This window comes from Nicotiana tabacum, chromosome 1 (genome assembly GCF_000715075.1).
Source record: "Nicotiana tabacum cultivar K326 chromosome 1, ASM71507v2, whole genome shotgun sequence".
Taxonomy (NCBI): Eukaryota; Viridiplantae; Streptophyta; class Magnoliopsida; order Solanales; family Solanaceae; genus Nicotiana; species Nicotiana tabacum.
In genome coordinates this window covers 147,846,763-147,918,851 of record NC_134080.1, presented here as the reverse complement: position 1 = coordinate 147,918,851, position 72,089 = coordinate 147,846,763, and the positions used below count along the sequence as shown (strand labels likewise).

Sequence of the window (72,089 nt, the reverse complement as noted above, 5' to 3'; positions counted from 1 at the left end):
TTGTCTTCTTCAAGAATAACCCTTCAAAGAGACTTAAGTTCATTTGTTAGTGTGGTGAACCTTGTATATATCTCTTAGATGGTTTCTCCTTCCTTAATGGTGAAATTCTCATACTGAGAATATAACAGTGTTCCTCTAAACCTCTTTACTTGAGGTGTTCCTTCATGGGCCACTTGCAAAGTGTCCCAGATTTCCTTAGCAATGGTATAACTTTGAATTCTATTGTACTCGTCTGGACCCAGTCCACACACAAGCCATTTCTTGGCCTTGGCATTCTTCTCCCATTTCTTCAAATCTTCAGCAGTGCAGTCAACACTTGTCTTTGGCACATCCACTCCTTCAACATTCTTCTTTGTGGTTGTTAGAGGACCATCAGTGACTATGTCCCAGAGTTCATAGTCTTCTCCTATGATGTGATCCCTCATCCTGTTCTTCCACCTAGAATAACACTGACCATTAAAAAGTGGAGGCCTAGTAGTGGATTGCCCTTCCCAGTTCCCAGGTGGTGCACTCATTTTGATCTTATCCTAAGGTGTTAGTCTCTTCAAGGATAACCCTTTCTGATACTAATTGAAGTTTTAAGCGTCAATACCACACAAGAGGGGGGTGATTTGTGTGGTACCCAATTTTTGCTATAGAAGAACCTAGTTCTTCTAGATGTTCTAACTACTACTGTTTGCGAAATAATAATTACATGAAATAAAGAACACATATATTTTTACGTGGAAAACCCCTAGCTCAAAGGTGAAAAAAAACCATGACCTACTACTCAGTAGGATTTTCCCAAACTTCCACTAAAATCACTGAGCCAAAACAACATTTCAAAAACTCTTTGTAAACCTAAGGATTAACTCTAATCGTGTTGGGGCACACAGCCTCAACTATTGCGACAACTTCAAGTTAGCTATAACTTGAATACTCTAGGTACCTAATTCAATTGCTTCTATGAAAGCTGAAAGGTCCAAGAGAGCAATTGAACTAGAGTAAAAGATAGACGCAATGAAACTGGTTCTTCTATCTTATTCAAGTAGCTTCAAGAGAGCACACTCAAATCACACATAAATTGCTTGCAAAATTGCCTTGCTTTTTGCTCTCAATTTAGTTTCACTTATGCGTATGTGCAATACATGTAAAAGAAAAAAACACTGGCATTTAATAAGTTAGTGATCAAAGTTTGATCGAGACTCAATTGCTGAACTTCTATCTTAGAAGAGTTCATGATGATCTCAAACTCTAACACTATCTTTATCCTGGATCGTGTTCTCTTTATATAAGGAGACTTTCTCCTCTTACCTAATATGCAACCTTTTCGATCAGATCAGGAGATATTGATGCTTGATCAATCAGACTTATCTCCTTCACGTGTATCTCACATGCCTAGATTGATCATGATTGTGCTTTACAAGATGGACCTGGTCGATAATTGCGTTCATTTGTCATTCTTCAAAACTTCACCTGTTCTTGGGCCAACACACCCCCTTTGGATTCTAGGGGGGTATGTCTCTGCTGACTTTTGCCTGACTTCCTTTTGAAGATGCCATTCTAGGAGGATTGGGATGTGATCCTCGAGGGGGTCAGACTTTGGAAGATATTGTCTTTGAGGTCATATGCTTGAGATGATGATGGAGATGTAGCATGCATAAGATAGATCCTTAGGCCCCTACCGTATGCGTATCATTTGTACCTTGTCACTTTTTTGTAAGGACGCTTTGTGGGCTTTTGTAATCATGTGTAATATAACAATATATAAGGACCCCTCGAGGGTCATTGCAAACGAACACTTTTATAAATATAAAGGTATTTTCCTGATTTCTTCTTTCGATGCTTACTGTATTTCTTTATATTTTTCAGCAGTTTTGATTGCATGATCCTGTCTTTGTCGCCTGTGACATTGGCTTTGAATATTTTCCCCAGCCTTTGATGGAACGACCTCGCACGGGGTCCTTTGTGATTTCTCGAACCGGACCCGAATTAGGCCAATAACCTCGGTCCGCCGGGGCCCTTTTTCTGTGTGGAAATGTTGATGATATCTCGTAGCCTTATAATGTATTATGAGAGGAGGCATCCCTGACGACTCGTGGTCTTGGGACGCTGGTGACTTCCCTGAAGCAATCTCCGAATAGAGGCCTAGCCATATATCGGGCCACCCTGATCGTTACCTGGAATCTATTTTGCACAGGTGTTTGTTAGGGACGCTCGTTTCTTAGTAAACTAGCCTTCTTCGGTAGATGTGAGAACGTGATTTTTGCCCTATATGAATTACTCCCATAATTTCAAAACAAAATAATTTCTTTTCATTATTTACAATTTTATGAATTTTCGTGGCATTTTATGTTAAAATGTTTGTATTTTTCTGTGCATGTCTATTTTATTTAACTAATGAAAAATACAAAAATACGTACATTTGCATTTAGGATTTAATTTGACATTTTAGGATTAATTAATTAATTAAGTTGTTTTATAAAAAGGAAAATCACAAAATGAGTTTATTTTTGCGCATTTGAATTTCGTCGCTTGCTTTAATTTGGGAATTAAATAGTTGTGATAATTATTATTTAGAGTTAGTTAATTTAATTTGATAAGGATTATTTTATTAGGGATTAATTTAGGTTTTATTTTTAAATTTTAATATAAAAGAATTTTGGAAAATTGAATTGAAAAGGAAAAGGGAATAAAATAAGAAGAGAATCAGATCTAGGCCATTAATTCGAAGCCCAAACGTTACCCATCATCCCTTACCCGACCCAAAGCCACCCTGACCCGATCCAGTCCCCCCCAATAAAAACGACGTCGTTTCATTAGCTTTGATTTGAGCCGTTGATCGTCCCCAATCCAACAGACGGGAACTGGGTTCTCGTTAATATTTATAGGTCCGAACACTTCCCCTCTAGCTCAGTCGTCTCTCTCACACTAGAGACCCAACGTAACCCCTAATAGCCGCCACATTTTCCCACCGTCCTCCGGTGGTGGCGCCACCACCTTTCCTCACTAAATCAACACCCTAGTGCCTCTTCGACCCCCTTTCCCCAACTCTGTGACCAGCTCCCCTCGAATCTGTCTGGAACTCGCCGAATGTTGAATCTGAAGCCCGAGCTTTTGAAGCCAAATCCAAACCCGTACATGCAAAGTTATTCCTTGATAAAGAACAAGTACTCGACGTCATTTAGGAGTGCCAAACCCCAGGTTCGAGTTTTAGTCGGTGAGTCCTTCCTTCATTTCTTGGTTCATCTCTCCTCCTCTTTCTGGCCGATTCAATTGAAACTCGGTTAATTGTACTGTTTGAGAGTTAGTCATGTTCTTGTGCTCTTCGTTAAGTTTTATTTTCCCAAATTGGTTTCTTTAACTGTTTTGATCCATTAAGCACAACTTTGTTAGTACCTCGATTTAATTATTCCAAACCCGCTTAGGGTTGATTTTGTTGTGTCAACTTTGTTATTATTGATCTTGTCTCCTTTTAATTCATAATTGTCAAGGTAATGGTCAGCACAGGGTCAAATTGTTTATTCGTGTTACTATCACTTAGTTTTGTTGGGGTTTTTGGGTCAGAGTTTGAGTTTCTAAATGTTCATTTGGACTGATTTGGAACCAGCCTTGGGCTCTTTGAGTCATTTATGACCCAATTCAAGATGCCCGGTTGTTTTGAGCCCAAGTTTGTTTGGTTAGAAAGGTAAATAACAGGGGCATGGGGGATAGTTTGGGTATTTGGTTGAGGGAATCTTTCTGATAACAAAAATGAAGTTTCTAGCAGGGGTTTTAATTTGAATTTTAGATTGTTAGTAAGTTAGCTTGGTTAACAAGTCAAAATTTTAGGGATCTCTAAGCTAAAAGCAAATTTGAAAAGGGCTTAAAAGATAGAACTAAAATGTAAAAGGTTTCCCTATTTGCTTGCCTATAAAGGCACCTTTTCTTGCCTGAGAAGGCAGAAATGGAGAGATAAAAAATCTGCAAAACTGAAACGGCTGAAAACTGTGGACGCACACTGATTTCTCTGATCCTCTTCTTTAGTTAGAATCTCTTGAAAACCTCTAATTTTGCACCTGGGTTTAAGAGGGTTTGATTTTGAGATTTTGAAAGTTGGGTTTGAGCTTGTTTTGTGCAGAGTACTGTCTAGTTGTTGTTTCAGTTCGAATTCCTGGGTTTTTGGCTGATTTCAACACTGTTTCATTGTTGTCCTGCTGCTTATTGCCTTCTGATTTCTGCACTTCTCTTGTTTCCCCTTTCATTTGCAGGTATTTTCGGCGCTATGGATATCACATGAGTGCAATTTGAAGTTTGGATCTAGAATGTGATGAAATCTGATGCAATTTGTTATTGAGCATCATTTCTCCTTGTTTCAACTTCATGCAGAGCATGTAATACTTAGCTTTAGAAAGATTCTGATTAGTATATTTATCAATGAATAGAATGTAATCAAAATCTAGAACATGTTAGTTTATTAAGTATTGTCCTCTTACGTTTTTTATCAAACTCTGTAGTCAGTTTGGATTTCTTTGTCCTGTTTGCTCATTTCTATTTTTACATGTTGAATCTGGTTTGTACTAGTGGATAAATTATGAGTTTAGCTCCTTTGATTTAGATGAGTTAACATTGAAATATTTTCAGTCAAGTTGTATGTGTTACATCTGTGCTAGTTCAGCTGAAGTCAGTGGTTTGTTTCGTGTTGATTTCTTGATTTTGAGCTTTACCAATAAAGGCTGAAATATAACCTCTCTTTTGGATTATAGATCAGTAAATGTGCTCATTTTCCCTGTCATTTTGAGGATATGCATGTTGTTGGTCAAAAGTGACAATGGTAATGAATGCTAGATAACAAAAGGGATCATTGTATGATTAGAGATCAATTGACGTTAAATATGCTTTGATATTTGTGTAAAGACGATCAGTATTTGTTTCAATTTTCATACAACAATATATTTTGCAACTATGAATTTGAATGCCTTGATGTTTTGTGCCATGTGAGGACTCGATCTTGAGTCTCCAGTTTGCTGAACCTGGTCCATTCTCAAGCTTGGGCTCTCTTTTTGGGCCCAGCATGGACTATTGTGAGTTTGGCGTTTTTAGGCAGTCTTGCACTTTGTAGGCTATTGGGCCTCACACTAGCCCCAGGATTTTAAGTACACCGTATCTCGCTTTATTGTGAGTCCCCCATTTAATGAATTAAGTTTGAACTCTTAAGCACAAGGGTAATTTGAAGTACTTTAGGTTTTTCCTTAATCAACTGTTCCCTTTAAAATTGGGAATGAGGTGCGCCGTGCCAAATAAAATCTTAAAATGCACGGCCCTCACTTAATTAATTTTGTTTATCCATAGAAATCGAGGCGTGCCATTTAGCAAATTTTCATGACCCTCGCAAAGTTGCAAAATCGTAGTTGCTTTAGATGCATTATTTTAACAATTTACCTTCCTAAACCTGGGTGGGCATTTATGTGACTCAAATAAAATCACAACGATGTTAAAATATGTCAAAGACCATGGGTGCATTTATGTGACGCGGTTTGAGACGTGTTTTAATGATGTTGCAATTTTCTCTAAAAAATGAATAAAAGCGGTTAAAAAGTTAAAATGTGTGTAGGTTCATAATTGTTTAAAATTAGATGAGTAAGCCGAATATAGCAGTTGAGCGACCGTGCTAGAACCACGGAACTCGGGAATGCCTAACACCTTCTCCCGGGTTAACAGAATTCCTTACCTGGATTTCTGGTTCGTGGACTCTTAAACAGAGCCAATCTTTTCCTCGATTCAGGATTTAACCGGTGACTTGGGACACCATAAATCTCCCAAGTGACGACTCTGAATCTTTAATAAATAATCTCGATTCGATTGTCCTTTAATTGGAAAAACTCCCTTATATATTCCCTTCTCGGGGGTGTAGGTGAAAAGGAGGTGTGCCAGCTCTGGGGACTCTATTGGGGATCGAACCTTGAATCTCTGGTTCAGGGTTCAGAATTCGAGCTTTGATAAATATTTATATTTTGCTTTATCTATTATCTTATTTTATTACATGTTTGGGCCTAATGTGCTAAGTGATGCTTTTACCGCTTTGATATTATCTAAACTGTAATAAACTGCTTCGAAACCCTTCTCTTCTCATCTTCGGGGATGTGCTCGCTGGTCGAGACTCTCTATTCTGTTAGTGTCACACCTTGAAATAAGAAAGAGGCTCGGACAAGTTACTAAGTCCGATGGCCTTTTGGTTCCCGGTACGTTGCCCCCTCCTCGGCTCAAGTTGTCCGCTCAGGTACACAGTATAGAACAAATACCCAGATTTTGAACCTAGAATAACTCAGTCTCATGCCGGATCCCAAATAGGAACGTTTGTTTGCATCATGTGCATTTGACTTTGGAGACTCAATACAGGGGTTGGGTCTGTCTAGGATAGGTGTACCCGAAACGAAAAGACCATCCTGATGCATCTTACTTGCTACTTGTGCATTCATTTGCTTCGGATTTGCATGTTGGCCGGTTTATAGGGAAATTTAGAGAAAATTAATTAGGTGGTTGAGAGGGATAAGTGCCTGTTTTGAAAAACTGATGTCCCAAAAACATACCAGAACTCTGCCAAAATTCCGGAAAAAAGAAGAAATTTTGTGGTTTTTAAAGAAAAGAAAAAAAAGGGGAAAATCTTTGTGTTTTTAGAAAAGAAAAATAGTTGGTTTTATTTTGTCAAAATTGCCCGAACTACGCCAGTTTGATTCTCACCGAATGTGGGATACGTAGGCAACCCCTATCGGGTCCAACTGTCCTTTTGCAAAATAGCCCAAAAAGAACAAAAATCTTATTTTATTTTAAATAAGTAAGGTGATGTCATTCTTGTCAAAAATAGCCGAATATCCCCAAAAGGACGCCGAAAGGCTGTTTTTGCAAGAACAGCCGCCTTTGGTCTCCTTTTCAAACTTTTGCCCGGTTAGCAAGCACGACCTTAAAATCTTCCTCCGGAAGTGCTGAAAGGGCGTATTTGCAAAGCTGGGTTTTTACTTTTGAAATGAAAATCTGAAAAAGTGTAAGCTTTGTTTTTGAGTCAATTGAATCATAATTTTTGCTTAACCACCCTAATAAATGTGTAGAATGAGCACAAGTCAGAATTTGCCAATAACAATCGTGAACAAGATCCCTTTGGAGTTGCATATGTGGTGGGACGATCTGGGTAAAGCGGGATAAGACACGGTCAATCTATACCTGGGAGGTCTCACTGAGTTGCTGAAGATCAATCCTAGGGGAGACATCATAAAGGCATTGGTTACATTCTGGGACCCGGCCCACAATGTATTTCATTTCTCAAATTTTTAACTTACCCCAACACTGGAAGAAATAACTGGATATATTGGGGGTCCCAAAGTTCTCTGAGACACCAGTACCTGATTACTCCAAGGGTCGTAGCCGTACACAGGTTCTTGGACTCTATGAAAATAAGCAGGGGGGTCCACAATCCAGACTTGACAGCTGGTTTTTGTACTTTGCTGTTTATATACAACAGATATGGTCATATAGGGGGTTTAACAAGCTAGAAAACAAAATCTGCAGCAAAGGAAATGGCCTTAAGTGGGAATAGCACAGGTTTTTTGCTTTTATGGTGGTCTTTTTGGGACTTTTTTTGTTTCCTAAAAAAGATGGGAATATTGACATACGAGTAGTCGGGGTTGTCAGCACTTTGCTTACTCAGGCGAACATCACCCTTGCACCCATGATAGTAGCTGAAATCTTCCGCACTCTCACAGCCTGCAAAGCTGGAGGAGACTTTTTCGAGGGGTGCAACGTGTTGCTGCAGATGTGGATGATTGAACACCTATTCCATCATCCTCAATTTATGAGTTATGGGTTGACAAAGAAAACATGCATAGAAGAATTTTATATGAGGGTTGATGGGATCAGCTTGCTAGAAGGGGTTACAGAGTGGGTAACACGCCTCCGTTCCATCAATGCAAACCAAATAGAGTGGACATTTGGATGACTGCCTGTGGATGAGATCATATACATGCCAGCCACCGGGCCTCATTTCCTCTTGATGGGACTCAGGTGTATCCAGCCTTATGCCCCATATCTGGTTTTGAGGCAGCTGAGGAGATGCCAAATAGTTGCGAGAGATAAAGATCTTAGCGCCCACGTAGTTGAGATCGGTCCCAACGGCCAGTTTTATGAAGTAGTAGTCCGCCAAATTTGGAGCGAGTGTCAATACTTAACAGCAAACACCTGTGTAAGTGATCGATCCAATGGTGAGGTTTCACCGGGGTACCTTTCTTGGTATATAAGGGAAACTGAGTTTGGGAGGCCAGCTAAAAGACCCCACCTTCTAGAATTCGTCGAGGCGTCACAAGAACAATGGGCTTGGTTGGCCAAGGAGAATGAGTACAGGGCCACAATAGGAAAGTTGGAAAAACAAGTCAAAGAACTTCAATTCAAGAATACCTTGCAAGCCGCGGCAGATGAAGGGGAAAAGAAAAAGCTGACCAAAGAAAATGAGGCCCTTCTAGCCCAAATTCAGAAAATGAAAATAGCAGCAAAAGATCCTGCCAGAAGTGCCAAAGATGAAAAACGCATAGATAACCTGAGGCAGAAAGTGAGTGACTATAGTTTTGATTAGAACAAAGCAGAAAGTGAACTAGCCAGGGCTCGAAAGCAATTGGCTAAAAATGAGGATGAACGAGCACGCCTGGTTAAGCAGTTGAAAGAAAAGTACGACAATGAGGTCGCATGATTAAAGAAAAGGGTCGTCACCACGAAAAACAAAATGATCAAGAAGGCGAAAGACTTTAAGGCAGAAAGAGAACATTGTTATATAGCATTGGCACAATTAGAAATAGACTTACAACAACTTCAGGAGCAGAATCAAGTGGCCGAGCAAACTTTGGAATCTAGGGCCCAGCAGATCGGGCGTTTGTTGCAAGAAAAAGGTGTCATAAGAGAGAGAATTAGAACTATAGCCGATTACATTGGTGTGAAGTTCCAAGCCTGTGAGGATATGACTCGCACCACCTTCTTTGCGGTAGTGATGACATTTGTTAAATAGATAATGAGTGACATAGATAGACTTCAAAGGGATCTTGCATATAGGCCCGCGGCGAGATCGAATGATGTCCCGCGAGCACCAGGAGCATTAATATATTTATGATTTTTCATTTGAGTCTGTATTTCCTCTTCTGTTAGAGTCTGTTAGTTGTTTTGAGTTTGTATTTTCTTTCTATTGGAGTTTGTCAGTTGTTTTTGAGTCTGTATTTTCTTTTGTTGGAGTATGATAGTTTATATTTGGAGTCTGTATTTCGTCTTTGCATCAGAGTCTGTTAGTTTGTTTTGAAGTCTGTTGTTTTGAATCTTTGTAATCAAAGCATTTGCTTTTTATGAAAATTGAAAATCCCAAAATGTTTTATTATTTACTTTCACACTTATCTCCTAGAACTATGCTCGGTCTGATTCATGCGGGGTCATGATACGGAGGCAATCTCCATAGGATTCGACTGTAGCCCTAAAAGAAAAGAGAAGAAAGGAAAAACAAGAGAGAAAAAGAAAAGAAAAAGAGAGAAAAATAAGAAAACTAAGAGAAAGAAACAATGGCAAAACAAGAGGGTAATGAGAGGATAAAAACAAAGAAAAAGAAAAGGCAAGAGTGAAAAGACAAAACGAAAAAGAAGAAAAATGAAAAAGGAAAAGCCGGGAAGACGCAAACAGCCGATCAAATGCATAATAGAAACGGTTAACTGCTTAGGTGCATTCATTCCCCAAAATTTGCGGTTACCAATCTGTTAAAGCCCTAATCGCTAACAAGGTTGTTGTTGATGTATTGAGTCCACGCAGGTGGTTAGTTGATTGGCATTCTGGCAACTCACTCCTACAACACCCGATCAAAAGACAAGCTGAACATGGACAACCAAGAACCGGAGGCAAGTATTGTTGATCCGTCAAAAGAGGTGGAAGAATTGGATGTTAATGCGATGAAGGAAGAGATGTATATGTTAAAACAACAAATGGCTGAAATGTACTAGGCCTGGGCAAAGGGGAATCCACCACCGGTTTATCCCGCTAACCCTGCTTATATCCCACTATCGGCCCAACCTCAGGAGCCTCCCACTGTGAACTCATCTCCAGCCTTTCCCCTCTACCAACAATGCTATGGCACCACTTCCCATATTTCCCAAGCTCCACCGCCCAAACAAGCCCCATACCCTCCTCCACCAGTCACGCCCGTCTTTGTGGCACATCCACCTACTACATTATAATGATCTTCTAGTGAGCCTCTATTCCAGACTCACGAAAACCAGTATTATCCCCCTGAGCCCACCTTCAAAGTTCCAGAACCATACTCTTACACCCCTCATCTTGATCTCCCGGCGGAGACCGAGAAGCAACCCAAAAATGCCGAATATGAGGAGAGGATCAGAAAGGTCAAAAGCTTAGAATAATCATTCAGAGATACGAGGGGGTTGGGAGGTCACGTAAGTGTGGCCTATAAGGATTTATGTTTTTTCCCAGATGTTCAGTTACCAACAGGGTTCAAAATGCCCAAGTTTGATTTGTATGACGGGCATGGTGACCCGGTAGCACACTTAAGAGGATTTTGTAGCAAGATGAGAGGAGCAGGAGGAAGAGATGAGTTGCTGATGGCATATTTCAGCTAAAGTATGAGTGGATCAGTGTTGGAGTGGTATACCCGACAAGATCACAGCAGATGGTACACATGGGACAATTTGGCTCAAGCCTTCGCCTGCCATTTTCAGTACAATCTTGAAATTATCCCAGATCATCTGTCATTGACGAAGATTGAGAAAAAGCCCGACGAGAGTTTCAGAGAATATGGATTCCGTTGGAGGGAGCAAGCCGCGAGGGTTGACCCTCCAATGAAAGAAAGTGAGATGGTTGATTATTTCTTGCAGGCCTTGGAGCCCACTTATTTTGGTCATTTGGTGTTAGCAGTGGGCAAGTCTTTTAATGAGGTCGTAAATATGAGAGACATGGTTGAGGAGGGACTCAAGTCCAACAAAATCATAAGTTATTCAGCAATCAAAGTAACAACCCAAGCCATTCAAAATGGTACTGGGTGTGTACTTGGGAAAAAGAAGAAAGTGGATGTTGCGATGATTGAGTCAGGAGCTTGGGTTGAATCCAGGGGCCCTTCACGTTACTACAACCCGCCTCGACCCTACCACCAAACTTACCCCCACACTCCACATAGCCCACCACAACACTATTACTCACCCCAGATCCCCACTTTTCCGTCCACCACGCACAAACATACAATCAACCTCCCGCCCACACGCAACGGCGTGCACCAGCTCCACCTAATTCCTACCCAGCTCCACAAAATACCTATCCACCCCCAAGAGCCTACTGAAATCCCCCTAGAATAGGTTTCCGGCCCAATCACGCCACCAAGAATGAGAGGTTGCAGAAGAAGAAAACCTTCACTCCATTGGGATAATCCTATACCAATTTGTTCCACAGGTTGAGACAATTGGGTATGCTGAGTCCGATCGAGCCGAAACTGCCAAATCCTACCCCAATGAATCTTGATCACTCTGTGAGTTGCGAAAATTGCTCTGGTGCTCCAGGGCACGACACAGAGAAATGCTGGCAATTGAAAACAGCTATTCAAGAGCTCATTGATACTAATCGGATTGAGATCCAAGCTCCGGAAGCACCTACTATTAACCAGAACCTATTGTTGGACCATCATGAGACAAATATGATTGAGATAATGCATAAGGAAGGGAAGCCTAATAAGCGTTCGCAAACTGTCATGATGATTCGGTCCAGTGAAGCCAGGCCGTTTGAAAAGTCAACAAGTGAGAAGTCTGTGATCAAGTTGAATGGGGCAAATAACGAACCATCTGTGGTGGTTAAAAAGGGGTCCTCAAGTGACGTTGCAGGGAAACATGAAAGAGCGAAAGTGGTTGTAGCAGGAGTGGCGAATAAGCTTGTTGTAATTGTGGAAGGTGCCCGCATAGAACCTATCATTATCAAGCCGGTAACTCAATTACCAATAGTCAACATCAGGGCGGTCTCGTGGAATTATGAACGAGTGACAGTGGCTTACAAGGGGAAAGAAGTTAAAGAAGAAGTTTGTGAGACCCATGGTTTGACTCGATCGGGGAGATGCTTTGCCCCCAAAGAATTGAGGAAGGCTAAAAGCTCCAAAGACAACCCAGTGCTAGTGAAGAAAGCTGTCACCGAAGAAGAAGCAGAGGAATTCTTGAGAAAGATGACAGTACAGGACTATTCCATTGTGGAGCAGTTGAGGAAGACACCGGCTCAGATCTCACTATTGTCATTATTGATCCATTCAGACGAGCACCGTTGGGCTTTGATGAAGATCCTGAATAAGGCCCACGTTCCTGACAAAATCTCAGTAAACCACCTGGAAAAGATAGCTAACAAGATATTTGAGGTAATTAGAGTCACTTTTTCTGATGATGAGTTGCCCATGGAGGGCACTGAACACAATAGAGCCCTTTATCTCACGGTGAAATGCGAAGATTCCGTGGTTACCCGAGTGCTGGTCTACAATGGTTCCAGTGCGAACATTTTCCCGCTCTCCACTTTGAACAAATTAAAGGTGGATGATGAAAGAATTCACAAGAACAATATCTGCGTTCGGGGATTCAACGGAGGAGGGAAAGATTCAGTCGGGGACATAGTGCTTGAGCTTACAGTAGGGCCTGTTGAATTTACCATGGAGTTCCAGGTGCTCGATGTGGCTATTTCTTACAATCTGTTATTGGGTCGGCCCTAGATTCATGTTGCAAAAGCGGTCCCGTCTACTCTGCATCAAATGGTCAAATTTGAATAGGATAGATAGGAAATTGTTGTACACGGCGAGGATAATTTGTGTGCCCACAGTAATGCCATTGTTCCGTTCATAGAATTTGAAGACGACAAGGGGACATGGGTTTATCAGGTTTTTGACACGGTATCGGTAGAGAAAATGCCAGAAGGGAAGTGCGTTCCAGCGCCGAGGGTAGCCGCTGCAGCAGTCATGGTAGCCGTTGAAATGTTGAAAAATGGTTTTGTACCAGGCAAGGGTTTGGGTGCATCTCTGCAAGGTATCGTACAACTAGTGTCTCTCCCCAAAAACTATGATACATTTGGTTTGGGGTTCAAGCCGATAGTTGTGGACATAAAAAGAGCCAGAAAGCTAAAACAGAGGGCATGGGTCCTCCCAAAGCCCATCCCACGTCTCACCAGATCATTTGTTAGGCCCAGTGCCAAGAAACACCCATCAACCACAGTTCTCGGTCCTGTGGTTAGTCCTGATAAGGAGTTGCTTGAAAGGTTTGAGAAATTATTAGATGAGGTGAACATGGTGGCAGCTGGAGAGGGTTCTAGCAAGGCAGATGTGCAATTTGTTGGGCCCGGTGCAAATATTAACAAATGGGATGCTACTCCTCTCCCCACCAGGAAGGAGTTTTGGTACTTTGCTTTGATTTTCTTTCAGTTTATCTGGATTATTCTAGGGTTGTAATTCAGATTTTATGTTTCGTCAGTTTGGATGTATAAACCTTGTTATCTTTTAATTTCAATGAAATGCAATTTCCCTTTTCCTCATTACTGACAGTTTTATTTTTGTTTTCTTTCCTTCTTTGTACAACTTTTTGTATGCTGGTTTAAATAACATGATATGCATGAGGAATCTTCGGCCCAGTCTCAAAAGCCAATCTAATTCTGAAATAGTAATTCAAGAAATAAAGTGTGATGATGAGTGGGAATATGAAGAGGATGAGGCCTTTGAAGAGATTAGTAAAGAATTAAGCCATTTTGAAGAAAAGCCCAAGCCTAACCTGAGTGATATAAAAGCAATCAATTTAGGGGACCTAGACAATATCAGAGAAACTAAGATAAGTGTCCATCTTGAACCTCAACTTAGGGAGGAGATAATTAAAGCATTGGTTGAATACAAAGATATTTTTGCATGGTCATATGACGACATGCCAGGTTTAAGCACTGATTTGGTGGTTCACAAATTGCCCACTGACCCGGCATTCCCCCCTGTCAAGCAGAAGCTGAGGAAATTTAAAACTGATATGAGTGTGAAGATCAAAGAAGAAGTTACCAAGCAGTTCAATGCAAACGTTATTCGGGTCACTCGGTATCCCACTTGGTTAGTCAATGTAGTACTTGTGCCAAAGAAGGATGGCAAGACAAAGGTATGTGTTGATTACCGTGATCTCAATAAGGCGAGTCCCAAGGACAACTTTCCACTGCCAAATATCCACATTCTGATTGATAATTGTGCCAAACACGAGATTGGGTCTTTTGTGGATTGCTATGCGGGCTATCATCAAATCCTAATGGATGAGGAAGATGCGGATACTGCTATAGGGTCATGCCTTTTGGGTTGAAAAATGCTGGGCAACTTACATGAGGTCAATGACAACCATATTCCACGACATGATACACAGAGAGATCGAGGTCTATGTGGATGATGTAATCATAAATCCCAGAAAGCAGTCTGATCATGTCAGAGATTTGAGAAAATTCTTCCAAAGGCTTCGCAGGTACAATCTTGTGCTCAATCCTGCAAAATATGCATTTGGTATGCCATCTGGAAAATTGTTGGGATTCATAGTCAGTCGTCGAGGTATTGAATTGGACCCGTCAAAGATCAAAGCAATCCAAGAGTTGCCACCCCAAGGAACAAGACTGAGGTGATGAGTCTATTGGGGAGATTGAATTACATCAGTAGGTTTATTGCTCAGCTTACGACAACTTGTGAACCTATCTTCAAACTGCTGAAGAATGGTATCGCGGTCTAGTGGACAGATGAGTGTCAAGAAGCATTCGATAAGATAAAGGGTTACTTGTCAAACCCACCTGTGTTGGTGCCACCAGAGCTGGAGGGACCTTTGATTCTGTATTTGACGGTCCTGGACAATTCATTTGGTTGTGTGTTGGGTTAGCATGACATTACCGATAGGAAGGAGCAGGCCATCTATTATCTCAGCAAAAAGTTCACAACTTACGAGGTTAAGTATACTCACCTTGAGAGGACATGTTGCGCCCTAACTTGGGTAGCACAGAAGTTGAAGCACTATTTGTCCTCTTACACTACTTACCTCATCTCTCGTTTGGATCCGTTATGATATATCATTCAGAAGCCTATGCCTACAGGGAGTCTCACAAAGTGGCAAATATTGCTTCAGAATATGATATCGTCTATGTGACTAGGACTGCAATGAAAGCCCAGGCATTGGCCAATCATTTGGCTGAGAACCCAGTGGATGAAGAATATGAGCCTTTGAAGACTTACTTCCCTGATGAAGAGGTAATGCATATTGATTAGTTGGAACCAATTGAAAAGCCAAGATGGAAACTTTTCTTTGATGGGTCTGCCAACATGAAAGGCGTTGGGATAGGAGTGGTACTTATTTCTGAAATAGGGCATCACTACCCTGTTACGGCTCAACTCCGTTTCTACTGTACTAACAACATGGCTGAGTACGAGGCATGCATTCTGGGTTTGCGGTTAGATGTAGATATGGGTGTCCAGGAAGTCTTGGTCATAGGCGACTCGAACCTTCTGGTGCACCAGATTCAAGGAGAATGGGAAACTCGGGATTTGAAGCTCATACCGTACAGACAATGTTTACATGATCTTTGTTAACGGTTTCAATCAACAGAGTTCAGGCATATTCCGAGGATTCATAATGAGTTTGCTGATGCTTTGGCTACTCTGGCGTCAATGTTGCATCATCCAGACAAGGCTTATGTAGACCCTTTGCAGATTCAAGTCCGCGATCAACATGCTTACTGTAATGCGGTAGAGGAAGAACTTGATGGTGAGCCTTGGTTCCACGATATCAGGGAGTACATCAGGATGGGGGTGTATCCGGTACAAGCCACAGGTGATCAAAAGAGAATAATTCGGCGGTTGGCAAGTGGATATTTCTTCAGTGGAGGGATCTTGTACAAAAGAACTCCAGATCTTGGATTGTTGAGATGCATAGATGTTAGACAAGCCACAACTGTCATGACTGAGGTATATTCTGGAGTATGTGTACCGCACATGAGTGGCTATGTTCTTGCAAAGAAGATTCTCCGAGCAGGTTATTATAGGTTCACCATAGAGCGAGATTGTATCAGTTTTGTGCGCAAGTGTCATCAATGTCAAGTGCACGGAGATTTGATTCATTCTCTGCCATCTGAATTACATACAATGTCTTCACCATGGCCCTTTGTTGCTTGGGGAATGGAGGTCATTGGGCTAATCGAGCCAACAACATCTAATGGGCACAGGTTCATTCTGGTGGCCATTGACTATTTCACCAAGTGGGTTGAAGCTAAAACTTTCAAATCCGTGACCAAGAAAGCCGTAGTTGATTTTGTGCATTTAAATATCATTTATCGGTTTAGTATACTGAAGGTAATCATCACAGATAACGGTGCTAATCTCAATAGTCATTTGATGAAAGAGGTATGTCCACAGTTTAAGATTACGCATCGCAATTCCACCCCATATCATCCCAATGCGAATGGAGCAGTCGAGGCAGCTAACAAGACCATAAAGAAGATACTTCGAAAATGGTGGAGGGTTCTAGGCAGTGGCATGAAAAGTTGTCGTTTGCATTGCTGGGTTATCGTACTACTGTTCGTACTTCAGTAGGGGCGACTCCTTATTTGTTGGTGTATGGCACCGAAGCAGTGGTACCCGCAGAAGTGGAAATACCATCCCTTTGAATTGTCGCGGAGGCAAAATAGATGACGATGTGTGGGTCAAAACCAGCTTGGAACAATTAAGTTTAATCGACGAGAAAAGATTGGCAGCAATTTTTCATGTCCAGTTGTATCAATAGAGAATGGAAAGAGCATATAATAAGAAGGTGCGTCCACAGAAGTTTGAAGTGGGTCAGTTAGTATTGAAATGCATCCTTCCTCATCAGGCTGAAGCAAAAGGCAAGTTCGCCCCAAACTGGCAAGGGTCGTTTGTCGTAACAAGAGTGTTGTCTAATGGTGCTTTATATCTAACAGATATAGAAGGCAAATGTGTAGAAATGGCTATCAATTCTGATGCAGTCAAACGATATTATGTATGATTTCTTTGGTTAAATTGTATTTGCTTGTACTTAGCATATTTTGAAGATTGGAATGACGAAGGCATTTTGTTCTGCTGTCTAAACACTTTATCCTTTATTACCCCCTTTGAGCCTTATTTACTTCCTTTTGTATCCCTCTTTTGGAATCAGTAGCAAAGATCAGAAACGCAAGCGCGAAAGATAAGTAAGGGAAAGAGAGAGAAGAGAAGATGAAAATTGAAAAAATAAAAAGAGAAAAAGGAAAAAAGAAAAAAAAAGAAGAGAGAGAGAGAAAAGTACAAAAATGAAGCAATTCATATGACACGAACTACGTTTGACCTGATTCCTTTTATGGATACGTAGGCAGCCTCACGGTTCAGTCCCATCAAAATAAAATCCAAAATCCCCAAGCAAAGAAACAGGGGCAGAAGTTGTGGTTGTTATAGGAAATCCGATTCAAAAAGTTGTAATTTTGAACCCATTTGAATTGTTTTGAGCCTTTAATACCATTTCTTTCTAACCCTATCCAAAAGCCCATGTTACGGTCCAAAGAAAGACCTTCAGATCAGTCTTCGAGGGATGCCAAGTCGAACAAGTAGAAGCGATTCATATCAGGAGCAACACTCTGGTCCAAGCAGGAAAATCAAAATGAGAGAGTCTTATTGGTGAAAACCCTTATGGGCACCGTAAGGCGATGGGAGCTAAGAGAAATAAAAAATGAGAGTCTTATTGGTGAAAACCCTTACGGATACCTTGAGGCGAAAGTGAGTTGATAGATAAGCAAATGGGAGAGGCTTGTGGGTGAAAACCCTTCAGGGCACCGCAGGCCGAACAAGGTCAAGGTTTTGGTGAAGAAATCAGGTTATGGAAATTCCGGGGCAACAAGTATGGCAACTGAAAGTTGATTGGTTGGACAGATTGGGCCGATTAATCCGAAATGCATGTCATGATCATTGGTACCAACTGTTCCACACAGATAAGTCTCTTTCCTCTTTCCTTTTTTAGCAAGTCATCCAGTTTTGGATTTTCTTTATCATTAACTCTCAAGGTCATTGCATTTCATTTCTTTTGGGTTTCATTTCTCTAAGATATTCCAATGTCAGTTTTGTTTGAGAAAATAAGAAGGGATTTCAAAGCTCACTACCAGCTTTAAAAATTGCAAATCACAGTGTGGCCAGAACATACCAAAGATAGCATGATGTAAAGTGGGATAAAGTGCCGACAAAAGTTCCATCGGCGGAATGATTAAGTCATTTCATGGAACATGTAGAGGTTAAGTTAAAGGGGTCAGAAGTTTGAAACAACGGTTCAGGTATAGAACAGGCAGGTCATACAAAGTCATAGGGGTTTGAAAGTCAGCCGGAAGTCAGGCGGTTCTTAGCTAGTTCAGAGGAAACTAATCAAAAAAAGCACGGCAACGGAGAAACCTTCAGCAACGAATGCCATCAACTAACCACCACATTTTAAACTAACAAGATATTTTCGTTGATTGAAACAGGGGCAGAAAGTTCCGTTTGTTTCAGGGAAACCCTCCGTAAAGAAAGGCGAGCACCAAATAGGTTTGACGGTAAACTCTTAGGTCCCGCCTGGATAATGGGATTTAATTTGAAGTACTCAGGACCCTCTTGGAAAATGGGACCTAGTTTAAAATTCAAAACAATCACGAGTAGTAAAATCTGGCATTTATGTACCCCCAAGGAATATAAGGTTGTTTCAAAGTTTGCATGTTTAAGAAAAGATTCAATTAAGAGTTGTCAGGACCCTCGTGGAAAATGGGACCTAGTGTAAAATTCATAAATAGAATAATCTAGCATAAATGTATCCCAAAGGAATATAAGTTGGCCTAGAAGTTTGCATGTTCAAGATAGGATTCAATTAGGAGTTTTCAGGACCCTCCTGAATAATGAGACTTAGCTTTAAGATTTCGATTAGATAACAACATTTAACGTAAGTTCTGGTGTAGGGTAATATAATTTAGCCGTAAATGTGTCACTTTTAAGTTAATACTTGATTTTTGATTTTCAGGACCCTCCGGGGTAATAAGACCCTGCTTTCAAATTCTTAGTAATATTTGGTAATATGATTCAGTTTAACACTAACAGATGCACCTAGCACCAAACCGGGGCAGAAGTTTTCTTTGTTTTGTCTGTTTTTTTGTAATCAGGCGCCCACCTGGAGAACAAGGGAATACATTTTCAAGTTCAGTAATCAGACGCCCACCTGGAGAACAAGGGAATACATTTTCAAGTTCAGTAATCAGGCGCCCACCTGGAGAACAAGGGAATACATTTTTCAAAGTTTGGCAATCAGGCGCCCACCTGAAGAACAAGGGAATACATTACAAAGTTTCAGCTAATCAGGCGCCCACCTGAAGAACAAGGGAATATATTTTCAAGTTCAGTAATCAGGCGCCCACCTGGAGAACAAGGGAATACATTTTCAAGTTCAGTAATCAGGTGCCCACCTAGAGAACAAGGGAATACATTTTCAAGTTCAGTAATCAGGCACTCACTTGAAGAGCAAGGGAATACATTTCTCAAGTTCAGTAATCAGGCGCCCACCTGGAGAACAAGGGAATACATTTTTCAAATTTTGGCAATCAGGTGCCCATCTGGAAAACAAGGGAATACATTTTTCAAAGTTTGGCAATCAAGTGCCTACCTAGAGAATAAGGGAATACATTCAAGTTTCAGCAATCAGGCGTCCACTTGGAGAACAAGGGAATACATTTCAAGTTCAGCAATCAGGCGTCCACCTGGAGAAAGGGAAAACATCTCAGACTACAAATTCAAGGTGGCAACAAGGGGATTCCACCGGGAGAATACAAGTCAACAGGAACCATAAGAGCAAGTTTGAAGATATAGATAGGATTTTGTAATGCATCATAGATCATAGTCTATTCTAGCTTCTTTTTATTTTATCATGGTGTAATAAGGGGATTCATTAAGCAATAGCAGCAGCAGCAGCAACAACAGTGAAATCACAGCTTCATGGTAGTCCCAGCTACCAAACGTTGCCAAACTACACTGGCCTGATTCCTTTATAGCCAAGGATATGTAGGCAACTTCAGAATCAGGGTGCGGTCAAATTTTTCAAAAATGCTTCCCACGGAGTATTCAAACGGGCAAAAATCGCTCGTATCCGCTCACTTTATCTTTGCACGAAAACTCTTCGTGTTTCCGAGCAAAGAGGGCCAGCTGTGAGCACGTGATTTTTGCCCTATATGAATTACTCCCATAATTTCAAAACAAAATAATTTCTTTTCATTATTTGCAATTTTATGGATTTTCGTGGCATTTTATGTTAAATGTTTGCATTTGTCTGTGCATGTATATTTTATTTAACTAATGAAAAATTCAAAAATACGTACATTTGCATTTAGGATTTAATTTGACATTTTAGGATTAATTAATTAATTAAATTGTTTTATAAAAAGGAAAATCACAAAAATAGTTTATTTTTGCGCATTTGAATTTCGTCGCTTGCTTTAATTTGGGAATTAAATAATTGTGATAATTATTATTAGTTAATTTAATTTGATAAGGATTATTTTATTAGGGATTAATTTAGGTTTAATTTTTAAATTTTAATTTAAACAAATTTTGGAAAATTGAATTGAAAAGGAAAAGGGAATAAAATAAGAAGAGAATCAGATCTGGGCCATTAATTCAAAGCCCAAATGTTACCCATCATCCCTTACCTGGCCCAAAACCACCCTGACCTAGTGCAGTCCCCCTTAATCAAAACGACGTCGTTTAATTAACTTTGATCTGAGTCGTTGATCGTTCCCAATCCAACGGACGGGAACTGGGTTCCCGTTAATATTTATAGGTCTGAATCCTTCCCCCCCCCTAGCTCAGTCATCTCTTACACCAGAGACCCAGTGTAAACCCTAATAGCTGCCACCTTTTCCCACCGTCCTCCGGTGGTGGCGCCACCACCTTTCCCCACCAAATCAACACCCTAGTGCCTCTTCGACCCCCTTTCCCCAAATTTGTGGCCATCTCCCCTCGAATCTGTCTGGAACTCGTCGAATGTTGAATCTGAAGCTCGAGCTTTTGAAGCCAAATCCAAACCTGTACATGCAGAGTTGTTCCTTGATAAAGAACAAGTACTCGACGTCATTTAGGAGTGCCAAGCCCCAGGTTCGAGTTTTAGTTGGTGAGTCCTTCCTTCGTTTCTTGGTTCATCTCTCCTCCTCTTTCTGGTCGATTCAATTGAAACTCGTTTAATTGTGTTATTTGAGACTTGATCATGTTCTTGTGCTCTTCGTTAAGTTTTATTCCCAAATTGGTTTCTTTAACTGTTTTGATCCATTAAGCATGACTTTGTTAGTACCTCGATTTAATTATTCCAAACCCGCTTAGGGTTGATTTTGCTGTGTCAACTTTGTTATTATTGATCTTGTCTACTTTTAATTCATAATTGTCAAGGTAATGGTCAGCACAGAGTCAAATTGTTTATTCGTGTTACTGTCACATAGTTTTGTTGGGGTTTTCGGGTCAGAGTTCGAGTTTCTGAATGTTCATTTGGACTGATTTGGAACCAGCCTTGGGCTTTTTGAGTCATTTATGACCCAATTCAAGATGCCTGGTTATTTTGAGCCCAGGTTTGTTTGGTTAGCAAGGTAAATAAGAGGGGCATGGGGGATAGTTTGGGTATTTGGTTGAGGGAATCTTTCTGATACCAGAAATAGGAAGCTTCTAGCAGGGGTTTTAATTTGAATTTCAGATTGTTAGTAAGTTAGCTTGGTTAACAAGTCAAAATTTTAGGGATCTCTAAGCTAAAAGCAAATTTGAAAAGGGCTTAAAAGGGTAGAACTAAAATCTGAAAGGTTGCCCTATTTGCTTGCCTATAAAGGCACCTTTTTTTGCTGAAAAGGCAGAAATGGAGAGATAAAAATCCTGCAAAAGTGAAACGGCTGAAAACTGTGGAAGCACACTAATTTCTCTACATTTTTGTGAAAAATTGTTCAAAATTCTGATTAGTTTGAAATTTCTGATCCTCTTCATTAGTTAGAATCTCTTGAAAACCTCTAATTCTGCATCTGGGTTGAAGAGGGTTTGATTTTGGGATTTTGAAAGTTGGGTTTGATCTTGTTTTGTGCGGAGTACTGTCTAGTTGCTGTTTCAGTTTGAATTCCTGGGTTTTTGGCTGATTTCAACACTGTTTCATCGCTGTCCTGGTTCTTATTGCAGACTGATTTCTGCACTTCTCTTGTTTCCCCTTTCATTTCCAGGTATTTTCGGCACTATGGATATCACATGAGTGCAATTTGAAGTTTGGATCTAGAATGTGATGAAATCTGATGCTATTTGTTATTGAGCTTTATTTCTCATTCTTTCAACTTCATGCACAACATGTAATACTTAGCTTTAGAAAGATTCTGATTAGTATATTTATCAATGAATAGAATGTAATCAAAATCTAGAACATGTTAGTTTATTAAGTATTGTCCTCTTACGTTTTTTATCAAACTCTATAGTTAGTTTGGATTTCTTTGTCCTGTTTACTTATTTCTGTCTTTACCTGTTGAATTTGGTTTGTACTAGTGGATAAATTATGAGTTTAGATCCTTTGGTTTACATTAGTTAGCATCGAAATATTTTCAGTCAAGTTGTATGTGTTACATCTGTGCTAGTTCAGCTGAAGTCAGTGATTCATTTGGTGTTGATTTCTTGATTTTGAGCTTTACCAATAAAGGCTGAAATATAACCTCTCTTTTGGATTATAGATCAGTAAATGTGCTCCTTTTCCCAGTCATTTTGAGGATATGCATGATGTTGGTCAAAAGTGACAAGGTAAATGAATGCTAGATAACAAAAGGGGTCATTGTATGATTAGATATCAATTGACGTTAAATATGCTTTGGTATTTGTGTAAAAGACGATCAGTATTTGCTTCAATTTTCATGCAACAATATATTTTGCAACTATGAATTTGAATGCCTTGATGTTTTGTGCCATGTGAGGACTTGATCTTGAGTCTCCAGTTTGATGAAGCTGGTCCATTCTCAAGCTTGGGCTCTCTTTTTGGGCCTAGCGTGGACTATTGTGAGATTGGCGTTTTTAGGCGGTATTGCACTTTGTAGGCTATTGGGCCTCACGCTAGGCCCAGGGTTTTAAGTACACCGTATCTCGTTTTATTATGAGTCCACCGTTTAATGAATTAAGCTTAAACTCTTAAGCACAAGGGTAATTTGAAGTCCTTTAGCTTTTTCCTTAATCAATTGTTTCTTTTAAAGTTGGGAATGAGGTGCGCCGTGCCAAGTAAAATCTTAAAATGCATGATCCTCACTTAATTAATTTTGTTTATCCTTAGAAATCGAGGCGTTCCATTTAGCAAATTTTCATAGCCCTCGCAAAGTTGCAAATTCGTAGTTGCTCTAGGTGCGCTATTTTAACAATTTACCTTCCTAAACCCGGGTGCGCATTTATGTGACCCAAATCGAAATCACAACGATGTTAAAATATGTCAAAGACCACGGGCGCATTTATGTGACGCGGTTTGAGACGTATTTTAATGACGTTGCAATTTTCTCTAAAAATGAATAAAAGCGGTTGAAAAATTAAAATTTGCGTAGGTTGATAATTGTTTAAAATTAGATGATTAAGCCGAATATAACAGTTGAGCGACCGTGCTAGAACCACGGAACTCGGAAATGCCTAACATATTCTCCCGGGTTAAAAGAATTCCTTACCCGGATTGCTGGTTCGCGTACTGTTAAAGAGAGTCAATCTTTTCCTTGATTCGGGATTCAATCGGTGACTTGGGACACCATAAATCTCCTAAGTGGCGACTCTGAAGCTTTAGTAAATAATCCCGATTCGATTTTCCTTTAATTGGAAAAACTCCCTTATATATTCCCTTCTCGGGGGTGTAGGTGAAAAGGAGGTGTGACAGTAGAGACCCCTCGAGGTTGAACAACGATTTGGTAAAGGCATTATTGGCCTGCCGGGGGGGCCGTCTTGCCATGGCAGAGGTCTTCGGGGTCGAGCATTACCTCGAGACCGAAGGTGGTGTTGATGGTCGGTGCCTTTGATCGGTATTGACTCGTCCCGACCCTTCTCTCATGCGATCGTGAGGTTGCTTCCGCCTCCCGGGGGTCCTCGGTATTCGCTAACTCTGTGATGCGGGCGAGTCATGCCCTCAACAGTTGCTTATTCGGGGCATGGAAAAGGCCGGTTATGGCGATAGATGAGATGTATGCTTCATGATCATAAAGGAGATTTTATCGGGATGAAATAAGCCTGTGCTTCTAAGGAGAGTGCATCATTCGAGCACGTCTTTCCAAAGTCCTTAGTACTGGAACGGCGGTTCCTTTGGACAACAATGGTTGGGCCATCAGGAGGATGCTCGATCGTTGAGTTGGTTTGTCAACTTTACGTCGTGGTAGGTTTCCGCATGGTCCCCCCGTGTCTTGGGTCTTTGAGTTGTTCCGTCAAGGGGCTGTACTTCGGGGGGCCTAGATTTCGCTTTACAGAAACCTTTTGGTGAGGCGGGAGTCTCTTTGTGGTATGAGTTTCGCCTTTTAGGCCTTGGAGCCTATCGAGATAAGAGTATCTGAATTGTCAAAATGCAAGCTTCGAGTTTCGACCCGAGTGGATATAATTGTGAAGTTGTAGCTTGATTCTTCAAAAGTCCGGGTTGGGAACAACCGATATCTGGACTAGCAAAGTGCTATGGTGGATCGAGGATGATGAAGGAGTGGCGATTTGTTGCCTATGATTGGGCCGGGTCGGAACGGGCCTTCGAGGGACGCGTTCGCCGTAGTTCTACGAGACAGATGTTTGAAGAGACCTATGCCAGGGGTTCCATCCTTCTGGTAGAATTTTGTTTGGGCGACGGGTCGGGCATTATACCTGGCGTGTTTATTGCCAATGCCCTAGAGAACGAGGCTGGGGTTGGCAGGCCGTAGCCCTTTAAGGGGTGGAGCGTAGATTTTGCCACTTTTTATTTTGCTATTTATGGAGTATGCTTATAGATGCAGAGCGCACCCTTCGCACGTATATATATAAAAAAAAGAATGAGATAAATCTTGAAGTTTTACCTCCTTTGTATCTCTTCCTGGATAGCCTTTGATCTGGCGGGCTGGCTCCGGTGTTTTGGTGGGATCTTGGATGGCTCGAAACCAGTCAGGAAAGTCCGGGGCTCTAAAATGCGATCCTTGCTGTGATCAGGTGTGGGGGACTTTATATGTTGCCCAGCCGTTTTAGGCTCGGTCCCTGAGTCAGGCCTTTATTTGAGCTTGCCTGCCCTTTGATTTTTTTTGTGCTCGTGCGGGCGGGCGGTGATTGTCTTCATTTTTCTGCCCTCAGAATTTTTGTTGTTTCTGGTGAAGGGCAAGGCGGATGATCCGGAACAGTTCTGGGGCGAGGTTGGCGAAGCCAAATGTGAATTCATCGAGCTGCAGGCGCACGCGGGTGTCCATTCTGAGGCCAAAGAGAGGACTCAGGCCAGGCTTCCGCTTTCGAGGCGTGAATCCAGGCTACTTGTGCGAATGATTCTACTCGGGCGAAGATGAATGTGCTAATAACAGCAAGGAGTATTTGAGGTGTAGATCCCGGAGCGGAATCCTTTGAGGAGATTCATGCCGGGGGCTCCGATCTCTGGGAGATTGGACAAGCCAAAGGAGTAGAGTGCGATGCCAAGTTCCTGCTTTCCGATGCTGATGGCGATGAGGAGGACACTATCGGGCTATAACCTACTAGAAAAGAGCGGAATGATAATTCCATGACTTTTTTGTTGTGTATATAGATATAGACTTCGTTATACGATGCAGGCTGAGGACACGCTTCGTCCTCAATATGTAGCCATAAGAGGGGGAACCCCGCAACTTGTGTCTTCTGTATTTCTGCTCGTTGGAGTTTCAGTTGGGTCAATTCGATCCCGGGTTTGCCCTTGGGCTTTCATACTTTAACCGTCTTCGGGTTCAGTCTCTGAGTCGGGATCCAACTCGAGCTTAATATACCCTTGAGTTTTGCATTTGTTTGGGCCGGCGATGATGATTTTTATTTTCTCCCCTTGGGCGTTTGGTTGTTTCAAAAGTTTTGGGTCCAGTCTCTGAGTCGTGTTGCAACTGGGCCTTTAATTGACCCTAAGGTTCTTCCCTACCTGCATAGGCGGACGGCGATGGCCTTTTATGTTTCGGGTCGAAGTGACCTTACAGATGGGTGGCCCGAACGCTCACTTGGCTAGTGATAGTGGCATTTATGCCGTGTCCTTAGGCATGTTATAGTATAGCCATTTTGCGTCCAATCCCTGGGTCGTGTTGGATCAGAGCCTTAATTGACCCTTTTTGGTAGTCGAGACCTTTCAATATGTTGCCCGGAGGCTTGCCTAGTTTAACTATTTTGGATTCAGTCTCCGAATCGGGTTACTATTTTGGATTCAGTCGATTCCAGTATGTCACGTTCATATGATAATGTAATAAGAATGATAACTTATGTTGTTACTTGGTTGAGTAAGGTACTGGCTGCCCATCGCGGCCTATCAGTTTGGGTCGTGATAGAGACACTCCACTCACGCGCGTAATTCCATTCCTCGGGAAATAGCATGAGTTCCACAGGGATAATGTCAGTCGTCCGGACTCGGACGAATCAACTGACCCACTCTCGATCCCCATCTTCCTTATCATCATCAACAAAGGGCATGGACGAATGGCACCGCAAGGTTACCAGGCCTCGATGATGAAAGGGCCGGTACAACCTGATGAGGTGACTAAGCGTGAATTCAAGCCCAGCCTTCTCCGCAAAGAATCCCATCATCAGCACTACTAGCTAAAATGACGAATGTATCTGCGCCAAAGTAACATGTTACTTTAAACAAAAATCGAGCACGACCCTATCAAGGGGGCCTAGTGCGATTGGATACAAGTACGCTATCCCCTCACCCCATTCGCAGTCTCTCCTCACTATCTCCAGATGTTCCTCTCTTATCGAAGATGTGGTCTACAGAGTAAACTCCCGTGGATCCTGAGCACCGGGAGTGGAAATCTCCTCTCCCTACTAGGCAGGCCCCGAAGTGACAGTCATCACTGTGGTGGAACTAGCAAACTGAAGTAGGAACCTACATGAATACTTTTGCGCTTAAGGTAACGAAGGACTCAATACCAAGGTATAAGGATAACTATCTAAAATAATGGGATCTTCCAAGAAGCGGGAGCCACCCCATATATATGTGGGGAACAACAATGATTCGCCTACCTAGGATAGGCCCCGTGAGGCCTACAGCTCCGGTACAGATCCCGAAGTGGTACCCAACCCCAAAGACCTCCGTCGAAAGGAAGTTAGGCCCCGAAAGGTCAACGACATCATCTCCAGTCCCGAGAAGGTATCCAGCCTCGAAGGCTCCTCTCAATAAGAAAGTAAGCACTTCAAGCTCCGTTCATAAGGGTTCGATCTCAGGACACCACCTGGCCATGAGCAACCTCTCCACAGGAACCCATCTACAATGCCTTAAAAGACTATCTACATCAAGTTCAAAGTAAATCTCCAGGTGCCTGGAGCTGACCTTTACTCAGAGACCACCCTCAAAGATTCCAAGGTTCGATATGCCATCTTCGTGCAGTTTGAGGGTCCCGACAATCCGAGTCTATGGGATCACTTTAGGCTTGGTACGAAGGACCATGGTAGTCTTGGAAAGGAGCCATTTCCGCCAGCCAAACGCTGGAAAGAATATAATTATTGCAACAACAACGGCAGCGGCGACACATCGGTATAATCTCGATCCACAAAGGGAAGCTCAGGCAAGAGGCCACAACATAGCATATAGGAGTGCTGCCAAATGACCTTGAGGCCGTAGAATCCAAACATGGTGATCAACAATAGAGGAAGATGGTAAGAAGAAAAGGGTAAACGAGCAGATGAAGACACTTGGATAGAAAAACAACGCTAGAACACCCCCATTTATAAGAGATAATGATGTGGTCATCGAGGCCTTTGGAAGACTAATCAACGGACACAATTATTGTGTTCTAGAAGAACCAAATCGACGATGGTACTTTCATTTTGGAGAACGGGAATCGACAGTGCATTGAATGATGTCAAAAACACAAGTCTATGGGATGTCCCGATTATTGCAAAAACTCGCGCCATAGGTTGCGTCATCGGTTTGATGTCATCACGAGAAGATCGAGGAGTTGGGTATCAGAGTCGTTTCCCATAGCTTTGTTCAGAGAAATGCGGCAACTATCTGTGTGCGGCAAAATCAGAGGGCCTAATTTCTTGCTATCAAGTCACTTCAGAAGAATGTCTCGAGACCCCGAGGATGTGGAGTTGCGACCGAGTTCCCTCCCTCGAGGCTCGTCGAGGCCCAACTCAAAGATGTCAATGATCGAGGCTAGAGCAAAATGGGGAATTCCCAAGGCACACAGCTAAGTGTGGCAAAGCCGGCCTACCCAGAGCCTGTATCGAGCTGTCGCGTCTATCCGTCCTATCTCCATGCTTTTACAATTAATGTACGTTGTACTATAACGGGATTCCCCTCCTATATAAAGGGAATCCTCACTACTTTGTAAAGGGCTACTGTTTCTTCAACTATTCTACACAAGATCAATAATATCTCTCTCTCTCTCTCTATTTTCTCTTTAACTCACACGCTCGAGACTAACTTTCATTTATTGCCTCCATACTTTTTCTTCATTTATTACTTGATATTGGCCATAAAGAGCCTTCTTTAATTATATCCTTACTATTATTCCCTTCCCGGTTACCCCCAACAGCTCGAGCTCGAGCCCAGGTATCGACCTCGAAGCTCCCTCATCGACCTATCTGAGGCCCAAATAACTGATCTTTCGGCTTGATCATAACTTTATTTTAACTCGCATTTCATCTCTTGTTTTTACACGCCTAGCATCAACTGCTCTAACAATTAGCATAAAAATAGATCACGTATTTTTAGAGTCTCATTTACAAATTCAATTGTTATTGCCATTTTCACGTTAAACACTTAGAAATCCTGCTCCTATGACAATAACAACATTAGCATAAAAGTTGTTAATCTTGTGCATTCAGAAGTCATATTTTAATAATTTTGCAACTCTTGTGTGCACTTAGAAATCATGACTTAGGGATTCTGTTTTTAACAATCCTGCCATTTGCATGTGCATATTTGATACCATGTACTAGGTTCCTGTTTGCATTTTGTTTAAGACACCTAGTTAATTACTAAATCATGAAAAGGTAATAAAAAATAATCTCACATCGTGATGTTTTCTGAATAAAACTGGTAATAATCTCTGCATTCTCATATTCGTATCAACTAGAACAACACGCTCTTATGGTGAAACGACTTCTGAGCTGTTAATGGTTCTGGTAACTATTATGCATGATCCCACTCCTAAGCAAGCCTTAGGAGATGAATCTTTATAAAATGGGAAAACTATTTTTGCATGTGTTTACTGCTTAAAGATTCACGGGTTTAAAATCAGTAGGCAAACTGATTAGGGTCCTGCTGTTGAGTTTATACAATGAAGTTGCATATTTTCTATGTATTGAAACTCACTTAGATATCCCGCTTAGGATTCTGTCTAATAAATTGCCTTGTGTTTGTGTTTGAGACGTGTTGTTTATATACATTATCTCTGGAGGTAAATTTGGGCCTCTTAACTGCTTTTCTTACATTACTTGTTAAAGTTCTATTTGTTCTTGCCTGTGACCTAGAATGTTATCATTTAAAAAAACCGTAGGGGTTTGTCTAAAACCACCTATGTCTAGAGGTCCTAAAATCCCTCAGTAACAGCACGCATAGAGATCGTTAAATAAAACTCGCCAAATAACCTCTAAGGGGTGAGATAAAGGGTAGATATGGATATAATGACTACGCAATAACATCACGTGTAGGTCCTTATTGAGGAGTGATTACCGGACATTGTGTAGGGTGATCCTATAGGCTAACAAACCTAGGACCCCTCTTTCCCAATTCCCGTTATTTAAATAAATTTTACTTTCCTTCATATATGTGCCACTTGTTCAAGTCTTTCCCTTTGTTTCATTACTTAAGTCATACATGTGTTAAATAATTCCAAAACATGTCTTTATTTGCAAGTACGTGTTTAAACTATTTATTTGTTAAAAGGACTAATTCATATAAGTATAAGTTAGGTTGGGACCCACCGTTGTGGACCGCGAGGGATGCCTAACACCTTCCCCTCAAGGTTATTTTGAGCCCTTACCCTAGATCTCTAGTAATGCAAACTAGTCTAAGAGTTAATCACTCTGGGTGCCGTAATGCACCATAATCCGTTAGGTGGTGACTCTTCAAATACCCAAATCCCAAAAGGAAATGAGTTACTACCCCCTCCCCCCCCCCATGAACGTCGGAAGCCGAACTTCTCTGTGTGATGTAAAAGGGGGCGCAACAGTGACGATCAAGAATAAGTACCTGATCCTGAGGATTGATGATTTATTTGATAAGTTACAAGGTTCCAAGTGTTTTTCAAAGATAGACTTGAGGTCCGGGTACCATCGGGTAAGGGTTAAGGAGGAAGATATTCCGAAGACAACATTCAGGATTAGATACGGGCACTTTGAGTTTCATGTTATGTCGTTTGGTTTGACCAATGCCCCAGTAGTATTCATGGATTCGATGAACCGTGTGTTCAGGCCCTTTTTTAAGATCTATTCGTAATCATATTTGTCGATGATATATATTGGTATATTCTCGTTCAGGGGTTGAGCATGCAGATCACTTGCGTACCCTGCTTAGAGTTCTTGAAAAAAGGAAGTTGTATGTGAAATTCTCTAAATATGAGTCCTGGTTGAACTCCGTAGTTTTCCTTGGGCATATCATTTCGGGTGAAGGCATCTAGGTGGATACACAAAAGAGTGAGGCATTTAAGACTTGGCTAGGCCCACAACATCGACGGGGGTTCGTAGCTTCTCCATTTGGCAGATTATTATAAGAAGCTTATAATTGTCTCGCTTAATGTTCCAAAATAACATAAGGAAATCTCGGATGCATGTAAGTTGAAGAAAGATTGTGAATAAGTATAAATAGATATGTGTAGGTCGCAAGCTAAAGTATGGTAAAGCGACAAGGTTTTAGGAAGACACGAGGAAGAATAAGAAAAGATGAGTGAAAAGGTTACGAGAATGGATAAGTCCTTGGGGTTAAGCTCATAAGAGAGCTGATGGCTTCTCTAAGTTATAGAAGGCTCGGTATAACCTGAATGAATTCAAAAGAGCCTAAGACTAGTAACATTTGGAATAAATGAAATGTTGCCCTGGTAGTGGAATAAGGGCGTAATTGTGATAAATAGAGGATGAAGTTTAGGCCTTCAAAAAGGGGAATTTCACGAATTGTAAAAAATTAAAATACCCATGTAAGTCAGAAGGGTGCTATGTTTCAATGGACCGATGCTTGCGAATGGAGTTTCCAGGCATAGAAGGACAGATTAACTTCAACACCGATTCTAACACTCTCAGAAGGGACCGATGGTTAGGTTATCTACTATGATGCTTCGGGCATTAGATTGGGTTGTGTATTGATGCAACATGGTAAGGTTGTATCTTATAGACAACTATATCTTATAGACAACTATGAAAGCATGAGAAAAATTACCCGACCTGCGATTTAGAGTTAGCCGCAGTGATTCATACACTAAAGATGTGGAGGCACTACTTGTAGGGTATTCATGTTGATATCTATATAGATCATAAGAGCCTACAGAAATTCTTCAAGCAAAAGGAATTGAATCTACATCAAAGGAGATGGTTGGAGCTACTTAAAGACTATGACGTTGATATCTTTTACCATTCGGGGAAGGCGAACATAGTAGACGACGCCCTCAGCCGTAGATCTATGGGTAGCCTGTCGTATTTACAGCCAGAAAAGAGGGGAATATCCCATGAGGTTCATCAGCTAGCTAGTCTTGGAGTTCGGTTACTTGACTCAGGTGATATTAGAATTACTCTTCAAGATACGACAACATCCTCTTTAGTAACTGAAGTAAAGGAACTCCAGTAAAAGGATCATGTGTTAGTTCATTATAGGGATACCAACCTCCAGAAGGAGAAACACTGTTTGAAATTATAAAAGATGGAGTCCTCAGATATCGAGGGAGATTATGTGTGCCTAATGTTGCAGGGCTACATCGGTAGGTTATGGGAGAAACTTACTATTCTCGTTACTCTATCCATTCAGGAGCAACAAAGATGTATCATGATATCAGGAAAGTATATTAGTAGGACGATATGAAAAAGGATATAGAAGAATTTGTTGCCTAGTGTCCTAACTGTCAGCAGGTTAAGACTGAGCATCAAAAACCCGGTGGGTTATTGCAAGCTATGGAGATTCTGACTTGGAAATAAGAAGTAATCAATATAGACTTCATCGTAGGTTTACCTCTTACCTAAGATAAGTTTGATTCGATATGGGTGATTGTTGACAGGCTTACAAAGTCAGCCCATTTTCTGCCCGTTAGAACTACATATTCCTCAGAAGATTATGCTAGGCTTTACATTAAGGATATAGTACAACTACATGGTGTCCCTGTATCTATTATCTCGAATAGAGGAGCTCAATTTACAACTAACTTCTGGTGGTCCTTCCAAAAAGGATTGGGGACTCAAGTAAGTCTTAGTACAACATTTCATCCCCAAACAGACGGATAGGCTAAGCGTATTATTCAGACACTGGAGGATATGTTACGAGTTTGTGTAATGGACTTCAAAGGTAGTTGGGATGATCATCCGCTGCTTGTTGAGTTCGCATATAATAATAACTACCATTCCAGTATTCAGATGGCTCCATACAAAGCTCTTTACGGACGGAAGTGTATGTCGCCTATAGGGTGCTTTGATGTTGGAGAATCTGGATTACATGGGCCAGACCTGGTTCATCAAGCCATAGAAAAAGTAAAGTTGATTCGGGATCGACTATTGACAGCTCAGAGTCATCAGAAGTCATATTCTGACGTGCGGCGTCAATATTTAGAGTTCGGGGTCGATGAGTGGGTATTCTTAAAGGTGTCACCTATGAAGGGTGGGATAAGATTTGGAAAGAAAGGCAAACTTATCCCACGGTATATTGGGCCTTGTAGGATCATTCGGAGAGTGGGCCAAGTAGCTTATGAGTTAGAATTGCCCTCGAAATTAGAGTCTGTCCATCCTATTTTTCATGTATCTTGGCGATCCTACCCGAGTGATGCCCACGAATGATGTACATATTACAGTGGACTTGTCATACGAGGAAATTCCGATTTCCGTCTTAGACCGACAAATCCGCAAGCTGCGGAATAAAGAGGTAGCCTCTGTGAAAGTACTTTAGAAAAAAAATAGTGTAGAAGAAATGACTTGGGAGGCCGAGAAAGACATGAAGTCTAGATGTCCCTACTTATTTCCTCATCCAAGGAAGGGTCCAACTGAGACATCATAACCTTAAGGTACGTGTATGGGTTCTTGTGTCAGTTATTGTCATTGGTCGTGTGAGGCCATTGTCGTTATTGATGATTGTGGTTCTATCTGGCGTTGAATTATTAGGTTTCTACAGAAAGGGTTGGTAGTAGTATTGTTACAAAGGCGACTCTGCCAAGATTATATAGATCCCGGAAAGTTAAACATTCGAGGACGAATGTTTCTCAGAGGGGAAGGATATTACATCTCGCATTTTCGTACGTTAAAAGTTTCATCTTCAGTTAATTAACAGAGACTTAGGGATGAGATCATCTTGACGTTAACGTATTTACGCTATTTTTAACAAGCGATAAAAAAGTATCATGAAGGATAAAGGGTACACGAATTAAAGAAAACGAGTTTCGTTGAAAGTGGCTAATTTGGGATGAAATACGGGTCGAGCAATAATACCTGATAATTAGCAACTAGTACCATGCAAGGTACCACATGACCACGGTAGTGTAATATATAAAGTATATTAAAAAAATGAGTAGTATTTTTAGGTAATGTGAGATAATTTTTAAATTATACGGGTAATTGGTTAATTATCGAGTAACGAAACATTACTCAGTTAACTAATAAGTGGATAAAAATTAATGAATTACACGTGGCAAGACACCACAAAATTGGAAATGACTAAGTAGTAACTTTGGCCAGATGGCTACTTATGAGTATAACCAAGACATGACTTACATTTAAGTCTTAGCAAATAAGACTTGTGATCATTATCTAGAAGACTTAGTAAGGAATTCATTAGATGAACCCACATTATGTCTTTTGGTTTAAAACCAAAGACGTTAGAAGCAGAAACCTTATTCCTTTCAACACTTGAAGGAACCAAAAACGTGATTCATTCCAAAAGTTCAAGGAACCAAAAGCAATTTTGTCTGTGAATTTCTAAGAAGTAGGGGCAAATTTCGCTCAATCAATGAAGGTTTTCCAACGGAATATTATACGGAGTTTCCCCTACTCCAGGTATGTTTAGGTCATCCCTTCTTTCTTTTGGCATGGTCCAAATTATACTGAAGAAACGAGAAAATACACAGTTTCATAAATTACTCTATTCATAGAAATATTAGGGGTGTCTATATTTTTGAGTCCCCATGTGAATTATTACGATCTTCTGTTCATGGGTCTCAGAATAATACGTAGTTGAAAAAGTTTATCCGGATGGAATATTGAGAATATTACGTACTTTTCATGCATTGCACCCATTTATACATGTGCATTGACTCATGACCAGATGGCGTCATATACGCACCACCACCTGATCAGCTGGTATATGTTGATGATGTTGCCCACAGTGGCCAAGACGATATGATGGGGTGCCCTCAGTGGCTTGATGATATAATGTACACCCATACCTATGCATGGAACGACATTTATACGCACATGCATGACATTATAAATGTTTTAGAATTTATAAAGTTATTCATATTTAAAGACGTGTTTCTATATTCCATGTTTCATCTATGTCATTTACGTACTAATTTTTATGCCTTACATACTCAGTACATTTTTCGTAATGACACCCTATCTCACGGGGCCTGCATTTCATGCATGTAGGTGCAGGTAGGCAAGCTGATGGTCCCTCTTCTTAGGATCCCTAATCAACGAGAGTTGGTGTGCTCCACTTAATATAGTTGTCTATTGCAGCCTTGCCGATTCGCCCAGTGTATTCTACATGTATACGTACATATGCCTTGTTGGCAGGTTTCCTTCATGTATGTTACCTTCGTAATTCAACAAATGTTATACAGGTTCATATCCTAGACGCATGCTTAGGAGTGTTTGATAGATAGGACTCAGGCACCCGTCGCGGCCCATCGGTTTGGGTCGTGACATCCACCTGTAGCAACACCTGTTCCATTTGAGGTAGAAGTGGACACACCTTTCACAGTGACAATCGCAACCACACCTCCTTTCAATTCCAATGCCATACCTTGGGATTACGTTGCCAAAGCTAGGCAAAAGGGAAAAGCAAAAATGGAAGTATCTGATGTCGCACAGGGAATGACCAGAATCAGAAGGATCTATATAACCGAAAATTTTGGAGGATCAAGCAACGAGGTTTCTACCAAGCCACCTGTTACTGAAACGGGACCGGATGATCTTTGGAGGAAAGTATGGGCTAGGGAACATTCTGTCGTCGATCATTTAAATAAGACCTCTGCCCAGATATACATACTGTCACTACTACAAAATTCAGAGGCGCATAAAAATGCTCTGATGAAGGTGTTAAATGAAGCTTATGTGCCAAAAAATATCACCTACGGAGAAATGGCCAACATGGTAGGGCAAGTGCTGGAGAGGAATGCCACACCATCCCAGGCCCACCGTGGCCTGGGTATCTTGGCATTTAGCCTAATTTATTTCTATAGCCATGCTAGACATTTTAGATTTTTTTAGTAATTTTGTTTTAAAGACACATTTTAATTCAAAATAATTGCGTGATTTATCAAGCCGTACTTATTTTGGATATTTTCAAAATTTAATCAACGCATTGCTATTTATTATTCATTATTGTCTTTCATATTTTCTTTCTACAACATTATTATTACTTTTCCTGATAAATCGATGACTGTGATATGTAATTAGACAACGCAACATAAGGATAGTGACTCAAAAGAAGAGGATGAAATATCTGAGGAAATTGTCAGATAGGTTGAGAACTTTGAGAATAAACCTAAGTCCAATCTGGACGAGACTGAAGCAATCAATTTGGGAGATTCTGAAACCATCAAAGAGATTTGCATAAGCATTCACTGATCATTGTCAGAGAAGGAAGAGTACATTCGTTTCCTGATGGAATATGAGGATATCTTTGCATGGTCATATGATGACATGACCTGTCTGACCACATCAATAGTGGCTCACAAATTACCTACCAATCTAATGGTCCGCCAGTAAAGCAGAAACTCAGAATGTTCATACCAGATATGAGCCTAAAAATCAAGGAGGAAGTCACTAAGCAAATCAAAGCTAAAGTCCTCAGGATAGTTGAGTACCCAACTTGGCTAGCCAACATTGTACCAGTTCCAAAGAAAGATGGAAAAGTCAGGGGGTATGTTTATTATTGATATTAAACAGAGCAAGTCCCAAGGACAATTTTTCACTGCCAAATATACATATACTGATCGACAATTGCGCCAATCATGAACTCCAATCCTTTGTAGATTGCTTCGCGGGTTATCACCAGATGTGGATGGATGAAGAAGACACAAAGAAAATATCCTTCAGCACGCCGTAGGGAGTACACTGCTACAAGATGATGTCATTCGGTCTAAAGAATGTTGAGGCTACTTACATGAGAGCCATGACAACCATATTGCATGATATGATACATAAGGAAATAGTGGTGTATGTTGACGAAGTCATCATCAAGTCTAAGAGGGCTGCATATCACATAGCATACTTGAGAAAGTTCTTTGACAGGTTAAGGAGGTACAATCTAAAACTAAACCTCGCAAAATTTGCATTTGGGGTTCCCATAGGAAAGTTGTTGGGATTTATTGTCAGCCACTAAGGAATCGAGTTGGACTCGTCCAAAGTTAAGACTATCTAAGAGTTACCACCACTAAAGAACAAAAAGGACGTGATGAGCTTCCTAGGATGCCTCAACTACATTAGCCGCTTCATAGCACAATCCACACTTATATATGAACCCATCTTCAAAATGTTTGAGGAAAGATGCTGCAACGAGTTGGACCGAAGATTGTCAGAAGGCTTTTGATAAAATCAAGGAATACATGTCCATACCACCAGTCCAAGTCCCGCCAGAACCTGGTAGACCTTTGCTACTCTATCTGTCCATATTAGATGGAGCTTTCGGATGTGTTTTGGGACAAAATGAGGAGATAGGAAGAAAGGAGCAAGCCATATACTACTTGAGTTAGAAGTTCACACCTTATGAAGCACGATACTCTCTGTTGGAACGCACTTGTTGTGCTTTGACCTGGATAGCCCAGAAATTGAGGCATTACTTTTGTGTCTACACCACGTACCTCGTATCCAGGATGGACCCTCTGAAGTATATCTTTCAGAAGCCCATGGAAACCGGGATGTTAGCCAAGTGGAAGATACTGTTAAGCGAGTTCGATATCATCTATGTAACCCAGAAGGCAGTTAAAGGACAAGCATTGGCAGACCATCTTGCTAAAAATCCTATGGGAGGAGAATACGAACCCTTGAAAACATATTTTCCTGATGAAGAAGTATCATTCGTAGAAGAGGACATTGTTAAAGCTTACGACGGTTGGAGAATGTTCTTTGATGGAGATGCAAACTTCAAAGGAGTGGGCATCAGATCAGTTTTGTATCAGAAACAGGTCAACATTACCCTGTATCCGCGAAGCTTAGGTTTCCATGCACCAACAACATGGCATAATACGAAGCTTGTATTATGTGGATCAATCTAGCCATCGGTATGAATATACAAGAGCTGCTGGTAATTGGTGATTCGGATCTTCTGGTACATCAGGTTCAAGGAAAATGGGCTATAAAGAACACCAAGATACCACCATACTTGTATCATGCGCAGGAGTTAATGAAGAGATTCGCAAAGATAGAATTCAAACATGTGCCCAGAATTCAAAATGAGTTCGCATACGCACTAGCCACTTTGTCATCAATGATACAACATTTAGATAAGAATTTCATCGATCCCATCCCGGTGAGGATCCATAATCAACCGGCTTACTGTGCTTATATTGAAGAAGAAACGGAAGGAAAACCTTGGTTCCACGACATCAAGGAATATTTGCCGAAAGGAGAATACTTGGAACAGGCGAATCATACTCAGAAACGCACACTACAGAGGTTGTCCAATCACTTCTTCCAAAGTGGAGGGACCCTATATAGAAAAACTCCTGATCTGGGGTTGTTAAGGTATGTTGACGCAAGGGAAGCTTTCATATTGCTCGGGGAGATACATGCTAGAACTTGTGGACCACATATTAATGGTTTTGTTCTAGCCAAGAAAATACTCAGAGCTAGATATTTTTGGATGACCATAGAAACAGATTACATCTGGTACGTTCAGAAATTCCACCAATGCTAGGTGAATGCAGACATGATGTAGGTACCACTAAATGAGCTCAATGCAACAAGCGTACCTTGGTCTTTTGCTGCATGGGGAATGGATGTCATTGGTCCGATCAAGCCTACTGCTTCAAACAAGCAACAGTTCATTTTAGTGTCTATTGACTACTTTACAAAATAGGTAGAGGCTGCATCCTACAAAGATGTAACCAAGAATGTCGTCACAGATTTTGTCAAGGACCCTATTATTTGCCGATTCAGGGTTCCCGAGTCCATTATCACTGATAATGTCGCCAATCTCAACAGTGATTTGATGAAAGCCATGTGTAAAACATTCAAAATCAAGCACAAGAACTCTACAACATACAGTCCTTAAATGAATGGAGTTGTGGACGCTGCCAACAAAAACATCAAGAAGATACTAAGGAAGATGGTAGAAAACCACACGACAATGGCACGAGAAGTTACCCTTTGCCCTATTAGGGTACCGCACTACGGTCTGCACATCAACTGGGGCAACTCCCTATTTACTTGTTTATGGTACCAAAGCTATCATTCCAGCCGAGGTAGAGATTGCTTCTTTAAGATCATACAGGAAGATGAACTCAGTGATGCAGAATGGATAAGGAGCCTCTATGAGCAATTGGCCCTTATAGACGCAAAAAGAATGAACGCAGTATGTCATGGTCAGCTTTATCAGAATAGAATGACTAGAGCTTTCAACAAAAGGGTCAAACCAAGGCAATTTGCACCAGGACAGTTGGTGTTGAAGAAGATCTTCCCGCATCAAGATGAAGCCAAAGGGAAATTCTCTCCCAACAGGCAAGGTCCTTACATGGTTCACCGGGTGCTAACAGGAGGAGCACTCATACTTGCAAAAATGGATGGAGAAGTTTGGCCGAAACTAATCAATTCAGACGCAGTCAAGAGATACTATGTTTAGATTGTTTACATTCTTTCCTATGATGTAACTAAACCACACTTGACCTGATTCCTGTTTTAGAGGGCATACGTAGGCAACCATGCGGGTTCGGTCATATCTTAATATAATCTTCATTTCCAGTCAAAACCAAAAACTGGAGTAGAATTTTGAGGAGGACCCACAAAATTCCGGAGTAAGTCCAGCCAACACTATCATATGCTGGAAAGTCAGAAATCGGTTAAGAAACTGGGACAGAATTTTGATAAGGATTCGCAAAATCCCAGAGAAGGTTCAACAAGTTTCATCGCATGCAAAACGACCAAAGGATCATTTACCAAACAGGGGCAGATATTGAGGAGGACCCTCAATATTCTAATACAAGAAAGCTGCAATGTCTCTGAAATGTGTTACAGTCATTAGTTCATCTAAAATTACTTGATATTTCACTATGTTTTCTAAAATAACTTTATTTTCATCAATAAGTGCAAAACTCTATTTTTGTGACAGCCAGGTGTTACCTAGGGCAACTCAAATAGGGCTGCTAGACTGGAGCAAAGCAAAGCCAGCAAACAAAGGTACAAACCAACCTCCTCTTACAAAACTTACAATTTTTCTTTGGATGCAGGCGTGGTGAAAATAACAGGAGTATTCGCAAACATACACATATCAAAGTCATTATCAATCAAGTCACCAAACACAAATATATCTTCAGCTAAGAAATATTCTACTCCTATTTGCTACTTTTTCACCGCATAAGGTTAAGCATTGCCTTTTCTTTGCATGAGACTAAGCCTTATCTCAAATCTTTTATGAGGCTAAGCCCTTCCTCCCTTTTTGCACAAGGCTTACGCATTGCCTTCTCTTTGCATGAGACTAAGCCTTGTCTCAAATCTTGCATGAGGCTAAGCCTTGCCTCCCTTTTTGCATAAGGCTAAGCGCTGCCTTCTCCTTGCATGAGACTAAGCCATGTCTCCAATCTTGCATGAGGATAAGCCCTGCCTCCATATTTGCATAGGGCTAAGCATTGCCTTCTATTTGTATGAGACTAAGCCATGTCTCCAATCTTGCATGAGGCTAAGCCTTGCCTCCATATTTTCATAAGTCTAAGCGTTACCTTCTCCTTGCATGAGACTAAGCCCTGCCTCCAATCTTGCATGAGGCTAAGCCCTGCCTCCCTTTTTACATAGGGCTAAGCATTGCCTTCTCTTTGCATGAAACTAAGCCTTGTCTCCAATTTTGCATGAGGCTAAGTCTTGCCTCCATATTTGCATGAGGCTAAGCGTTGCCTTCTCCTTACATGAGACTAAGCCCTATCTCCAATCTTGCATGAGGCTAAGCACTGTCGCCATATTTGCATAAGGCTAAGAGTTGCCTTCGCCTTGCATGAGACAAAGCCTTGTCTCCAATCTTGCATGAGGCTAAGCCCTGCCTGCATATTTGCATAAGGCTAAGCGTTGCCTTCTCCTTGTATGAGACTAACCCCTGTCTCCAATCTTGCATGAGGCTAAGCCCTGCCTCCATATTTGCATAAGGCTAAGCATTGCCTTCTCGTGAGATTAATCTTGGTCACCCTCCACGTAATTGTTCCTCTATTCTAGACTTTACATTATCTTCTTTCCTTAGGGATAAACTCTGCACAAGACTAAGCTCTTTCTTGTTATCACCATTGGTATCATGTCTCATCATTTCACGGGTTCATGTATAGCCAATTTATCAAAAGGCGTCATACTCCGAAGGCATCATCCTCATGGCATGAAGACACCATGCCATGGCCTGAGGATCTCTCAATACTACACATCATTATTCAAAGGCGTCATGGTTCAGAGGCACCATTCTCATGGCCCGATAACATCATTTCATGGCATGCGAATCTCCTATCTCATAATTCATGGCCTATGACATCATAGTCTAAGGACGTCATCTGCACTGTCCAAAGACAATCTTTCATGGTCCAAAGGAAATCTGCATCATGTTTAAATTCCCGCAGTCATTTATATACTTGCATGCATTGTATTTTAAGTTTTGCTGGTAATCCAGGAGGTAAAAGTTCTTCAAATAGGAGCAACCTTCGCTCCGGTTTCCGCTCATACCATTTACACTTTACCATTATAACCGATTCTCATTAATTACCCACCTTACTCTGTGACCATTCAGATATCTGCCCTATAATATATCCGTTATACTCCAGACTCACAATCATAACTCCATCCGGTATTACCCTTCAAAAAAGAGCCTTTTGATGAAACTAGCTACCATTCCTATAACAACTCTATCGGTTTCATATACCGTTGGGTCTAGAACTACACATGGCCTGATTCTTGTAAACCCAGGGATATGTAGGCAACTCAGAGACAAGGGTTCGGCCTCATTTTTTTCAAAAACACCCATTCGGTCAAAATCGGTAACCATTTCTTTACCCAAAAACTCTTTCATCCTTCCCGGGTAAAGAGGGGCAGTTGTTGATACCCAATTTTTCCCTCATATATTTAAAAATGTGCCTACACACTTTCGCAATATTGTACATGCATTTAAAAACATGCACAAGTGTTTTTATAATTTTTCTATAATTATTTTTTAAAAAAGGCCTCAAATCAATTTATTTCTGCATTTTTAATTTTATAAATATTCAATAATTATCCCTCATATTACTTTATGATGATTTAATCATCTAAATTCATCTTTTATGCTCATATAAGTGTTCAAATATTTTTATTGTATTTTTAGAATCACATTTGCCTTTTTAAGATTATAATTGCATTTTGCAATAATATTCCATGTGTGCATAATTACTTTATTTCACAAGAAAATGAATTTTTTTTATTTTTTATAATATCAAATAATTATTTTAAATCATTTTTATGCATGAATAGCATTTTTTCATTTATTAACTATTTTATAAATTATTTATCGAATTAATTGGGTATTTAATAAATAACCCCTTTGACTATATCTAAATTCGGACCCCAGTCCAATTCCAATTCAAACCCCAGCCCATTTAAATCTAACCCAAACCATAACCCAATCTCTATCTAACCCGACCCAAACCTTCTCTAATCGTGGCCGTTGATCTCTGAGATTAACGATCCACAATCCCCCTTTCTTTTTTAAACCCAAACGACCTCCCAAACCTTACCTATTCTCCAAAGATTGCCGCCCTTGAATCCCTCTTCTTCTTCGTTCTCTCTGAAACTATCCCTAACCCTAGCGCCGTCACCCCAAAATTTCCCCAAATCCCTTCGGTTCTTACCCGTTCCAAGGGGTTCCTTTGTGATTTCAGACCCCTGCCAGTCTCTTACCTCTTCTGGTTATTCGATTTTGTTGATTTATGAAAGAATCTTGAAGAGATTCAACTCAGATTTGTCCAAAATCATTTGTGAATCTACCTACGGTCATCTCCGTTTGTGAGTACTATTATCATTGGGTTTATGGCTCAAATATCCGGTTCCAAACGAGATTTTCTTTCATCTCGATCATTCTCTTAAAACCCTAGTCTATTGCTACTTCAATCTGTTCAGATCCTTGTAGATCTGAGATAGTTTTGAGTTTATTTTGTTATTTCTCCTAAAAATATTCTGTGTTTCTTATTATTAACCTATTTTTTTTGTCTTCTCTAAAACTAGGGTTTCACCCCTTTAAATCTCTGAAAATACTTTATTTGTTTAAGTGTTTAACCTTAATTTCATTGTTTGTTCGACTTATTCTCACGACTATGTTCTTCACCCTAGGATTTTGATCTAGGATTTTCTATGAAAATGCTTAGACATTTAAATGCTTTCAACTATGGTTTTGCTCTTTACTATTTCGACCGATTATTTTGAGTTTCATTTTTGTGCCTTTGACATATTCTAGGGTTCTGATTCTCAGACTATTTATCCTGTTATCTTTTGCCCGTTACCTTTAACTCTAGCAATTAAGTTATTAATTGATTTACTTACCTGAATTAGAGTTTGAATTTAGTACCCATATTTTCTTATTTAAATCTTTACTTGTCCTTACCCTATTTATGTATATGTATATTTGGCTTGATTATGTGTCATGATTCCTAATTGATTCTGGAAACTGTTCTTACCTTATTAATCTTGCTCTTAATTATGGATTGATTCTGGATGAGATTTTCCCTTAAATTAAGTGGTACTTGTTTGATTCTGCCCTCTTAATTGATCCCTGACTGATTGCTAATTAATTTTCATACCTTATGTATGTGTGATTGATTCATTACCTTGTGTGACCTACCCTATTGCATGCTATAAAAAACTTTTTGTTCTGATTTTCAAAGACACAGACACTTACTCGAACACTCAGAAAGAAACACACATATACATAGAGAAACACACAAAGTTCTTGCTCTTATCCTCCACAACAATCTTCCTACTCTTTGTTTATTGCACAGTCTAACCGGTTGAAACCCAAGGCTAGATCCTTGGATCTTGATTGCTTTACTTTCCTTTTATTATCTCTTAACTGGTATGTCTCCACCCATGCTATTATGTTTACTTCTATGTGATTAAACTCGTGTGTTTCCTGCTTTCAGCATGTCTACTTCTAGGTGATTACACTTGTGTGTTTCTTGCTTTCAGCATATCTATTTCTATCTAATTAGACCTATGTGCTTCATGTTATTACTCCTGATCAACATGCCTACTTACATGTGATGAGACCTAGAGGATTTCTATTTTCAGTATGTCAGCATGTCTACTTCTACTAACTAGACCTATGTGCTTACTGCTTTCAGCATGTCTACATGTTTGCTTATATGTAAATTAGACCTATGTCTACTTATTTCTCAACTAGCATGTTCTTTTTGTCTTGTCTTAAGTATTCACCCCTAACAGACTTTTGATTAATGATTTCGGGCGTCGACGAACCTCAAGGGAGGAAACTAGATCATGACTTTGTAACCTCGAAACTTCGAGATGGTCTTCTGAGGTGCTTCTATGATGAGAAATTGGACGCTCCGATTTTACCGTATACAGATAGTCCCCGCGTTTCTTAGAGAGGAGCAATAAGAAATGATTATGAGCTTTTAATCTGAGGGCATCATCGTTGTGACATCAGCCTATCAGAGCATTAAATGCCATGCCCAAAAAACCACGTAAGGGTCACCGTCAAACGCGACTATCGAGATGCTCACAAACCGCTACTAGTTCGTCCCTTCCGCTTCCCACACGGCTCCTATAAAGGCACCAATTGTTGGATAACTCTTACTTTCCCAACTACTTCAGATTTGAAAAGCCAAGCCCATCCCTACTTGCATCCTTTCTTCTTACTTTCTTAGAAAATTTCACCATCATCATGGCTAGAACCTCCAAGACGGTTCCTCGGAAAGACGAGGCTGCCTCTTCATCTCGAACATCTATAGGGAAACCCAAAGTGATCCCTACCTTGGGTCAATGTACTCCCACCAAGATTGCTATGTCGAAGGACTTGACCATCGATAACACTTCATCCATACCGGGCTGATGCAAACACATGTCCCGATACATTAGTGTCGTGACCAACATAGGGACGATGAAGACAAACTGTCGATGGAGTGAGGTAGTAGAGGTGGAGATTTCAAGACCTGATGAGAATATAATGGATCATAAGGTTGGCTTCCTTCACATATATACTTACCCGTTCACTTTGGGTCCTGTCGATTCTTCTAAATCCCCTCCCCTAGAGATAGATACGGTTATTCTCGATTTTTGTGACAAATATCAAGTGACGCTTAGTCAAATCTATCCTTCTTTCTAGAGGATAGTCTTGATGCTCCGCCATTTCTCCGATGGGGTCAACGGTGAAACCTTTACCCTTAACTATTTGATTAGGTTGTACAGCCCTTGATTTTATCGAGGTCTGATTAGGCTTCACCACCGATCCAAAAAATCATTTTTCTCGAGGACAGATGAGGAGAAGGATCGGGGGTGGATGAGTAGATTCATCCGGGTGAAGGCCTCGGACATCATGAGTAGATTCTCCGATGGCAGTACTCTTGTTGCAATGTATGGTCCTTTCCGATCTGGAAACCAATTTTTCTTCAGTTTTTCCAACTCTTTGTTTTATTTCCTTAAATGTATCTTCATTGCGATCTAATTCATGATTCACTATTTTGAGGTCTGACAGTGTTTCAGGATCTAGGCATGAAGTCTGCAAGCATATCATGTTATTGAAATCTGCATTTAACAGAACTAAAAAAAGAATAGGAAAAAATGACAAGATTAAGAAAATAGACATTCTTGGACAATGAAATATTAATTTCATTCGATTTTTGATTTTTTGATTTTTTTTATTTGATTTTTATTTCAAATTTCTAAAATAGAAGGGTTTACATCGGAAAGTAAGACAATAAGGTAAAATATCTGGATCACACCCTGAGATAATCTGGACGTAGAAAGGATAGCAAGACTGGCTACCGAGACTCCCGTCTGATGGGGAACCTTCATGCTTGGCGATCATTTTTTGGCTTTTCATCTGTCTCGGCATTGACTGCAATAACCTTCAGTGCCGGATCAAATTCCTCAGCTTCACAAATTATTCCAACTATTGGCCCAATGTTGTGGGCAGGTAACAGATTGTTCATCACATCAGGAGCTTCTTCATCCCGAAAAATGATTCTTTCACCTTCAATCAAATCCTCAACTACCGTTTTGAGGGTCCAACAGTCCTCCATACTGTGTCCCACTGCTCTAGAGTGGTATTCACATATAGCATCAGCTTTTTGTGAGGGGGAATCGGGGTTTGGCCGGTTCGGGGCCACTGGCTGCAATAGATCTAGCCTGATTAGCTTTTGAAACAAGCTTGAATACGATTCACCAATAGGGGTGAACTGATTCTTTCTAAAAGGCTCTCTTGGGCGAGAATTCTACTGGGGAACATCTGGTTGGGGATTATATGGATCTTGGTAAGGATGGGCATTTATGGGAGGTGGAGCTCGGTTTTGTATATGATGTGGTGGCTATGTGTAAGATTGCGCGCTCATCACCGCATAGGGAGGCGGTGCCATGACATAAATGTCATCTTGAAAGGGATAATAGTGTGGTAGGACCATAGGAGGCACATATGACTGGTTGAATGACCTATGGGCCCCCCTCGAGCTTGAAACCATCACGGCTCCTTCTTCTCTCTTGTTTCCATTATCAAATCCTCTAAACCATTTTGAACATCTGGTGATGTGGCTTTAAAAGCAGCATGACTCACGATTCAACCCATTTTTAGCCCATTTTCTATCATCTCCCCAATTTTGATAGCCTTAGCGAATGGCTTACCCATAGCAGACATCATGTTATGGAAGTAGTCAGCCTCTTATGCCTACAGAAAAACCGTGAACATTTCAGTTTCGTCCATTGGAGGCTTTACCCTGGCAGCTTGCTCACGCCATTTGACAGCATATTCGCAGAAGCTTTCCGCAGTTTCCTTTTCAAATTGGACAGGGAGTTTCTGTCGGGAGCGATGTCCACATTTTATTGGAACTAGCGGACAAAATCTCGAGCCATATCGTCCCACATATGGCAATGGGTAATTTCTTGATCTATATACCACTCAGAAGCAATTCCGGAGAGGCTTTCCCCAAAACAGGCCATCAGGAGCTCCTTTTTTTCACCAGCACCCCTCAGCTGGTTATAGTACCATTTTAGGTGAGAGACCGGGTCTCCATGCCCGTTGTACTTTTCAAATTTTGGAATCTTGAAGCCAACTGGCAAGTGGACATGGGGAAACATACATAGGTCAGACTATGCGACACTCTTTTTGCCACTCAGACCTTGCATGCTTTTTAGGCTTTATTCGAGCCTCTTCATCTTATGAGCCATTTCCTCTTGCAAGGGATTTTTAACAACCTTTTCTTGCTCCACCGAGAGATCATATTGCGGAGGTTGAGTGAAAGAGTACGGGGTCACATATGATATTTCTGATTGAAGTTGTGGACCCTGAAAAGTGGACATTGGAGGATCAATATGCGGCCGTGGTAAAGTTGGTTGTGCTCTGGTGCAGACTGGTGCTGCAGAGAACAATATTGGGGCTGCCATGGAAATTGGCACCTGGGGGCGAACCACAGAAGGCATGCCAGGAACATTGGACAGCATTGGAGGGTGCCCGCATGGGATGAGCGGGTTGGGCACAGGGGCGTTGGTAACCTCACTTGACCTGGGGATCAACTCAGGGAACCCAGGGATTGCACTTGGCGGTTCCCTACCATTAGAATAGGCGTCCCACATTTCCAATATGCGGAGACGCAACATCTTATTCTCTTTAGTAGCTGCTGATTCTAGCTGTAGAATAGCCGATGACGGGCTATCCTCAGGACCGATGATTGGTAAATTGCTTGCGGAGGTCATCTGTGCCTTTGGATCTTGTGAATGAGGGGAGGCTAGACTACCAACTAAACTAACCACCAAAACCTGGCTAGTTTTCACATCCAACAACCTTATTAGTTTTGAAACATTTAACATATAGGAAATCGCATGTTGGGGTGCAATGCACCTAACAGTTAAATGCTTCTACCGTGTGTTTGAACGGTTGCATGTTTCATCCCGGCCTTAACTAGCCCTTTTCACTCTGTATTTCTTTTCTTCATTTCTGCCTCTCTTTAATCACTCTTGATTTTTTTTCCATCTCGTTTTTGCCGCTCTTTTTGCACTCTCCTTTTCTCTTTCATTTGTCACTCTTTATTTCTTGGCGCTCCCTTTTTTTTTCTTTTTTTCTTTTTTCTTTTATTCTTTTTTTCACTCATTTTTTTTTTTGATTATTTTTCTCTCAGTTTATTTCTGACTATGATCGAATCCGTTGGGGATTGCCTACTTGTCATGACGCCGCATGAATCAGATCTTGCATAGTTGGGAAAGATCGAAAATGGAGTAAATAAATTAACTTTTTTTTGTTGAAATTTTTGAAAGAAATGCTTTAAAAGAAGAAAGGAAATAGTTTTGATTTTTTTTATTTTTATTTTTGTTTTATTATTAAAAGAAAGACTTCTAAAAATTCATTTGCTTTTGATTTGAACTTTGGGAATTTTAAAAGTAAAAAGAAAATATTTTTGTTTGAATTTTCTATTGTTTTCTCTTTTTCTAAAGAAGAAAGAAAATATTTTTGGATTTTTGAAATTTTATTTTTAATTTATGAAGAAATGCTTCTAAAGAAAAAGAAAATATTTTTGAACCTTGAATTGTTTTTTCAATTTTTGAAAGAAAAATGAAATTATTTTTTTGGATTTTGAGAAGAAATTAAATGCAAATATTTTTATATATTATTTTTAAAAAATTGGGGTCTAAAAGAAAGACTTTCTAAAGAAGAAAATAATGAAAAATATTTTTGGATTTTTTTATTAAAATTATGGCCAGAAGGGATGAGGTGTGCCTACGTGTCTCACATCCGGTGAGAATTAGACCAGCGTAGTTCGATCATTTTTGATGGAACAGGGAAACATGACTTTTGAAAACATTGTCTTTTTTTTTTTTTTGAATTTGGGGAGAGTTTCAGAAATTTCAAATACCTACCTCTCACTCTTGATTTTTTTCCCTTTGATTTTCTTTTGTTTTTCTTTATTTTTTTCATTTTCTTTCCCTATTCTAGAAGCCAGTCAACATGCAAGCCAAAACAGATGGATACGCAAGTAGCACGTAAGATGTATAAGGATGGTCTTTTAATTTGGGTACACCTATCCTAGACGGACCCAACCCCTGTGTTGAGTCCCTAAAGTCAAATGCACGTGATTCAAACAAATGTTCCTACTAGGGTTCCGGCATGAGGCTATGTTATTCTAGGTTTAAAACCTGGGTGTATTGTTCTAGACCTGGCTTACCCTAGCGGACAGCTCGAGCCGGGGGGGAAGGGGGGCAGCGTACCAGGAATATAGAAGCTTTACCGGCTTTACAACTTGTCCAAACCTCGTTCTAAAATTGGGATATGGTTCTAACAGAGAAGAAGTCACACGAAGTGCACACTTCCAGATGATTTAGATGACTCGGAGAGAAAAGGGTTTCGTAACAATTTATACACAGTCTAAACAATATTAAAGCGGTAAAAAGCGTCATTTAGCACATTAGGCTCAACATGTAAAATCAGATAAAAAGAAGCCAACTATAACAGTTATTCTAAGCTCGAATTCTTGAACCCTGAACCAAAGTTTTGGGTTTTGATCCCCAGCAGAGTCGCCAGGCTGTCACACCTTCTTTTTACCACCCGAAGGGGTATAAGGGAGTTTTTCCAATTAAAGTGACATTATTCGAAATGGGATTATTTATTCAATTTAGAGTCGTCACTTGGAATAATTTAATTGGTGTTCCAAGTCACCAATTTATTTTAAATCCCAAGTCGAGGAAATTCGACTTTCATTTTAAAGTCTGCAGACCAGAAATTCTAAGTAAGGAATTCTGTTAACCCGGGAGAAGGGGTTAGGCATTCCTAGGTTCTATGGTTCTAGCACGGTCGCTTAAACTATTAAAATTGGCCTATTATCCGATTTATTACATGTCCAAAGTTGTCTCCCAAGTATAACACACTCTTTTGGCAGTACTCTTGTTGCAATGTATGGTCCTTTCCGATCTGGAAACCAATTTTTCTTCAGTTTTTCCAACTCTTTGTTTTATTTCCTTAAATGTATCTTCATTGCGATCTAATTCTTGATTCACTATTTTGAGGTCTGACAGTGTTTCAGGATCTGGGCATGAAGTCCGCAAGCATATCATGTTATTGAAATCTGCATTTAACAGAACTAAAAAAAGAATAGGAAAAAATGACAAGATTAAGAAAATAGACATTCTTGGACAATGAAATATTAATTTCATTCGATTTTTGATTTTTTGATTTTTTTTATTTGATTTTTATTTCAAATTTCTAAAATAGAAGGGTTTACATCGGAAAGTAAGACAATAAGGTAAAATATCTGGATCACACCCTGAGATAATCCGGAAGTAGAAAGGATAGCAAGACTGGCTACCGAGACTCCCGTCTGATGGGGAACCTTCATGCTTGGCGATCATTTTTTGGCTTTTCATCTGTCTCGGCATTGACTGCAATAACCTTCAGTGCCGGATCAAATTCCTCAGCTTTACAAATTATTCCAACTATTGGCCCGATGTTGTGGGCAGGTAACAGATTGTTCATCACATCAGGAGCTTCTTCATCCCGAAAAATGATTCTTTCACCTTCAATCAAATCCTCAACTACCGTTTTGAGGGTCCAACAGTCCTCCATACTGTGTCCCACTGCTCTAGAGTGGTATTCACATATAGCATCAGCTTTTTGTGAGGGGGAATCGGGGTTTGGCCGGTTCGGGGCCACTGGCTGCAATAGATCTATCCTGATTAGCTTTTGAAACAAGCTTGAATACGATTCACCAATAGGGGTGAACTGATTCTTTCTAAAAGGCTCTCTTGGGCGAGAATTCTACTGGGGAACATCTGGTTGGGGATTATATGGATCTTGGTAAGGATGGGCATTTATGGGAGGTGGAGCTCGGTTTTGTATATGATGTGGTGGCTATGTGTAAGATTGCGCGCTCATCACCGCATAGGGAGGCGGTGCCATGACATAAATGTCATCTTGAAAGGGATAATAGTGTGGTAGGACCATAGGAGGCACATATGACTGGTTGAATGACCTATGGGCCCCCCTCGAGCTTGAAACCATCACGGCTCCTTCTTCTCTCTTGTTTCCATTATCAAATCCTCTAAACCATTTTGAACATCTGGTGATGTGGCTTTAAAAGCAGCATGACTCACGATTCAACCCATTTTTAGCCCATTTTCTATCATCTCCCCAATTTTGATAGCCTTAGCGAATGGCTTACCCATAGCAGACATCATGTTATGGAAGTAGTCAGCCTCTTATGCCTACAGAAAAACCGTGAACATTTCAGTTTCGTCCATTGGAGGCTTTACCCTGGCAGCTTGCTCACGCCATTTGACAGCATATTCGCAGAAGCTTTCCGCAGTTTCCTTTTCAAATTGGACAGGGTGTTTCTGTCGGGAGCGATGTCCACATTTTATTGGAACTGGCGGACAAAATCTCGAGCCATATCGTCCCACATATGGCAATGGGTAATTTCTTGATCTATATACCACTCAGAAGTAATTCCGGAGAGGCTTTCCCCAAAACAGGCCATCAGGAGCTCCTTTTTTTCACCAGCACCCCTCAGCTGGTTATAGTACCATTTTAGGTGAGAGACCGGGTCTCCATGCCCGTTGTACTTTTCAAATTTTGGAATCTTGAAGCCAACTGGCAAGTGGACATGGGGAAACATACATAGGTCAGACTATGCGACACTCTTTTTGCCACTCAGACCTTGCATGCTTTTTAGGCTTTATTCGAGCCTCTTCATCTTATGAGCCATTTCCTCTTGCAAGGGATTTTTAACAACCTTTTCTTGCTCCACCGAGAGATCATATTGCGGAGGTTGAGTGAAAGAGTACGGGGTCACATATGATATTTCTGATTGAAGTTGTGGACCCTGAAAAGTGGACATTGGAGGATCAATATGCGGCCGTGGTAAAGTTGGTTGTGCTCTGGTGCAGACTGGTGCTGCAGAGAACAATATTGGGGGTTCCATGGAAATTGGCACCTGGGGGCGAACCACAGAAGGCATGCCAGGAACATTGGACAGCATTGGAGGGTGCCCGCATGGGATGAGCGGGTTGGGCACAGGGGCGTTGGTAACCTCACTTGACCTGGGGATCAACTAAGGGAACCCAGGGATTGCACTTGGCGGTTCCCTACCATTAGAATAGGCGTCCCACATTTCCAATATGCGGAGACGCAACATCTTATTCTCTTTAGCAGCTGCTGATTCTAGCTGCAGAATAGCCGATGACGGGCTATCCTCAGGACCGATGATTGGTAGATTGCTTGCGGAGGTCATCTGTGCCTTTGGATCTTCTGAATGAGGGGAGGCTAGACTACCAACTAAACTAACCACCAAAACCTGGCTAGTTTTCACATCCAACAACCTTATTAGTTTTGAAACATTTAACATATAGGAAATCGCATGTTGGGATGCAATGCACCTAACAGTTAAATGCTTCTACCGTGTGTTTGAACGGTTGCATGTTTCATCCCGGCCTTAACTAGCCCTTTTCACTCTGTATTTCTTTTCTTCATTCCTGCCTCTCTTTAATCACTCTTGATTTTTTTTTCATCTCGTTTTTGCCGCCCTTTTTGCACTCTCCTTTTCTCTTTCATTTGTCACTCTTTATTTCTTGGCGCTCCCTTTTTTTTTCTTTTTTTCTTTTTTCTTTTATTCTTTTTTTCACTCATTTTTTTTTAGATTATTTTTCTCTCAGTTTATTTCTGACTATGATCGAATCCGTTGGGGATTGCCTACTTGTCATGACGCCGCATGAATCAGATCTTGCATAGTTGGGGAAGATCGAAAATGGAGTAAATAAATTAACTTTTTTTTGTTGAAATTTTTGAAAGAAATGCTTTAAAAGAAGAAAGGAAATAGTTTTGATTTTTTAATTTTTATTTTTGTTTTATTATTAAAAGAAAGACTTCTAAAAATTCATTTGCTTTTGATTTGAACTTTGGGAATTTTAAAAGTAAAAAGAAATTATTTTTGTTTGAATTTTCAATTGTTTTCTCTTTTTCTAAAGAAGAAAGAAAATATTTTTGGATTTTTGAAATTTTATTTTGAATTTATGAAGAAATGCTTCTAAAGAAAAAGAAAATATTTTTGAACCTTGAATTGTTTTTTCAATTTTTGAAAGAAAAATGAAATTATTTTTTTGGATTTTGAGAAGAAATTAAATGAAAATATTTTTGTATATTATTTTTAAAAAATTGGGGTCTAAAAGAAAGACTTTCTAAAGAAGAAAATAATGAAAAATATTTTTGGATTTTTTTATTAAAATTATGGCCAGAAGGGATGAGGTGTGCCTATGTGTCTCACATCCGGTGAGAATTAGACCCGCATAGTTCGATCATTTTTTATGGAACAGGGAAACATGACTTTTGAAAACATTGTCTTTTTTTTTGAATTTGGGGAGAGTTTCAGAAATTTCAAATACCTACCTCTCACTCTTGATTTTTTTCCCTTTGATTTTCTTTTGTTTTTCTTTATTTTTTTCATTTTCTTTCCCTATTCTAGAAGCCAGTCAACATGCAAGCCAAAACAGATGGATACGCAAGTAGCACGTAAGATGTATAAGGATGGTCTTTTAATTTGGGTACACCTATCCTAGACGGACCCAACCCCTGTGTTGAGTCCCCAAAGTCAAATGCACGTGATTCAAACAAATGTTCCTACTAGGGTTCCGGCATGAGGCTATGTTATTCTAGGTTTAAAACCAGGGTGTATTGTTCTAGACCTGGCTTACCCTAGCGGACAGCTCGAGCCGGGGGGGAAGGGGGGCAGCGTACCAGGAATATAGAAGCTTCACCGGCTTTACAACTTGTCCAAACCTCGTTCTAAAATTGGGATATGGTTCTAACAGAAAAGAAGTCACACGAAGTGCACACTTCCAGATGATTTAGATGACTCGGAGAGAAAAGGGTTTCGTAACAATTTATACACAGTCTAAACAATATCAAAGCGGTAAAAAGCATCATTTAGCACATTAGGCTCAACATGTAAAATCAGATAAAAAGAAGCCAACTATAACAGTTATTCTAAGCTCAAATTCTTGAACCCTGAACCAAAGTTTTGGGTTTTGATCCCCAGCAGAGTCGCCAGGCTGTCACACCTTCTTTTTACCACCCGAAGGGGTATAAGGGAGTTTTTCCAATTAAAGTGACATTATTCGAAATGGGATTATTTATTCAATTTAGAGTCGTCACTTGGAATAATTTAATTGGTGTTCCAAGTCACCAATTTATTTTAAATCCCAAGTCGAGGAAATTCGACTTTCATTTTAAAGTCTGCAGACCAGAAATTCTAAGTAAGGAATTCTGTTAACCCGGGAGAAGGGGTTTGGCATTCCTAGGTTCTGTGGTTCTAGCACGGTCGCTTAAACTATTGAAATTGGCCTATTATCCGATTTATTGCATGTTTTAGCCTATGGTGCATTTTTAGCTTATTAACTGCTTTTAGTTATTTTTAAAACGCTTTTAGGAAGATTCAACGTTATTTAAAACATGCCTTGAACTACGCCACATGAAATGCATCCGCGGTTCGTGACACGTTCTATTTAACATTGTTAAGAATCGAAATTGGGTCACATGAAATGTACACCCAAAATTAGTAATTAAAAGAATCAATTTAAAGAACGAGTTTTTTAAATTGATTGATGTCACACCTCAATTTTTTAAAGAGTTAACTAGTTTTATGAGGGCCATGGGCTTAGGGATTTTATTTGGCATGGCACAGCTCAATTGATTTCAAAGAGTTTTATTATTCGAAGTTGTTATGATCGAGTTACATGAAATGCACACCCGAATTTGGAAATTATGTATCACAACTATGCCACGGGAACAGTACCCATAGCCATGAAGATTCATTTAATCGCGCCTCAAAAAAGCTACGATGTTGGTTAATTATTTATCCTAAATTTGGGATCACATGGAGAAGTTTGAATGTTATGGAATAATGTAAACATGGTGTAAGGTTAAATATTAGAAATTGGGGAATCGATTAATTCACCAAGCCATTTAGAAGAAAATTCACGAGTTGATTAAAAATGAGCAATTGGGATAAAAGGGGAAAACCTCAACGTAGTATAATCTCACATCTTTGGATGTACTGCCCACTCATGAATGACAACAAATACAATTAGGACCCGATAATTGCTAGGAATGACTACTTTCTAAATAGTCTTTGAGTAGCCCCATTCGGATAAACCACGACCCAAATCATAGTTAAAAAAAGTGACTACTTTCTAAATAGTTCATGAATTTCCAGCCAATAAACTTAATATTCACATTTGACCGCTAAAATTAAATGAGTACTACACAATCAAAAATTTCCACTAGAACTACAGATTCAAAAAGATATAACCACTATGTCCATGCCTATTTCAATTTTCAATTTGTCTAGCACGCATTTCTCCTTCCATTTACAATTTGAAATTCCTAGAACTCTTATACCAAAAGCAAAAGCAATGACCAGATTCAATTCAAGCAGTAAAAGAAATATCACAACAAGATTTCCAATCCAATGCATTTCATCACAATCTTCAATCAACAAACAAAGAACAAGACAAGAAAAATCGAGGCAGTAGATGTTTACCTCACATACATAACAGGAGAGGGTAGAAGACCAAATAAAGGTCCAAAACTTTAAGATGAAGCTCAACAACTCACATGGAGAAAAGCAGCAGCACCTTCGGATTTCACAGCCCTTCATATTGAATCTCAAAATTCGATCTCGAACAGAGAAAATCAAATACCATTCGGCATCACCAACTTCATACTGAAACCCGAAATCAAATAAGAAGGAAAGCCGAATTTTTTTTCTGATTTTAAAATAGAAAGAAATTTAGGCTAAGAAGAACTTGATGATTTTTCTTTTTGTCCGAACCCCCATTTTCTCATTTTCAGCTTCATTTTCTTTCTTTCTTTTTTTGTTCTCTTCACTGTTTTTGAGAGGTGGGTACGACTTTGAGAGGTGAAGAAGTTGCTAGTTCTTCAGAGAGGAGGAAGTTGAAGAACATGGGCGTCGTTGCTCGCTCCTTTCAGAGAATGGGATCTCTAATTGTCTTTTCCTAGGTCTATCTCCTCTGAAAAATGGGGAATGCTCTGATTTATGTCTCTATCTTTAGTTCTTTTAGGAAATGGGTCTTAAGTAGTGGGAATTTGGGCTGGTTTGGGTCAGGTTATGGGCTGGTCAGTGGATTTGGGCAGATTTGGGTGTAGGATTTGGCCCAAATTCAAATTAAACTCTTTTTCCCAATTTTCTTTCTTATTTTCCTTTTTCTTTTCTTTTCTTTAATTAATTATCCTAAAATTAAAATCCTAGATTATCTAAAAATGTGAAATTAAACTAATTAACTAATTATAAAAATTATAAAACTACTTAATCTTCAATTAAAAAGAGAAGAAAAAAATCAATAAAAGGAAACAGTGTACGAATAAAGCATTTTTTTATGATTTTCAATATTTGTAAACACAAGTAACTACCTATTAATCCTAAAAATTTAAAAATAAAGTCTAAATGCCATGCGTGATATTTTTGGTATTTTTCATGATTTAAATAAAACTTAAACATGCATAAAAATGCAAACAATTAAATAAAATTCTACAAAAATTCCTAAATTGGCAAATAATTAACAAAAATCTATTTTCTTGGGATTTTATAGGAGTATTTGGTATAGGGCAAAAATCACACGCTCACAATATTAATGTTAGTCATGTGATTTAGTACGAAAAAGATTATATGTCAAATCTTAGTACATAAAGGAAGTATTCCTTCCATCTAAACTCAAAAAAAAAGACTGGATTTAGGATACAAGTCAAAGAATCTAATTTTCTGTGTGATTTTTTTCTGATATATAAGAAAAAAAGTTTTATTAATCAAAAGTAGCCTAAGCTTGTGCCCTGAAATTATAACAGGCGAAAATTCAGTTCCTACCTAGACTAGGTGAGGTAATAAGAAATCTTGTATGCTATCTACATCATATACAATAGCATTTTACACTGATATGTCAATAGAGAAACACTAAATTTTAGCTGGTTTACGTCCTCCTTCTCACTCTAAAAACATTTCTGATTCTTTCCCTTCCAAAATTACTCTGCATACACAAGCAAATATTATCTCCTTTTTTTAAGTTTTAACATGAATCATGTAAATAAATATGTAAAGGACATAGAAGAAACATGAGTAAATGACTCAACCTGTAAGTCTGGATAACTCCGTAAATCATGAAATATTTATAATGTCATGCATATGCGTGTAAATATTATGTAATGCATAGGTTTGTACGTACATAATATCATTAAGCCTTTGAGGGCATCCCATCATATCATCTCAGCCACTGTGGGCAAAATCATCAATGTATACCAGCTGATCAGGTGGTGGTGCGTATATAATGCCGTAATCTTTTCCCATATCCCATATACATATATATACACATATACGCGTATATAACACCGTCTGAGTCATATTTCAGCCACTGTGGGCAATATCTTCATCGTATACCAGCTGATCAGGTGGTGGTGCGTATATAACGACGTAACATTTTTCCATATCCCATATACTTATATATACATATATACACGTATATAACGCCATCTGGGTCATATTTCAGCCACTGTGGGCAACATCATCATCGTATACCAGCTGATCAGGTGGTGGTGCGTATATAATGCCATAACCTTTTCCCATATCCCATATACATATATATACATATATACGCGTATATAACGTCGTCTGAGTCATATTTCAGCCACTGTGGGTAACATCATCAGCGTATACCAGTTGATCGGGTGGTGCTGCGTATATAATGTCGTAACCTTTTCCCATATCCCATATAAATATATATACATATATACGCGTATATAACATCGTCTGAGTCATATTTCAGCCACTGTGGGTAACATCATCAGCGTATACCAGTTGATCAGGTGGTGCTGCGTATATAACGCCGTAACCTTTTCCCATATCCCATATACATATATACGCGTATATAACGCCATCTTGGTCATAGGTGTTTAACCAAAAATCTGAGTCCTTGGTCAAAGCTAAAAGAAAAATTCGGGTTACTGATAATCAGGAGAAAAAAAATAAAATACTTTTGAGAACAATGGTAGAAGGCAAATAGATAAGTATTTCAGTGTATTCTCAATAGTATTCCGTGTGTCTACAAATGATGATACTTCTTCCTTTTATAGATCATTCTAGGTAAAGGAATAAAGCATCAGTTTTAATGATATAATCATGAGCAATAAATGACATTAAATAAGCCGTTATACAATCATTCCTATTAAATACCAACTTTATAATGTATCAGATATTTAATAATGAATTTGGACTCCTTTCTGTCATCTGATCCTTGCTTTCAATGCCTTCTAATCCGTTGGTTGTAAATAATTTAAATTGATACGAGACTCGTATCTATACATCGTCTCGTGCCTATTTAAATTCTTCTTCCCGTGGCTGTTTTCACCGTGCCTCTTAGTCAATTGTTGTTCTTTGACCATTCAACTAATCCACGTGTCATGCCACATCATTTTTAATATAAATTCAGTTTTTTCCCAATACAGATAGTCCCCCCACTTTCCATTTTTTTTATCAATTAAATAATTGGGAAGTGGATCTTCATGTAAAAAGAACTTTTGCCACAATTAATGCTCATGACAGTACTAACGTCTCAGCAGTCTTTTCCATTTAATGTTCTGTCCATGTGTCATTTTATAATTGATTCTGCTATTCATACCCTTCTTCGAGACTTCTTCAGTATTTACGAAGTGATAGCTGCCTTTATTATAGGCTTTTCATCATTATACTTTAAAAGTTGACGGTTCCCATTTTACACATACTTTGTCTTCCTTTGTCTTCTTCACAAATTTTCAGCACATACTTTCTTCTTAACAATGTCTTCTTCAAACCCTAACCGTAAAAAAGTTCCAATTCTAGATCAGTTCCTCAACGCCCCTGTTAGACACAGAAGAGGCGGAGGAAGTAGGCTTCGAACAGGGTTAGAATCTACGCGAGACGGTTCCTCTGGTTCTTCTTCAAGGAGTTTTATCCCAAAAGCCCCTTCTTCTAAAAGTAGGGAAATTCTTGATACTTCTCAAGAACCCTCAGTTGATGATATAGTTCCCGGCGATTTGTCTTTTGAAAGTGACAAAACGTCTCTTCAAAAACAAATTAAAAATTTAGAAAGAGCCGATACTTACCCAACATTAGTAACCGAGCTTACAATCCCCACCATAAGAAGAGATTGTAATTGGAAGGATAATCTTCGAATGTCAATTCCTTCCCCAAATCAAAGAATTTCCTCCTTTAGAAATGGGTATTCTTCTATTTACACTTACCCCTTCACTTTAGGTTTTAATCCTCCGATTGACCCAGTTATTCTCGATTTTTTTCGTTTCTTTACCATTTGTTTGGCCCAAATTGGTCCATTGGTGTGGAGAACAGTGGCTTGTTTGAGATATTTATCATCCAAGGCCAATGTCAATTTCACCTTTTCTCATCTCATTCATCTATACCATCCCAACTTAATATGCCATGGGGTTTTCACCTTAACTGCAAGGAGCAAAAAAGTTTTGGTAAACCCTGAGGATGACAGAGATCGTGGATGGTATATCCGTTACGTTGCTGTCCGTACAGTGGATTTGATTGGCGAAACAAATATTCCCTTTCCTGAGAAGTGAAATTTTGAACATAAGTTTCCTCTTGTTTACCGTACCTACTTTTGAGAATTTCAAAAGAATGTGATTTTTAACCTCGTCCCTTCTTGGTTTTTTGTAGCAACCATGGGAGATGTGGAACCTATTCCCAACTTTCGTGGTTGGGTAGACTCACTTTTGAAGATTGCTACTAGGGAGCAGAGAACTTGGAAATCAATTTCTTCTTTACATGGCTGGAAAGTCAAAACACATGGTATCCACCTTTTTAAAATTTTTGCTTTACATGTTAAGCACTTTTTCCTCAACTTTAACCATGTATATCCATTCTTTAATCAGGATTTGGCATTATAGGAATGACAGCTGAAGTAGCTATGGCCATTCGCATGTCTGCGAATGCTGCTCTGGATTTAGATAAGGCTCGAGCCTTGCTGCCTAAAAGAAAAGCTACAAAGGAAAGTTCTGAAGAAGAAGAGGAGGGTACCTCCCTAATTACCAGGCCAAGGGCCAGGAGACGAATAATCATTGATAATGAAATTGAAAACACTCCTGCTCGTACCTCCGCCACCGAGCCTGTTTTGATTCAATCCGATGAGGATGCCGAACCAAGATATAACAATGAGTCAATTCAACACCTTTTTGACAGTGGTTTCGGGAGTGGCGAGCTCGGACCTGTTTTTGATGAAGCTCCTCTTTCCTCATTTGTTCCTATTTCCTCCATTCCTCTGCCAGCCGTAAGTGTTTCTTTACCAGCTTTAACAACTTCCGTTTGTTTGCCAATTTCTACTGCTCCTATATATGTTCCCTTGGCTGCTTCAATCGCACCTGCTTCTGCTCCGGTGTTGGTTTCTACATCTTTTCCCTCCATTCCTTCCGCTGCTCCTCTTCCCTCTGTTCATCATACAGAGACAGGTTCTAGCAGCGGAAATATAACAATGAGAAGTGTTACTTTGGAGGTTCCTGCCAATCATAGCCTCCTGAGGAAAACCGGCAGAGCCGATGTTTGGCTCGAACCTCTTATTGGAGATATCGAGAAGAAGAAGATGGAGAGCCATAGCTGCTTAACTTTGATGAACGACGTAGTTCATTCTACTTTGAAGGTATTTCAACCAACAAGTTTTTTTCCTCTTTTTTTTTTTTTAAAATTATCTTCAACTTCTCATTTCCATGACTTACCTCTGTAGGCTAACCTTATTAGCACGGAATTAATGAGAAGAATTTCCTTACTGGAAAGAAAAGCTCGTGAGTCTGAGAAGTCTGCCCACGAAGCTGAGGAAATTGCTAGGGGAGCCCAACTTGAAGCAACCAACTGGAAGGAGCAGTTCGAAAATGCTCAAGGGACTATAGAAGAGTTGCAAGAAAATAAAAACCTCCTAGAGCAGCAAAACCGTGGTTTAACTTCTGAACTGGCAACAGACAAAGCCTCTTCAAGCCAATTGAAAAGAGATAAAGAGCTTTTGGAATGCTCTTTATTAGAACAATTATCCAGAGCTAGTGAAGAAGTTAGAGAGCTGAAGGCACTTTTGGCTAAAAAGGAAGAATATGCAGGAGAGTTAGTGCAAAGCTTGACTCAAGCTCAGGCTGACTTACAGACTTCTTCTGTCGAGATTCAAGCCTTGAAGAGTTCTCGTGCTTCTCTTAAAGCTTCCCTTGATTCCCATTTAGCTGAAAATCAAATTTTAAAAAACGATCTTGCTATGTGGGAAAAGGAATATGGACTTCTAGAGGAAAATTTTAACATAGAAGTGAGTTGGGCTTTTCTGAATTCTCATCGTGATGCTTTGACGGAAGCTGCTCAAGAGGGTTTTGACTTGCAGTCTGAACTGGATAAAGTCATAGATACCATCGAGAAAAGCCAACAGTCTACTGATACTCCTTCTCCTGTCCTTGAAGTTCCTGAAAATGTTGCTATTCCAACTTCAGAGGGTGAAACTTCTACAACCCAGTCTATGGAAGTTGAAGCTTCCGTGACAATCCCCTCAACTGAATGATGGTTTGATCCCTTAGTTTTTTTTAAAGGATTTTTTGGTGAAAGTCCCCAATTATCATAATGGGGCAATTGTATAAACTTTTATTGACTAAGTTTCTACTTAGTCTTTTTAATTATATCAAGAAGTTTTATTAGTACTTCAATGTGTTCTACTCTTGCCTTTTCTTTACTTATTTAAGACTTATAGAATAGTTTAGCATTTTTATCCTTTGAAAATGCTTTATGATTCTTCCCATGACTTATTGACATGAGGCTTATAAAAGAGGGCCCTTTTATTTTATCGACACTTAATGAAGAAGACGTCTCAACTTCATAATGGTGTTAAAATACGATGAAAGTAATAGGAAAACACACGTTTTGTTTGAAACAACTTTGGCAAGTTTTCATTCATAAACTTTTAACAAGTGTTTGACTGTTACATGTATAACAATACATCTACAACTTTTCTCGTAACTGTTTTTCTTGTAACAGATTTGTAAATAACATAAACTAAACAAGGTTTTTTTTATAACCTGTTTCAGTACATAGTCATGACCCTATCTTTATATGTTAAGAAGGGTTTGAGAGGTGACTTTGTTTATGAGTTTGAGAGATGACTCTGTTGTTCTCATGAATGCTGAAGACTTCGTAACTTCTTCTCAACACTTGCTTCTTTGTGGCCGATTTTTATTCGATACTCGTATCTGTTTCTTTGCACCTATCTGTGTATAATATGTAGTCCCCCAAGTGTTTGAGCGGTGAAGTATGAAGCCTCGAGCACTTGTTTATTTCTTTTACTTTGGCCCTTTTCCTGAAACAGAAAGATATACGGGACTCGACGGTGTGATTATAGATGAAGACTGCCTAACTCGTTTGTATTTCCATCAGATTAATTGTAACCCTGGGCTAGGAATTTAAGCATACTCCATTTTGCCTTGCAGGTTGTGACTCATCATTTTGCACGAGTTAGGATGTTTAGCCTAGCATCTAAAATCGTTAGTAAAATACTAATAAACCAAGAGAATCATTTTTACATGATGATACCTGACCGTAGGTACTTTCTTAAAAGTAATATCTTTTTAAGTGGATAGCATTCCAATGTGAGGGTAAAACTTTACCATCCATTGTTTCCAACTGGTATGCTCCTTTTCCCGCAATGCCACGAACTTTGTATGGTCCTTCCCATGTTGGACTTAGCTTTCCTGAGTTAACAGCTTTTGTAGATTGGAAAACCTTTTTAAGCACGAAGTCCCCAATTTTGAAAAATCTGAGGCGTGCTTTCCTGTTGTAATATCGTTCTATTACTTGCTTTTGTGCTGCCATCCTTATCAAAGCAGCTTCTCTTCTTCCTTCAAGTAAATCTAGGCTAACCCGCATCTTTTCATTATTGGATTCCTCCGTTGCCTGATCGTACCGTGTGCTTGGCTCACCTATTTCAACTGGTATTAAGGCTTCCGTACCATAAACCATCGAAAATGGTGTTTCTCCAGTGCCTGTTTTGGTCGTTGTACGATAAGCCCATAGTACTCCGGGTAACACCTCAGGCCAATTACCTTTTGAATCTTGTAACCTCTTTTTCAAGTTATTGATAAGAACTTTGTTAGTTGATTCTGCTTGTCCATTCCCCACTGGATGGTATGGCATAGATGTTATTCTTTTGATCTGCCAACTTTGAAAAAATTCTGTAACTTGTGCTCCAATGAATTGTGGTCCATTGTCACATACGATCTCCTTTGGTACTCCAAAGCGGCATATTATGTTGCGCCATATGAAGTCTTTAACTTCTTTTTCTCGTACCTGTTTAAATGCCCCTGCTTCTACCCATTTAGTGAAATAATCTGTAAGTACGAGTAGAAATTTTACCTGACCTTTTGCTTGTGGAAGTGGACCTACGATATCCATTCCCCATTTCATAAAGGGCCAAGGGGCTAAAACAGTATGTAGTAACTCAGCTGGTCTGTGCATATTATTGCCGTACCTTTGACATTTATCACATTTGGACACGAAACTGGTTGCCTCTTCTTCCATCTTAGGCCAAACTCTTCTTTGACATTTCTCTGGCACATCAGTTATACTGATCAAGCACCTAGAGGATCGAAAGGTATACTTGGGCATGGGACAAACTCCCAAGCTTAGGAAAAACTTATTGATATTCTTAAAGCTAATGTTGTTTCGTCTGGTCCCACTTACACCACATACGACAACTCACAAATTAAGCTTGGACTCAAATCTCCACCTGGTCTAACAAAAGAGAAGGCCTCATTACGAGATCAAATACACGTTCATTAAAGACGAGTTTTCTAAACTTTGGAAAATAGGTTCCATCCGAGAAGTTAAGTACCCATATTGGTTAGCTAACATAGTATTCATACCTAAAAAATGAAAACTTAGAATGTGTGTAGATGATAAGGATCTAAATAATGGGACAGGACATGAGATACTGAGTTTTCTTAAAGCCTATTCCGGGTACAACCAGATTCAGATGGACCCGTGCGATCAAAAAATGACTTCTTTCATAACATAATTCCTCCCCTACTATTATAACGTGATGTTGTTTGGGCAAAAATAACGCCGGCTCCACGTACCAACGCCTAGTTAACGGGATGTTCGAAGAACAAATAGCGAAATAAATAGAGGTTTATATGACGATATGTTGGTTATGTCCCTACGAGCAGGGGACCATTTGAAGCATTTGCAGGAAACTTTCAACTTATTGAGGAAATACAACATAAAGCTAAACCCAAAGAAGTGTGTTTTTGAGGTCAGCTCGGGCAAGTTCATCGGGTTCATGGTATATGTTTACCTCGAAAAATGTGAGTAAAAATTAAAGATAATTTATGGTTTTAAATATACGTAATATATTCTAATACTAGTGACTATATAAGTGATATTGAGCTTAAGTAAAAAGGAATAATGAACCAAATCAATGTTGTCAAAACAATAGGGGCCTCGAGCTCGTCTATCCAAGGACCTCGAGGTCAGCTAAGACCAATAAAGTATGAACAATAAAGTAAGGGCAATAAAGCTGAAGAATAATTGCTGAGTAGGTTAAATAAGAGAAGAATAAGGATGTTCTATTCCAGTGAATGATCTAATCTTTACAAAATGATTGGGGTCCCCTTTATATATGAGGAGAAAACCCCAATGTAGTACCTTGGTCATAAAGGTAACGAATTCTATTGGTACATGTGTATAACAGTCTAGTACGGACCTGTACCATTTCGTACAACCCTTATCCCATAATTAATGCTCTAGTCCACGTGTCCTTGTGGAATTCCCGCTCTTTCTTGAATGACGTCGAGATTATGCTTCCCTTGATGTATACCATGTCAGGCCTTCGATCAGCTTGCTTGAGGTAGGTATCCCTTAACCTAATCTTCCCCCCACTTCGAGTCTCTCAGGCTCGAACTCATAGCCCAATCGAAGACTTCGAAATCAGGCTCCTTGATTTTTACCATTTACAGATAGTCCCCGCATTTCTTAGAATGGAATGATATGAAACGATTCTAACCTCAATTTTCTTGAACCTCTAGTGATAACGTCATCCTTGTGAAGCCAACGTTCAGAGTGATCAAAATGTCCCATCGGCCCACTTCCCCCAAAACATTAAATGCACACCAGTGTTGGTCGGCTATAAACGCCTTCCAACTGTCACTACCCATCTATAAATATGGGGTGTCTTCCTTTAGTAAATAACTTTACCTTTCTTCAATCTCTTCTAATCGCCACCTCTTTCTTCAATCACCTGCTTCCTACGCCTCTTTAAATTCTGTTAAATACCAAGCTCTAGCTGGAAACACTACATCCTTGTTCACCCGCATTCCTTACCTTACAACCATGGCCAAAACATCCAAGACGGTCCCTAAAAAAGATAAAGCATCATCTTCCTTCGCCTCCTGGCCGGCCAAACCGGTGGTGCCGCCGACACTTGAAGAGATCACCCCTGGTGATTGCATCATGAAGAAGGACATCGGCATCAAGAATCCTCTAGATGTCAAGGGCCGATGCGAGCATGTGTCACGATACGTCAGCCTGATAACCAAGAAACTCATCAAGGATGTAAGGAGGTATTCTCGATGGGGGGACGAGGTCAAGATTCAAATCCCGAAGCCTGATGAAAGCATAACTACCCAAAAGGAGGGTTTTTTGAGTATTTACACTTGCCCTTTCACACTAGAACCCCTCGATCTGGTGGTGATCGACTTCTGTAAGACATACGAAGTCACCATCGACCAAATTCACCCTTTGTTCTGGCATATCGTGATCATGTTGCAGTACTTCTCTGAGAAGGCCAAGGATTTAGAATTCACCATCAGCAACCTAGTTCGGTTGTATCGGCCCCAGTTATTTCGAGGGATCATCAAATTGCAGCGTCGAACCACGAAGTCCTTCTTCACCAGTACCGATAAAACCAAATATCGAGGTTAGATGAGCCGATTTGTTAGATTCAAGACTTTAGACATCATCCTCGAGGAAAAAATACCATTCCTGGAGAGGTTGAATTTTATCCGTATGTGGAGTCTGTATTTTCCTTTGTATCTATTCTTTTTTTTCATTTTCCATAGCTTACTCATCTTTCTTTTGGCAGCTGACGCTTGGGCGCCCCTAGCGGTGCCTGACCTCGAGGATTGGGTCAGGAAACTAGCTGCCACATCCTCTTATGACAAGTGCAAGTGGTGTGAATTGGCGAAGGGCCAATGGGAGGCCAAAAACCATGACCTTGGAGATGCGTCTGAGATGAGGCCGGCCCCGCCAGGGGAAAAAATCAAGTCTTCAAATCCAAAGCTCGAGAAGGACAATACAAGAAAGAGGGTCTCCACACCCAAAGACCCTCAAAACAAGAAAACCTCCACTCGAAGGCTGCGAAAAAGGTTTTCTCAGACGAGCACAGACTCAGCCCATGACTACCTAGATGGTGAGAAGAATGATGAGGAAGAATCAGAGCTGGTGACTCGGATCAGGGGGCCAGTCGAGGCCACCAAGCCTTCCGAACAAGAAAATTCACCTTGTGGTGAGGATGCCTGCAGGGAAGAAACGGGCCAGGCCCCATATCTCCGGAGGTTGAGATTTTCCTTCCGTCTTCAACAACTATACCAAAGGGGGTAAATGATGAGGCCCTCAAGGTTAATGAGGATGCCCTGAGTAAATAGCTCGAGGCCGCGACAACAGGTCATTCCCTTTCATTGCCAACTTATTCTGGGGAGGCAATCGAATAGGCTAACACTGTGCATATGCCCGACCCAAATAAGGTCATCGGGGACGATCCTTTCCATAGTTGCTATACCGGAGTTGAGGATGCCGATGACTTCAATGATGCATCCTCCATTTTTGAAGAGGCCCAATGTCTCTTTTCCCCGGTAAGGATGTGTACCTTGAAAATTGTAATTACAATTAGATTTGATTTTGTGGTTCTAAAAATATGTGATCATTTTTATGCTAGTTGTTAGAGAATAGATGCTATGTAAAATACTAGAAAATAAGGTAGGAGCTTTTAGATAATGTAATAACCAAACTGAATGATCAGAAATCAGGGCCTCGAGGTCCAGTCAGATGCCTCGCTAAAGGCAGTCGATGAAGGGTTAGCAATTATTATAAATTCAATGGCGGCTCTTTATGACCAATAATAAGCAATAAATGAAGAATAATAAATAGAACACAATAAGTGTAAGTGGTGGAGTCAAGAAAATTTCTTAATTTGGAAAGCAGAGAGAATGTTATTGTATATTCAATATTGAGTCTCAGATCCCTTACAAAATGACAAAGGATCACCTTTATATATGAGGGGAAAATCCCTTTGTGACACGTGTGTAGTTATTACATAAAGTGGCTGGTACAACCACTCAATCAGCCTGGTGTAGGCTGTCATTGTTTGTGCAGGCGTTGTCAGAAAGTACTGCTCCTAGGGAACTTCCCCCTTGCGACAAGCACCAGTTTATTCTGCCCCGACATTAGGCACAAAGAGTCCCCGAAGGCATCGGACCCCAGGCTGTTCCTTGGGCCCTTCGAGATAAGATTGCGTAATATCTTATCGACCATAAAATTGGTCTTCACGATTGTAGCAGTATACAGATAGTCCCCGCGTTTCTCGTGGTAAAATGAAGGGAAACATCCTTGAGATCTTGGCCTTCCAGTGCCTCCATCGAAACAAATAGTTATGTCTTGCCAAGTGACTGATGTAATAGACAGGGCTTCTAAAGGTCGCGTCCACACAATCTTCAAAATCTTTGAATTAATTATAGTGGTTGGCTATCTTTGGTCTGCTCCAACCACATATGTTAGGCTTCTATAAGTATTCATTCCTTCACCCTTTCCTTTCTACTGCATTATCAGGATCCCAACAGAGTTTTTCTTTCTTCTTACCTCTCTCCCGTGCCTTTTCCTAAAACGTGATCTTTAGTTTCTTCTTTGTAATCCCCTGGTAAAAATGGCAAACACTTCCACCTCCATACCTCAGGGAGATATTCATTCCTCTTCCACGCTCTCTTCTGAGGGTAGAGTGATAGTGTCTCCTAGCACTAGAGAGTGTGTTCCAGGGACCTTTGAGACGACCTCTGATTTTAAGGTCGAGGGACCTTCTTCGAAGCCAGGGCGATGCGAACCAGCAACCCGATAAGTCAGTTTAATAACAAACATCGAAAGGGTGAAAATTGACTATCGCTGGGGATATGCGGTGCTAGTGGAGGTTCCTTCTCGGGGGGAGGACATAACAACGTATAAGGCCAACTTCCTCAGTGTGTATACTTATCCATTTACCCTCGGCCCTTCGGCGCCTTCCATGCCTTCGATAGACCCCGTGATCCTCGATTTTTGCAAATGATATCAAATGATCATTTACATGACAAGATATTATGTGAATATGATCGAGGGGATGACCTTCACCCTTGACCATTTGATCAGAATGTACAGTCTCCGACTCTTTCGCGGGGGCTTGATAAAACTTTGTTGCCGGGCCTCGAGGGACTTGTTTGCTTGCACCAACAAGGTTAGGAACAGGGGCTGGATGAGCCGTTTCGTCCAAGTTAGGACTTCAGACTTCATTCCCACATAGAGGATGTCGTTCCCTGAAAGATGGAACATGAATCGTAAGTAGACATACTTAATTAACTACCCATTTCTTTCTTTTGGATACATTTCATTGTGGATTGACTTCTTCTGCTGATACAGCTGCCGCGGTGTACCCTGATACAGTAAGGAATCTCTCGGGCTGGGTAGATAAACTGGGCTCTATTTGCCCATACGTCGAGCGCGTGTGGCGCGATTTATCCAAGGCTCGATGGGAAGCCAAGGATCACAGTGGTACTTCATTTTCTGCTATAGTTTCAGTTTTACAAATGTTGTTGCTAGTTGCGCTCTCATTCCCCATGTTTTTTTTGTATTTGGGCAAGTGTGGGGGAGGCCCTCTTGATGAGAGAAACTCTTCATGGGGAAGCGGGTTCTCCAACACCCGATAAAGAGAGGAAAAGATGAGGGGGATCACCGACTTATCCTCCGAAATCCAAGAAACCCAGAATGGAAGATCCTAAGGATGGTTCAGTGGTCTTAATTCTAGAAGGGTCGGGGAGTCCCCGAGCTAGAGAAGAAAGGAAAGATGATCCTTTGTCAGCTCCCGAAGGGGGAGAGGATTTAACTGTCTCTCATACTGTTGAGTCGGCGGCTTCCGAATCGCGTGTCGATTCTGTCGATGCCCCGCCTCGGGCTGAAGATGATCCTTTGATGCATGGCCTTTATGTTATTCACCACCGTAATTTCTTCTATGGCTATGATTTTGTCGAGGTTGATCTCTATTCCCATGTTTTATACCATGAAACCTAAATATTTGCCTGATCCTACCACGAAGGCGTATTTCTCGGGGTTGAGTTTCATGTTGTAACTTCTGAGGATGTCGAATGTTTCCTACAAATGAATCAAATGGTCCTCTGCGCACAAGGACGTAACTAGCATGTCATCAATATAAACTTCCATAGACTTGCCTATTTGATGTTCGAACATCCTATTAACTAGGCGTTGGTTCATGGCCTATGTATTTTTTAGCCCGAAGGGTATTACATTGTAACAGTACGTACCGTACTTCATGATGAACGAAGTTTTTTCTCTATCCTCGGGGTTCATCTAAATTTGATTATACCCCGAATAGGCATCGAGAAAAGTGAGGGTTTCATGGCTGGCCATGGCATCGATCAAACTATCAATGTTGGGCAGCAAGAACGAGTCATTTGGGCTCACCCTATTTAGATCTTTATAATATACGCACATTCTTAGTTTATTCCCTTTTTTGGGAACTATCAACACATTGGCTAAACATTCGGGATATTTTACTTCCCTAATTGACCATACCCTGAGGAGCTTTCTTACCTCATCTTTGATGAATGCATTCTTTATCTCAAACTAGGATCTCCATTTTTGCTTCACCGCTTTGTATCTGGGGTCGACGCTTAGTCGATGGATAGTTATCTCTGGTGGGATCCCTGTCATGTCTAAATTAGACCAAGCAAAGCAATAGATGTTGTTAATAAGGAATTGAATGAGTTTTTTTCTGAGTTTGGGGGTTAATCCCGTCCCCAGGTATACCTTTTGATCTGGGAGATGCTCAACCAATACGGCTTGCTCCAGCTCTTCGATAATCGACTTCATTGCGTCCGACTCTTCATGGGAAATGAAGGTTCTGGGAGCGAGGAAATCCTCTTCATCGTCCTCGTGGGTCTGTTGGCTTTTTGACTCCTCCGAGGCGGAGTGTGCAGAATTTGGTACCTCTTCATGGACCGCGAACATTTCCTTTGCCACATATTTCTCTCATTATATCGTTTTAATTTCGTCATTTGTTGGAAACCTTATCATCTAATAGAGGGTCGATGGTACCGCCTTCATGTTATGTATCCATGGTCTACCGAGCAAGGCATTGTACCTTGTATCACCTTTAATGATGTAGAACCTGGTATCTTGAATTGCATATAATATGTTAACCGGGAGAGTGATTTCTTCTTCTATTGCTTCGCCGGCCATATTGAAGCTTTTGAGGATTCGGGAGGTAGGTATCATCTGATCGAGCAATCCGAGCTCCTCTACCACCGTCGATCTAATTACGTTGGCCGAGCTACCTGGATCCATGAGTACACATTTAATTTGGATGTTATTTAAGAGAAACGAGATTACCAGTGCATCATTGCGTGGATGAGACAAAGTCTTGAAGTCTTCTTTGTTGAACACGAGGATGTCCTCAAATGCCCGGCCCCAGGTTTGTCCTTGTGTTGCTGCAGATACCTTTATCCGCTTGATTACGGGCCCCAGGGAATGTTGGTCCCCCCGATAATCATATGATCAGTATGCTGAGGTTTTCCCATTTTGCTTCCCCTATTTGCCTCTCTTTCTTCCCGGGTGGGGTTTTTCAGAGTGTGTTGTTGATTTTCTCGGCGTATACTCCTATTGGTGTGGGAACTTATGCCAACGTGTTGAGTTTTGCGTGAGATCACATCGACGGGAATTGGCTCTGGTTCAACCTCAGGGTTTTATAGTGGTACACCATTGCTCGAAACAGCTGCCCCATACTCTTTATGGTCTTCGAGACTGTTATTGTTATGTGAATTTACTAAGTTAGACATTTTGACCTGAAATAAAAGATCTTGGACAAGGAAAAGTATGAAAGATAACATGCGTTATGTAGTAAACCAGCAAGAAAACAATCACTTTTATTTTTAGCCCCACGGTGGGCACCAAACTGTTTACCCTGAAAAGGGTAATTACAATTAGATTTAATTTTGTGGTTCTAAAAATATGTGATCTATTTTTATGCTAGTTGTTAGAAAATTGATGCTAAGTGAAAGACTGGAAAATAAGGTAGGAGCTTGTAGATAATGTAATAACCAAACTGAATGATAAAAAATCATGTCCTCGAGCTGACGCACACGGGGCCTCAAGGTCGAGTCGGATGCCTCGCTAAAGGTAGTCGATGAAGGGTTAACAGTTATGATAAATTCAATGCCGGCTCTTTATTGCCAATAATAAGTAATAAATGAAGAACAATAAATAGGACTATTTACCTTGAAAATGATAATTACAAAATGATTTGTTTTTGTGGTTCTAAAAATACGTGATCTATTTTTATAATAGTTATTAGGCAATGGATTCTAAGTGAAAGACTTGGAAATAAGATAATATCTTGAAAATAATGTGATAATCAAACTGACTGGCTAATAATCAGGACCTCGAGCTTGCGTATTCGGGGCCTCGAGGTCAAGTCAAATGCCTTGCCGAGGATAGTCGACGGAGGAGTAACAGTTAAAATAAATTCAATGGTGACTCTTTATGGCCAATAATAAGCAATAAATTAAGAACAATGAATAGAACACAATAAATGTAAGTAGTAGAGTCAAGAGAATTTATTTTAGAAAACAGAGAGAATGTTCTTGTATATTCAATATTGAGTATCATATCCTTTTACAAAATAACAAGGATCCCCTTTTTATATGAGAGGGAATGCCAACATAGTACAAATGTATTTATTACAAAGATATGGTGCTGGTACAACAATTTAATGCCTTGATTCGGGTCTGAACTATACCACTAGACTTTGTCAGCTC

The 72,089-nt window shown here is 40.2% G+C and overlaps 1 protein-coding gene and 1 long non-coding RNA gene across 2 annotated transcripts in view; both read right to left on the bottom strand.

Annotated features, from left to right (window-relative positions):
• Positions 1 to 819, bottom strand: part of LOC142181224 (secreted RxLR effector protein 161-like) — a 9,296-nt gene extending 8,477 nt beyond the window's left edge. The window contains exon 1 of the mRNA XM_075254006.1: positions 1 to 819. This exon is cut by the window's left edge and continues 4,756 nt beyond it. The gene's annotated coding sequence lies outside the window, so the exon portion shown is untranslated.
• A 17,798-nt stretch (positions 820 to 18,617) lies between these two features.
• On the bottom strand, positions 18,618 to 56,003 carry LOC142181221 (uncharacterized). The gene is made up of 3 exons (XR_012709742.1): positions 55,486 to 56,003; positions 19,656 to 19,749; positions 18,618 to 19,555 (listed from the first exon to the last, which is right to left on the bottom strand). It is a non-coding gene; the product is annotated as an uncharacterized LOC142181221 (long non-coding RNA).
• Positions 56,004 to 72,089: the final 16,086 nt, after the last annotated feature.